At 52.5% G+C, this 67567-nt stretch overlaps 4 protein-coding genes, 1 long non-coding RNA gene and 1 pseudogene across 14 annotated transcripts; 2 read left to right on the forward strand and 4 right to left on the reverse strand.

Annotated features, from left to right (window-relative positions):
• Positions 1-374: 374 nt before the first annotated feature.
• LOC100355748 (T-cell surface glycoprotein CD3 delta chain-like) lies at positions 375-3425 on the reverse strand (annotated as a pseudogene).
• A 1814-nt stretch (positions 3426-5239) lies between these two features.
• LOC100355340 (T-cell surface glycoprotein CD3 gamma chain) lies at positions 5240-16576 on the forward strand. Of its 4 annotated transcripts, none has more exons than XM_002722697.5 (7): positions 5240-5491; positions 11296-11319; positions 11721-11948; positions 12896-13027; positions 13664-13707; positions 14105-14186; positions 15143-16576. In XM_002722697.5, the coding sequence occupies exons 1-6, from the start codon at positions 5437-5439 to the stop codon at positions 14168-14170; spliced, it is 549 nt and encodes a 182-aa protein (XP_002722743.1). In that variant the 5' UTR covers positions 5240-5436; the 3' UTR covers positions 14171-14186; positions 15143-16576. The 4 variants fall into 4 exon arrangements, with proteins under 4 accessions (XP_002722743.1, XP_008248667.1, XP_017194159.1 ...); XM_008250445.4 differs by lacking the exon at positions 15143-16576 and adding an exon at positions 14767-14982 and having other exon boundaries at positions 5253-5491; XM_017338670.3 differs by lacking the exon at positions 11296-11319 and having other exon boundaries at positions 5298-5491.
• Positions 16577-19695: 3119 nt separating this feature from the next.
• On the reverse strand, positions 19696-21108 carry LOC127488157 (uncharacterized). Its single transcript, XR_007915609.2, has 2 exons — positions 20924-21108; positions 19696-20028 (listed from the first exon to the last, which is right to left on the reverse strand). It is a non-coding gene; the product is annotated as an uncharacterized lncRNA (long non-coding RNA).
• On the forward strand, positions 21076-45119 carry LOC138847219 (ubiquitin conjugation factor E4 A-like). 4 transcript variants are annotated; one of them, XR_011384921.1, is made up of 8 exons: positions 21096-21219; positions 28679-28840; positions 31588-31761; positions 32354-32466; positions 39854-39910; positions 40465-40706; positions 44550-44691; positions 44811-45119. XR_011384921.1 is itself a non-coding variant. In XM_070065253.1 (6 exons), the coding sequence occupies exons 2-5, from the start codon at positions 28720-28722 to the stop codon at positions 39863-39865; spliced, it is 420 nt and encodes a 139-aa protein (XP_069921354.1). In that variant the 5' UTR covers positions 21096-21219; positions 28679-28719; the 3' UTR covers positions 39866-39910; positions 40465-40909. The 4 variants fall into 4 exon arrangements, 2 of the variants coding, with proteins under 2 accessions (XP_069921354.1, XP_069921356.1); XR_011384920.1 differs by having other exon boundaries at positions 21076-21219; positions 44550-45119; XM_070065253.1 differs by lacking the exons at positions 44550-44691; positions 44811-45119 and having other exon boundaries at positions 40465-40909.
• LOC103349229 (sodium/potassium-transporting ATPase subunit gamma) lies at positions 39926-46441 on the reverse strand. Its single transcript, XM_008260708.4, has 6 exons — positions 46301-46441; positions 41724-41762; positions 41472-41546; positions 40441-40477; positions 40269-40299; positions 39926-40063 (listed from the first exon to the last, which is right to left on the reverse strand). Exons 1-5 carry the CDS (start codon positions 46317-46319, stop codon positions 40275-40277), a joined length of 195 nt encoding a protein of 64 aa, XP_008258930.1. The 5' UTR covers positions 46320-46441; the 3' UTR covers positions 39926-40063; positions 40269-40274.
• Positions 46442-53078: 6637 nt separating this feature from the next.
• Positions 53079-58323, reverse strand: LOC127482598 (FXYD domain-containing ion transport regulator 6). Of its 4 annotated transcripts, none has more exons than XM_051837718.2 (7): positions 58159-58323; positions 57581-57619; positions 57404-57478; positions 56880-56916; positions 56153-56202; positions 55689-55739; positions 53079-54258 (listed from the first exon to the last, which is right to left on the reverse strand). In XM_051837718.2, exons 1-6 carry the CDS (start codon positions 58280-58282, stop codon positions 55711-55713), a joined length of 354 nt encoding a protein of 117 aa, XP_051693678.1. In that variant the 5' UTR covers positions 58283-58323; the 3' UTR covers positions 53079-54258; positions 55689-55710. The 4 variants fall into 4 exon arrangements, with proteins under 4 accessions (XP_051693678.1, XP_069921358.1, XP_051693680.1 ...); XM_070065257.1 differs by having other exon boundaries at positions 55689-55742; XM_051837720.2 differs by having other exon boundaries at positions 57581-57616; positions 58159-58307.
• Between the last annotated feature and the right edge of the window lie 9244 nt (positions 58324-67567).

The following is a 67567-nucleotide window of genomic DNA, read 5'->3' on the forward strand; positions in this document are numbered from 1 at the left end:
AAAGGAAGGACACAGGGACTCAGAGGGGCAAGGCCCCAGCCAAGTCAGGACAGGGGCCAGTGCTGTGGTGTAGTGGGCTAAGCCTCCGCCTGCAGTGCCAGCATCCCATATGGGTGCTGTTCATGTCCTGGCTGCCCCACTTCCAATCCAGCTCTCTGCTGTGGCCTGGGAAAGCAGTGGAAGATGGCCCAAGTGTTTGGGCCCCTGCATTCGCTTGGGAGACCTGAAAGAAGCTCCTGGCTCCTGGCTTTGGATCAGCACAGCTCCTGCCATTGCAGCCATTTGGGGAGTGAACCAGCGGATGGAAGACCTCTCACTGTTTCTCAAATAAATAAAGCTTAAAAAAAAAAAAAAAAAAGGCCAGGCACTTGCTGTGTGAAAGAGGACATTTTATTGGCTGAGCGATGAGGAAAATGTTGATAAATGATGTCTTCAGAAGCCCCAATCTCGTGTTCACGTGTTCCGAGCCCAGTTGCCTCCAATGTGGCTGTACTGAGCATCATCCCGATCTTGGAGGGTCTAAGAGATAAGAGGGGGAGACACAGAGGCAGGGTCAAAACCCTCCTGGGGAGAGCCAAGGCTGACCTCTCCAGACACCCCTGGAAATGAAGCCCCTACAGGACCCTTCCCACGTGCACCCAACACACCTGGTGTCAGCCTGCCCTTCCCCACTCACCCTCCTCCCAGGTCTGCCTCCGACCCCCCCTCCAGGCCCAGGGCTCACCTGATAGAGCTGGTCGTTCCTCAACAGAACTTGAATGTCTGCAGCTGGAAGAAGCAGGGGACATAGTCACCAAGGGCCTGGGAGGTGGGGACAGCAGGCCCCCTGTACAGTGCAGGGGGCCTGCAGCTGATCACAGCCCCCAGCTCAGGGAAACCCACAGGAGCAATTCTGGCTTGTGTTTTTTCAACAACCAGTTGTAGGAGTCTTCAGGGGATTGCAAAAGTGACTCCCAGATGAGATTGAGCTTCCCACCAGCCCCATTCCTTGGCTGATGAGTAAACTCATTGGTATGCATTCATGTGCACACACACACATACACACACACACTGCCCCTCCACTAACCCCCAGAGAGCCTTCCAGTCTCATGTCCAGAAAAGCAGTAGACTCCCAAAGCGAGGAGCAGAGTGGCAATGATATCAGTGATGACGATGCCAGCCAGGGTGGCCGAGTCCAGCTCCACACAGTTCTGGCACACTGTGGGGGAAGCAGGGAGGGAGGCGATGGAGAGGGTCTTCAAGGCCAGGCAATCATCTCTGCTTCCCAGGGCAGCCCTAGGATCTCTCATGCCCAGATCCAAGCTTCGGTAAGAACTCGGGACAAAGGCCTGCTGATGGCCTCGCTGCCGCTGTCTCTGCACTTCAACCCCAGGGTTCCCAGAGCAGAGCCAAGAAATCACCTTAGCTTTGTGGGACCTTAAACAAGGTGGTGGGTCCATCCTGTGTCCCAAACAAGATCCCTGCTGCTCTCTCTCCCACTCTGAGGCCCCCCAAATCCAGATAGTACTGTTACAAGAGGGACCCCAGTTCACAAATAGGATTGATTCACCACAGCCCACTCCAGCCAGAAAGCATCACACCCAGAGGCCCCTTCCTTTCCAACCCAAGGGTCCCGAAGGCACGTACTTCGATAATAGACTTGCAGCTCGGGGACTTTTTTGGCCGAATCACCTGCTGTTTCACACGAATACTTTCCTCATGGATCCAAGATGCGTTTTCCCAAGTTCAGTGTCATATTGTCTGCTAACAGTATTCCCTCTGTTCCCTCTATCCACTTGATGCTGGTATTGCAACTCAAAAACACACTGTCTTCCAGCTCCTCAATGGGTATGCAGTCGGGGCTCACTAAGGGAAGAAATACAACAGCTGAAGAAGCTCTGTGGCCGCACTGAACCCCTTGTCCTGTTCAGGCTCATACTTAAGGACCGCTTTCCCAGTCCAGGACAGCTTTTGGCTCCAGTGAGAGGGACAGAAGTCACAAGAGAAAGGCTTTGGGAAGCTCGCCATGAACTGCTGGGACCAGGGAGGACCCAAGGCTGCAGAGCAAGGAAATGACAGGTCTTGAGGGATTTGGGGCAAAAGAAAGAGCCATGGAGCTGGCTTGACCCAAGAACCTTCTTGGAACTGAGTTCAGACCACTGATTAGAAGTGGGAGGAGGAGCGGTGCTGTGGCATAACAGGTAATGCTGCCTCCTGTGATGCCGGCAGCCCATCTGGGTGTTGGTTTGTGTCCCTGCTGCTCCACTTCCAATCCAGCTCTCTGCCAATGGCTGAGGGAAATCAACAGAGGATTGGCCCAAGTGTTTGGACCCTAGTCATCCATGTGAGAGACCCGGATAAAGATCCTGACTCCTAGCATCAGCCTGGCCCAGCACTGGCCATTGTGGCCATCTGGGGAGTGAGCCACAGATGAAAGATCTCTCTCCCTGTGACTCTGACTTTTTTTTTTAAGATTTATTTATTTATTTGAAAGGCAGAGATACCGAGAGGCAGAGGCAGAGAGAGAGAGAGATCTTCCATTTGTTGGTCTACTCCCCAGATGGCTACAACGGCCAGAGCTGCGCTGATCTGAAGCCAGGAGACAGGAGCTTCTTTCGGGTCTCCCATGTGGGTGCAGGCACCCAAAGATTTGGGCCGTCTTCTACTGCTCTGCCAGGCCAGAGCCGTGGATCAGAAGTGGAGCAGTTGGGACTCCAACCGCACCCATATGGGATGCTGGCACTACAGGTGGTGGCTTTACCCACTATGCCATAGTGCTGGCCCCAGGACTTCCAGTTTTAAAAGCAGGCAAACTGGGATGACTTGGCATCCTACTGAGTATGCAATAACATACCCTTCCCCTCCTGATCGACCTAAAGTTCATTTTTCTTTTAAAACATTTGTGAGTGCTGGTTCCTGGCTCCATGTGGTAACACAATGATAGCCTCAATGGCCAGGAGTCCCAACCCAGAGTCCGTGTGCCCTAGACAGAGCAGTGCACACAACTCTGCTCCTCTAAGCAGCCCTTGGCTCAGGCATACACATACACTGAATCATTTCCTAGAGCTCCCTGGCTTATGGTCTTAGAGAGACACCAAAGTCAATACATGTTCCTAGCCAGAGTCGGTCAAAGACAAATGGCTGTTTCCCCACCCGTGTGCTCCACCCAGCCTTGCCCTCCTGACACCCTGGGGTGCCGGGTGAATTGCAGCCAGAGATGAGAACCACCTTCCCATGGTACTGTCCCTCTCAGTCCCTGCCCTGCAGAAGCCTCTTGTACCTTGAGGAAGAAGGATAACCAGTATGAAGCCAGCCAGAAGCCCGCCGTGTTCCATCTTCTGGGGGAATTCATCCAGTAGAGAGAGCCAGGTCACGGAACCATCAGCCAGAGTGAGAGCTGCCCTCCCCAGCTGACTGACGGAGACTGAGAGTGGGGGAGGAACTAGAAGACGCCTGCCTCTCTGCTGTCTGCCACAGGGATCGGGGCTGTCATCAGGGCTAGGAAGGAAGCAGGTGCAAACTGCTCTCTCCGATCAGGGGGCCTGGTGGGGAGGGGAAAGAAGGGAGAACAGAGAATGTGGACAAGCTTGCCTGGACTTCCAGGAAGTGACAGGGATTTGGGATCTTCAGCGAGGACTTCCAGGTGTCTACTGACAACGTGGCATTTACTCACCACTGAAAAACTGCCACCTCCCCACCTTGCTGAAGGAAGCAGTGGGCCTGTTGCATAAAGCTGGGTGCCTCCTGCTCCTGGTCTTTCTCAGGACCCTTGACCGGGCCACCTGAGATGCCAAATCAAGCAGCTTCTGGTCAGAGCAAGCCAGGCATTAGTGCCCTCCCGTCTCCACCCGCAGACTTCAATACTTGCCCCAATACTGCCTTCCCAAGAGTCCTGGGCCAGTCAGGGAATTCTTCAAAACTTCACTCACCCAGTATTAATAGGATTTGAACAAATTATTTGCATGGCTTCTGACACAGCGTATGTGCCCAATAAGAGGTAGTTATTATTAACAACATATCATTGGGGCAGGCATTGTGGCAGGTTAAGCCACCACTTGGGATACCCACATCCCATATTGGAATGCCTGGTTTGAGCTCCAGCCTCTCCACTTCTGATGTAACTTCCTGCTAATACATCCTGGGAAGTCATAGATAATGGCCCAAGTTCCTGGGCCCCGGCCAACCACATGGGAAACCTGGATGGAGCTGCTGGATCCTGGCTTTGATCCTGGGCCAGTGCTGCCATTGTGGGCGTTTCGGGGAGTTAACCAACAGATGGAAGATCTCTCACTTGCTCACTTGCTTGCTTTTGCTCTGCCTTTCAAACAAATAAATAAATAAACAAAGAAAAATATGTTATTTACAAGCAGAATTGAGCCTCCCTGAAAAGCGTGGACTTCTTCCCCAAGGACCTGTGCAGATCCCAAACTCTCCATGCTGCTGTCGTTGGACTGCGATATCCCTGAGCACAGAACCATGTCTGTCCTGCTCGTCACCATCTCTGTGCCTGCAGCATAGCAAGAAGTCGCTGCAGGTTCTTGTGGCCTTGCTAACTGGTGTGCTGAGAGCATGGGAGCGTAAGATCCTGAAGACTCAGTCCTGCCCTGGCCCCTGGACATGCACTACTGGTCTGTCTTGTGGGAACTGTCCCACCTACTCCTTCCCAGATGGATACCTCTTTGATGACCTCAAAAGAACTTTGAAAAAGTTCCTGGATGAGAGGCTGGTATTGTGGTGCAATAGGATCTCATACTGGAGCGCTGCTTGGAGTCTCAGTTGCTCAGCTTCTTATCCAGCTTCCTGCTGGTGCTCCTGGGAAAGGCAGCAGAAGATGGTCCAAGTACTTGGGTCCCTGCCACCCATGTGGGAGATCCAAATGGAGTTCCTGGCTCCTCGCTTTGGCTTGGCCCAGCCCCAGCTGTTGCAGCCACTTGGGTAGTAAATCAATGGATGCCTTTAAAATAAATAAATCTGTTTTTTTAAAAACTCTTGGATGAAAACCTGGACTCAGGCAGGTTTCATTCAGAGCTCCAGCCCCAAGCACCTGGATCTTGCCTAAGTTCATTAATTCAGGCAGCAACAATCAGCAATAAGCAGCAACAGGTGGCAGGGACGTTGATCTTCCTCATGAACAAAGCAGCCCAGGACCACCACCCTCCCAGCATCAAAGCAGCGGGCTGTGCAAGCAGAATCTCTGTGTGGGAATCCAGCACTCTCCCACTTCCTCCCCACCACCTCCACCTGCCCTCCTAAACGGAAAAGCAAGAGACATCTGCACCTGCAGCCCAGCTGAAGCCCTGGCTGCCCACGCTGGGGCCAGAGGGTGGAGGCCCCGGGCCCTTGCCTTCTCGCAGAGGCCGCAGCCCGCAGTGGGCTGGGTGGAGCCTTCCTAGCTGCTGCACAGGCTGGCTGGCGGCTAGGGCTGCGCCACGCTTCAACAGCAGGAGGGAGACGGACATGGAGCAGCAGAAGGGTCTGGCTGGCCTCATCCTGACTGTCTTTCTCCTTCAAGGTAAGGGCCTTCTAGGGGCTTGGCAGCCGGGGAAGGGCAATAGGGTAGAGGCCATCACAGAGACAGCAACATGGAGATCCAGCCTTGAGCCCGCCTCAATTGTCATCTCAGGGTTCAAGGAAGCAAGGGCAAAAATGAAGCCTCTGACTGTTCTGTGCCAGAGAAAGCAGAAGCAGTGTCTCAGAGGGGAGATACGATCCTTTTGTCTAAGAGATCAAAACAGGGGACTTGAATCAGAGAGAGGACCCTGCTGCCGCCATCTTAGGTTTTGATGTAGCCCAAAAGGGCACGGAGTCGGGAAACTGAGAGGAGCAGGTGTGTGTTCCCTCTCCCAGGGCTGGGGTCGGCAGTAGGCCTCAGAAGCACTCATCTGCTCACTTGCTCAGTTGGTCAACTGGTCAGCAAATATGGGTGAGATCCCAACGTGTGGCCAGGGGCACGTAAAGATGTATAAAAAGCTGCTGCTCGGACAAGCTCACTGTCTAATTGAAGAGCCAAGTTTCAACGTCGCCGGACTGAGTGTAGGGCACACTATAAGGTGCCAGTGTGAATACTCAATTGGACATATCCAACGGGAAGTAGATGGAGTGGGTTGGGGTCTGGAGTCTGGACCTGCTGGGGGAAACTGAACTCATGAAGTTGATGAAATACCACAAACACTGCGTGAGATGTGAGGAAGATGGGGCTGGGAGTGGAACTGTGAGGACTCCAACTTGTTTTCTTCCTGTTTGTTTGTTTGTTTTTTGAGAAGTGACAGACAAGAAGGGAGTGCTCCCACCAGCTGATTCACTTTGCAAATGCCAACACTGGGGACAGCCGGTCAAGCCACCCTATGTATCCAATATGGGAACGCTGGTTCAAGTCCTGGCTGTTCCACTTCGGATCCAGCTTCCTGCTAATGTGCCTGGGAAGGCAGCAGATAATGACTCAAATACTTGAGTCCCTGCCACCTGGGTGGGAAACCAGCCTGGAATTCCTGGTTTCTGGCTCTTGGTTTCAGCATGATCCAGATCTGGCTATTGCAGCCATTTAGGGAGTGAATCAGCAGATGGAAGATTGATCTCTCTCTCCCCCTCTCTCCCCCTCTCTCCCCCTCTCTCCCCCCTGTCCTCCTCTGTACCTCTCTCTCCCCTTTTCCCTCCCTCCCTCCCTTTAAAACCAGCAAACAAACAAATCTTTTCTAAAATGTCTATAATGGCTGGGGCTGGGCCAGGCAGAAACCAGGAGCTGAGAACTCAACCCACATCTCCCACAAGGGTGGTAGGACCCAATTATGTGAGGCATCATTGCTGCCTCCCAGGTCCCACGTTATCAGAAAGCTGGAGGTAGGAGTGAGAGACTGATGTCAAACACCAGCACTCGAATGTGGGACATTAACCCTTGGGCCAAATACCTGCCCTAGGTTTCCAACTTTTAACGAGCAGTTGGGAGGAGGATAGAATCTCTGGAGAGTGATAAAAGAATGACAAAAGGGCTGGCATTGTGGCACAGCAGTTTAAGCTACTACCTGCAATGCCAGCATCCCAGCTGAGTGCTGGTTCTTGTCCCAGCTGCTCCACTTCTGATCCCACTCCCTGCTAATGCACCTGAGAAAGCAGTGGAAGATGGTCTACATGCTTGGGTTCCTGCATTGATGTGGATACCTGGATGAAGCACTTGGCTCCTGGCTTCAGCCTGGCCCAGCCCTGGCTGTTATGACCATTTGAGGAGAGAGCCAAAGAATGGAAGATCTGTCTCTCTCTCTCCCTTCTACTCTCTCTGTAACTCTGACTTTAAAATAAATAAAGTAAATTTTAAAAATAACTTGAAATGTCAAAGAGAGTCTACTAATACAAGAATATATAGAAAAGTTAAATCTGTAGGATTTGGCAAAATAAAGGGCATGGGTAATTTAGAACAATTTTGGCAGGAGTGTGAATGGGAGTCAAACGGAAAATGAGCAGCAGGTGCAGGTCAGGTGTTGAAGAGCAGCAAGTGCAGACTGTTCTTTAGAAAAACTGGATGGGAAGGGAGAAGAGATGCGGTGGTAGGTGAAGGGGGAAGTAGAGTCTGCGGAGAGTGTTTTTGAGAGGGAGGAAAACTTGAGCACATTTCTAGACTAAGAGAAGAGAGTGAGGAGCAAGCTCCTGGAGCTGATGTTGGAGTTGAGAGCAGAGCCAAGGGTAGAGAAGGGAGGGTGATAATTATACCCTCTGAGTCTAAGCGGGGGAAAGTCAGCTAAGGGAGAAAGAGCTGTAGAAGAAAGCATCCACGTTCTTATAAAGATGGACCGGAGGCAATGCTACTTCCTGAAACACAGCTGGCTGATGGCCGAGTAGGAGACCTGAAGGAGGCAATGAGCATTTAGAATTCTTTCTTTCTTTTTTTTTTTTTTTTTAGAAAAAAATATTTATTTGAAAGAGTTATAGGGAGGGAGAGAGAGAAAAGTCTTCCATCCATTGGTTCACTCCCCTATTGCCAGCACAGCCAGGGCTTGGCCAGACCAAAGCCAGGATCCAGGAGTTTCATCCAGGTCTCCCACATGGGTGCAGGGGCCCAAGCATTTGGGTCATCTTCCACTGCGTCCCCAGCTCATCAGAAGGGAACTGGATCAAATGTGGAGCAGCCAGGACTCAAACTGGTGCTCATATGGGATGCCGGCCCTGCAGGCAGTAGCTTAACGGGCTACACCACAGCGCTGGCCCTAGAATTATTTCTGAGAAAAGAGGGAAGGAGAGCCAGTGGGGGGCAATGCCGGATGCTGGGTGGGGCAGCTGGAGTAGTGGAAAGAGCATTGGGCCGAGGAACAGAGACTCAGGGCTCCAGCCTCAGCTCAGCCACCACTGCATTGTGTGACCCTCTGGGCTCAGTTCTCACACCAGTTAACCCAGAAACTCCACTAGAAGAGATCTCAGTCCTACGAGGGAGTTGCACTCAGGTAAGCAAAATTAGATGTCACTGAGCAATTTGATTTCCTCTTTTTTTTTTTTTTAAATAAAGTATGGGTCCTTTTTTGCCATATCATTTTGTTTTCTTTTTTAAAAGACTTATTTATTTATTTGAAAGGCAGAGTTACAGAGAGACAGAGGTAAAGAGGGAGGGAGAGAGAGAGAGAGAGAGAGAGATGTCTTCCATCCACTGGTTCACTCCCCAGATGGCTGCAATGGCCATAGCTGGGTGGATCTGAAGCCAGGATCTGGGAGCTTCTTCTAGGTGCCCCATGCAGATGCAGGGGCCCAAGCATTTGGGCCATCTTCTACTGCTTTCCCAGGCCATAGCAGAGAGCTGGATTGGAAGTGGAGCAGCCGGGACTCAAACCAGCACCCATATGGGATGGCAGCACTGCAAGCGGTGGCTTTACCTGCTATGCCACAGTGCTGGCCCCTAGATTTCCTTTCTTATGGAAAGTTCGGAGGAAGAGTCTCTGTACCCTCCCCTGGCAGCCAGGTGGTCAGAGAAAAGGGCTAGCAAGAAATCTGTTTTAACTGTTAGCTTGACTTTTCTCCCCCACTCACTCATTTCTTTGCTCATGCATTCATTCAACAAACATAAAGCTCCTACCATGTTCCGGGTGCTGTGCTGGGTACCATTCATGAAAGCTTAGCCTTGCACAAGTTCTGAGTCAGTTAACTCCTTCCAACTATTTGCAGCACCCTTTGACTCATGCCTACCTCTCCTACCACACACTCGGCCTCTAGCCACACCACCTCTTTGTCCTTTTCCAAGTGCGTCTCTTTGCTTGGCTATTCTTTCTGCTTAGAATGACTGCGTGTCTGGTGAGTCTCTACTCTTCCTCAAGGTCCACTTTGTCACAAACCCTTTGGAAGCAGCACCTCGCTCTTCACATCACCACCCTTTTATCCCACAATGCTTGATCATAGCAGGTCACAACAGGGCCCCGTGAATGTGTGGACTGAATCCAACTGTACTGAATTGCAGTGCTAGGTCCTGTAGTATTTCTACCATGCAACTCTACTACTACAAGTTTGGAGACAGATTTGAGAGCTAATTGAATAGCTAGCTTTCCCTGGGACATCCTGGGTTTCTACCAGAAATGGATCACCAGGGATGGAGATTTTGGAAATAACTCATCTCTAATAGGCTTTTAGACATTGTAACAGAGAGGGCTAAGCTGCCACTTGGGACTCCAACATCCCATATCAGAGTGCCAATTGGAACTCTGCCTCCTCTGCTTCTGATTCAGCTTCCTTCTGGTGCATCCTGGAAGACAGTAAATAATGACTCATGAGAGGAATATTCCACAAAATATTATTTAATAGAGAAATATTCCATCTGTTGGTTCACCTCACAAATGACCATGACAGTCAGTTCTTGCCTGCACTGAAGCCAAGAGCCAGGAACTCCATCCTGGTTTCCCATATGGGTGACAGGAGCCAAAACACTTGGTCCATCTTCCACTGCTTTCACAAGCGCATTAGCAGGAAGTTGGATCAGAAGCAGAGCAGCAGAGAATCAAATTGTCACTCCAATATGGGATGCTAGCATTATAAGCAGCAGCTTAACCCACTGTGCTAAAATGCTAGCCCCTCAAAAGAGTGATTTCAAAAAGTTTAGAAGACTTTAGCTAGAGTACACTCACTCCTAGCCAGGGCCTCGACTGCTAAAGGAGCAGACCTTTCTGGACCATATGGGCAATACCAGTATGTATACTGCAATACAGTTCTGAAAATTGAACCCCTCAGAGTTGTGTCAGACCCCACCAGGCCAGGGATGGCCCCCAAAAGATTGCCCTCACTTTAAATGCCAGGCACAAGAGCAGGCATTTCTAGACTGTTCATACTTCTGACAAACTGGCCACAAATCCAGAGGGTTCCCATAACCCTCTCATGTTTGATAATTCACTAGAATGACTCAAAGAACTCAGGAAAGCACTTTATCTACTATCACAGTTTTACTATAAAAAATAAAATCTGGGGGTTGGCATTGTGGCATAGTGGATAAAGCCGCTGCCTGCAATGCTGGCATCCCACATGGGCACTGGTTCATGTCCTGGCTGTTCCACTTTTGATCCAGCCCCCTGCTAATGGCCTGGGAAAAGCAGCGGAAGATGGCCCAAATGTTTTTGGCCCTGCCACCCACACTGGAGACCCAGAAGAAGCCCCACCTCCTGGCTTTGGCCTGGCCCAGTACTGGGCCTTTGTAGCTATCTGCGAAGTGAATCAGCAGATGGAAGATCTCTCACATGTGATCTCTCTCTGTGTCTGTCTCTAACTCTGACTTTCAAAATAAATAAATTTTTTAATAAATGAAATCGGGTCCAGCCAAATGAAGAGACCCATGAAGCAAGGTCTGGGAGCCATCCCGGCACCTTAATGTGTCCACCAACCAAGGTTTTTATGAAGTATCCTTACATTGGCATGATTGATTGGATGGTTGGCCACTTGATTGCACCCGATCTCGAGCTTCTTCCTCCCCACCCCACTCTCAGGACTGATATCACTGGCTTCAAATCCCTGATCCTCTAACTACATGGTTGGTCTTGACCAGCCTCATCTTGAGTCACCTCCTTAGCACAAACTCAGGTGGGGTCCCAGGGTCCACCATCCTTAACAAAGGTGCTGCTATCACTCATGAAATTCCAAGGGCTTAGAAACTTCCTCCCAGGATGTTAGGAGAGAGGCCAAACAGCGCCTTTGTTATCACACAAAATTCCTCTTAGGCTATGATCCAAGGAAGTAGATACAGAGACTATCTGCCCAAGGACTAAGAGCTCTCCTGACCTTGGTCTCAAATGACCATGAGGGCCCTTCCAGGCATCTGAACAACTCCATGCCCAGCTGACCCTCTTTCTTCTGTCTCTACAGGTACTATGGCCCAGATTAAAAAAGGTAAGGGAAATGGCTGATTTGAATCCTCAAGCTCTGAGGATATTCATAGAAATACAACTTCCTATAACAGTAGTGCTACCAGAACAGTTTAGAAAAGTAGGGATGATAGGTGGTGTTCCCATTGTCAATCAAAGCAGTGGCCTTAACTGCCTCGTCCTTGCAGGAGAAACAAAACCCTAGCAGCAAGGCACTTCTGCAAGTTGGGACCCCTGGACCAGCAGCATTGGCATCACCTGAGAGCACGTTAGAAGTGCAGAATCACCCCCTCCCAAGCACTGCTGAATAGAGCCTGGAGCGCCAGCAAGATCCCCATGTACTCTAGTGTCTTCTCTTGGCTCCTGGGGGCAGGGAGAATTTCAGAGGTAGCATCTATAACTGAACTCTGGCTTTTCCTTTTTCAGAAAATCTTATGATAGAAGTGGATGACAATCGAGATGATGGCTCAGTGCTTCTGACTTGTAAATTGCCAGACAAAAATATCAAGTGGTTAAAAGATGGGCAGGAAGTGAAGTTCCGAAATGTAAGTGGAAATAAGTGGAACCTGGGAAGTAGTACCAAAGACCCTCAAGGAATATATTCGTGTAAAGGAGCAACGAAAAGTTCGGAATCACTCCACGTGTATTTCAGAAGTATGTAATCTCCTTTGGTCTGCTGTTGTGAAATGAAGCAGTATCTGCTGTGCTGGGTGGGCTTTCTGCCCCAGGTGAAGGGGGGGATAGGTGCTGAACAGTGGTATGTTAGCCAGCTCTCTCTCTCTTTTTAAAGATTTATTTATTTATTTGAAAGTCAAGAGTTACACAGAAAGAGTAGGAGAGGCAGAGAGAGAGAGAGAGAGGTCTTCCATCCATTGGTTCACTCCTCAATTGGCCTCAACAGCCAGAGCTGCACCAATCCAAAGTCAGGAGCCAGGAGCTTCCTCTGGGTCTCCCATGTGGATGCAGGGGTCCAAGGACTTGGGCCATCTTCCACTGCTTTCCCAGGCTATAGCAGAGAGCTGGATCGAAAGTGGAGCAGCCGGGTCTCGAACCGGCAGCCATTTGGGATGCCAATACTGCAGACAGCAGCTTTACCCGCTATGCCACAGTGCCAGCCCCTAGCCAACTTTCTTAATCTCAGCTTGCCCCCTCCCCTTTTAATATGACAAGACAGCTTCTTGAAAAAGCATAGCCAGTCCTATAAAGCCTTGGTTACCTTTGGGTGGGCCCCATGGATTGGAGCAGTTCTGCAACTCCTGTGAATTGAATTGGGGGAAAGTGAGACAGAGGAAATTACAAGCTGGGCAGCATTAAGAATGGAGTGGAGGGCAGTTGAGCCTGGAGGAGGGAAGCTGGTCTTCCTTTAATTACATATGTTCCCTAATAATAAGACCACATGGGCTTCCCAGGGACACCTGGGGGTGGAGGAACATCCAGAAGTATTGAGTTCTTGCTCCCACAATCTGCTCTTGCCACACCACCCACAGAAGGAGGAAGCTGCTGCCTTAGACAGTGGTATTATTGCTGGTAGGCAGGAGAAAAGGGTCTAGGAAAAACAACCTTCGCACCCTGAAGGAGGCATATTTCTCCTTTTCCCACAGTGTGTCAGAACTGCATTGAGTTAAATGCAGCCACTGTTTCCGGCTTTGTCTTCACTGAAATCATCAGCATTTTCTTCCTTGCTGTTGGAGTCTACTTCATTGCAGGACAAGATGGAGTTCGCCAGTCAAGGGGTAAAAATAAAAATATTTCTAGATAACAGATGGGACCATCTGAGCCCCTCAGCTTCCTTTCTACCAAAATAGTCCCAGTAGAAGAGACTGAGTTGGCAGGTGCATGGCTAGGTAAGGCTCTGCTTCTACGGGGCGGGAAAAAAAGCACAACTTGGTCACGGCTTATTTACTGATCTCAATGTCCAAGTGTCCCCACACTTTTAAAAAACTCTACATAAATTCCATATACAGAAAGGTGAATCACAAGCACACAGTTCAAAAAAAACAATTTAGCAAAGCAAATGCATTCATGTATTCAGTACTAGGTTCAGAAACAGACTATTGTCAGCACCCTGTGGACCCCTCTCCTGCTCACTTCCAGCCACCACCCATCCCCAGGACTAAACACTCTCCTGGCTTCTAACAACAGGAATTCATTTCGCCTGTTTCTTTTTTTGATGTGTGTGGATTCCTGTAGTGAGCATTCTTGCAATACAGCTTATTTTGCTCATCAACATGCGTGTTAGATTTATCCATATTCTTGTGTGGAGATGATTCTTATCGCTATTAGTATTGTTTAGTGTAAATATAACCCAACATATTATCCATTCTCTCTTGTGTATGTGTTATTTTGTCTATTTTTTTGTTGTTGTTCAGCTTCAGATAAGCAGACTCTGTTGCCCAATGACCAGCTCTACCAGGTAAGAGAATGAGACAAGAAAGAGGCCTGGCTACAATTAGCGGATATAAAACTCTGGGATTGGGGGACACACTACTTGGAAGCCACTATAGAGAGAAGATACTATAGAGAGCATACCGGAAGCTGGGATGGTTAGTCCTTTAGGTAGAACAAATGAAATGAAAAGGACTGTGAGAGGCAGAGGTCAGGACCTAGTGAGGAAAAGGGGGAGCGCACACTGGGAGGAACCCAAAAGCAATGCTATGCAAAGCCTCCATGTTCTTGTCCTGCTCCCACCTCTAGGGCTGCAAAACACACACTCCAGTGCCTCGCATATAAAAAGCTTTCCATGACTATGCATCAAATTAATGAATAGGCGATGGAAAAACAGGAGCTATTGACTGTACTGTCCCTTTCAGCCCCTCAAGGATCGGGAAGATGACCAGTACAGCCATCTTCAAGGAAACAACTTGAGGAAGCACTGAGCTCAGGACATGGCAGGTGGGCTCTTCAACACTACTCCTGAGGAAGTACCATGGCATCACCTGCACTCCCAACTGCCAAGTCTGTCTTCCTGCCCCAAACAGCCAGTAGGATCACACTGTGTGTGTGCATGTGTATGTGTGCATGTGTGTGCGCATGTGTGCATGTGGCAGCGGAGGGGTGGATTATGGATGCTTTTTTCTGAAATCACAGGGGCTAGTACTGACTGGCCTAAGAGAATATGGATGCTGCAAATCTCTCAGAACACGACCTCAAGCCATAGAGGTGCTGAGTGTTAATCTTAACCTATGTTAGGGTTTCTAGTTAATTCTTCATGATGAAGGATGGTCCTGTGCATTGTAGGACTTGAAGCAGCATCTCTGGCCTCTGTCCACCAGACGACAGTAGTACCCCAGGTGTGACAACCAAAACCAGTCCAGAACATTGTCAAACTCCCCCTGGGGGCAAAGTCACCTTTATTTAAGAACCATTGGCCTGGGGCCAGCGCTGTGGTGCAGCAGGTTAACGCCCTGGGCTGAAGCATCGGCATCCCATATGGGTGCTGGTTCTAGTCCCGGCTGCTCCACTTCCAATCCAGCTCCCTGCTATGACCTGAGAAAGCAGTATAAGATGGCCCAAATCCTTGGGCCCCTGCACCCACATGGGAAACCTGGCTCCTGACTTTGGATCAGTTCAGCTCTAGCCATTTGGAGAGTGAACCAGCGAATGGAAGACTTCTCTCTCTGACTCTACCTCTCTCTGTAACTCTGTCTTTCAAATAAATAAAGATAAATCTTAAAAAAAAAAAAAAAAAGAACCACTGGTCTATATTACTAACTTTTCAATTAACTGATAAATCAACCAATCAGAAGTTCTGGATCAAAACATTTATTGGAAGTTTCAATCAGAAAGACAGGACTGAAAGTATTAATTGATTTTCTGAACTAATTTTGATTTTCTTTTTCCCAATCCAGGTGTTCTCCCTTCCATCCTGTTCTCAGAATCAAGGCAATACATTCTAGAGAGCTCCTAGCAGGGATAGCTTCAGCCTTGAATCCAAACTCAAGGTTCCCCACGGTGACAAATGGAGAAGCAAGGCCATCAAGGTTAATTTCGGCTTTCTTCAAAGTAAAAATAAATATGGTGTTTTGAGAGCGCCACCTATCGGGAAAGTTTTTAAAAGGAAAAGATCAAATAACCCCCTCTGTTTGAATAGTTGTTTTGCTTTCATTCTTATTTCATTTTGGTATAGGTCATAGTTCACATGGTTTAAATATTAACCCTCCACCTCCATCCCCAGCCATCCAGTTGCCCTCTAAAGAGGCAAACTGGTTTCTTAGATATCTTTCTGGAGGTCTTTTCAGCATATATGAGCGAATTCCCAAGTATGTATTCTATCATCCTCTATTTTTCACACAAACGGTATTATACTGTACATCTGGCACTCTTCCCTTGAAGAGTGTTTCGCGTAAGTATATAAGGAACTCCTTTGCCAAACATACAGTGACATTATGTAAATCAACTTGAGTATTTTTTTTTTAACAATTAAAAAAAAAAAAGCAGATGGGGGTGGGGAGATACAAGAGAGAGAGATCTTCCAATCACCAATTCATTCCCCAAATGCCACAATGGTTGAGGCTGGATCAAGCTGAAGCCTGGAGCCTGGACTTAACCCAGATCTCCCATGTGGGTGCAGGGCCCAAGCACTTGGGCCATCCTCACTGCTTTCCCAGATGCATTAGCAGGGAGCTGAATAGGAAGTGGAACAGCCAGAACTTGAACTAAACCCGTGCAGCTTAACCTGCTGTGCCACACCAGTCTCCCACTTGAATGTATTTTATCAGTCATCTACTTAAGTTGATTTCAATCATTTGCTTTAACAACAATGTTGTATAAATGTATAGATACTATTTTTTTAAAACAACTGCATTGAAATATAATTTACATGCCATAAAAGTCCATCATTTTTAAGAATTCTACCTGTTCTCAATAGTTTTTAGTAAACTTATCCAGTGGTAGAACCATCTTCAGAATCCAGTTTTAGGGGCTGGCGCAGTGGGTTAACATCCTGGCCTGAAGCACCGGCGTCCCATATGGGCGCCGGTTCCAGTCTCAGCTGCTCCACTTCCAGTCCAGCTCTCTGCTGTGCCCTGGGAAAGCAGAAGATGGCCCAAGTCCTTGGGCCCCTGCACCACGTAGGAGATTTGGAAGAAGCTCCTGGCTCTTGGCTCCTGGCTTCAGATCAGCACAGCACCGGTAGTTACAGCCAACTGGGGAGTGAATCATTGGATGGAAGACTTCTCTCTCTCTCTCTCTCTCTCTCTCTCTCTCTCTCTCTCTCTCTCTCTGACTCTCCTCTCTCTCTGTGTAACTCTGACTTTCAAATAAATAAATAAGTCTTTAAAAAATCCAGTTTTAGACCATTCTTGGGGCCAGCGCTGTGGCACAGCAGGGTAAGCCACCATCTGTGATACCACCATCTCATATGGGCAACAGAACAGTTCAAGTCCCTGCTGCTCCTGCTATTTCCAATCCATACTAATGCATTAGTATTGCTAATGCATCTGGGAAAACAGCAGGATGTCTCAAGTCCCTGGGCCCCTGAACCCATGTGGGAGACCTGGATGGAGTTCCAGGCTCCTAGCTTTGGCCTGGCCCAGCCCCCTGCTATTGCAGTCATTTGGGGAGTAAACCAGTAGATGGAAGATCTCTCCCTCTCTCTAACTCTGCCTTTCAAATAAAATTAAACAAATCTAAAAAAAAAACAAACATTTCAATGACTCTCAAGATTCTTTGTGTGGCTGGTGCTGTGGCACAGTGGATTAATCCTCTGCCTGCAGCACCTGCATCCCATACGGGCACCAGTTCTAGTTCTGGCTGCTCCTCTTCCAATCCAGCTCTCTGCTATGGCCTGGAAAAGCAGTGGAGGATGGCCCAAGTGCTTGGGCCCCTACACCCATGTGGGAGACCAGGAAGGAAGAAGATCCTGGCTCCCGGCTTCAGACCAGCATAGTTCCGGCCATTGCGGAAATTTGGGGAGTAAACCAGCGGATGGAAGACCTTTCTCTCTGTCTCTTCCTCACACTGCCTGTAACTCTACCTCTCAAATAAATAAATAAAATCTTTAAAAAAAAAAAGATTCCTTGTGCTGGCTGCACTTGCTCCATGTTCCCATCCTCAACCCCAGGTAACCACTAATCTCTCTCTGTCTCTAGATTTACCTTTTCTGGACATTTTATGAAACAGAATCATACTACATGGGGTATTTTGTATGCAGCTTCTATCACTGAGCATGTTTTCAGGGGCATCTAAGTTGTAGCAAATACCAATGTTTTGTTTTGTTGCTGAGTGGTGTCCCATTGTATGGCTACCCCACATTTTACTTGTCTATGGGATTGTTCCCATTTGGGGGGCAACAAATAGGATTGCTAAAAGGATATGCCAAAAAGCTGATGGCAGGGCCAGCATTGTGGTGCAGTTGGTTAAGCTGCTGCTTACAAGGTCAGCATCCCATGTCAGAGCACAGCTCCTGATCCAGCTCCCTGCTGATGAACTTGAGAAAGCAGTGGAAGATGACCCAAGCACTTAGGTCCCTGCCACCCATATGGGAAAGTTACTGGTACCTGGCATTAGCCTGGCCCAGCCCTGGCTGTTACAGCCATTTGAGGAGTGACCCAGCAGATAGATTTCTCTCTCTCTGATGTTCTGCCTTTCAAATAATTTTTTTAAATTTTTTAAATTATGGAAAAGCAAAATCAAAAGATGTTTCATGTGGAAAAATTTGAAATCCATGCATAGTTTTTACATATGTCCACACATAGTTTTTACATGTGTCCACAAACTTTTTTTTAAAGATTTATTTATTTGAAAGGCAGAGAGAGAATCTCCCATCCACTGATTCACTCCCCAAATGGCCACAATGGTCAGGGCTGGGTCAGGATGAAGCCAGGAGCTTCTTCCAGGTCTCCCACCTAGATGCAGGGGCCCAGGCCCTTGGACCATCCTCCACTGCTTTCCCAGGAACATTAGCAGGGAACTGCATCAAAAGTGGAGCAGCCTGAACTCAAACCAGCATCAACATGGGATGCTGGCATCACAGGCAGTTAGCTCAACATGCTGTGCCATAGCACCAGGCCCTGTCATTGAACGTTTTGAAGATTGCCTTATATAAGATTTCCAAAATTTTTTGCACCAAAACAAACTTATATTTTAATTCCATTTTCCCACAAATTTTTTTTTCTAGTATCTTTGCATGAACATTCTCATACAAGTCTTTGTATGAGCATACAAATATGCTTTCATTCTTCCAGGAGTGAAGAATTATTGTGTCATATTGTGAATGTATGTGTAACTTTTTAAGAAACTGCCAAACTGCTTTCCAAACTAGCTGCACTATTTTACATTCCTATTTGTGTGTGTGTGTGTGTGTACATGGAATCACACATCATATGTCCCTTTGTACTACGTTTATTTAACTTAGTGTTACATTTGGAAGGTTCACCCATGCTGTCACATGTATCAGAACTTCATTGTTTTTCTTTTCAATCATCTTTGGTGTCTGTTTTCCCTAGAACTTCATTCTTTTTTAAGGCTGTATAGTCAAATATACCTACATACCATATTTTGTTTATCCATTCATCTGTTGATGGACATTCTAGGTTGTTTCTGCCTTTTGGCTATTATGAATAGCTGCTATGAATATTGATGTACAAGTATCTGAATTGCTGCTTTCAGTTCTTTTGTGTATCAGTCACAAAGTAGAATTGCTGGATCATACAGTAATATTATGCTTCTATTTCTGAGAAACTATCAAAATGTTTTTTTCAAGTGGGTATTCTACATTCTCACCAGTAATGCCTTAAAGTTCAGATTTCTCCACATTCTCAGCAACAATTACTTTCATTTTGCTTGAAACAGCCACTGCAGTGTGAAGTAGAATCTCATCATGGTTGTGGATTTTTTTAAAAAATTGTTTTTAATTTGGGAAGCAGAAAGACAGGACTCCCACTCACCAGGCCTCTACCCAACTTGGACTCCATCCAAGTCTCCCACTTGTTTGGCAGCAACCCACACACTTGAGTCGTGACCTGCAGCTACTAGGATGATCATCAGCAGGAAACTGGATTCCATGTAGAGTTGCAGGACTCCAACTAGCCATTCAGATATGGGATGCAGGAGTCCCGAGCAACAGCTTAACCCACTGGGCCACAATGCCTGGCCCACTTGGCCCATTCTTGGATTATTTGGGTTTTTTGGTTACACTCCAAGAGTTCTTTATATATTCTGGATAATAATCCTTTATCAGAGAGATGACTTGCAAGTCCTTTCTGTAATTCTGTGAACTGTCTTACCACTTGTACACTGCTTTTAATTCTGTAGAACTATGCTGTTTCCAGTCACCTTTGTGTACTCTAAAAAAACAACCTTGTAAGATCTAAATTGTCATGGCTGACGCTGCTGGCAAAGTGGGTTAAGCTGCCGCCTACTGTTGCTCCCTTGCCCGCAAAGGAACGACACTGTTTGCAGCTTATCGGTCTTCAGCAGACTTTTAATAAGAAAATAACAGTGACAGAGAAAGAATGAAGGGAGGAGAGTGGACAGAAAAGCCCCCTCCTTCCTCAGCACACAGCTTATATACAAAATCCGGCCAATTGCAAGCAGGCTCAAGTCCATCCATGGAACACTCCAATCCGCTGTCTGTTCACGCAGTGTGCACGCGTCCTCAGATGAGGTGTCACGCAGCAGGCAGGCTCACCGCGCGGTCCTCGGTGCCATCTTGTTGTTTACAACATTCTCAACTCCTCTGGAAAGTCCCGACCATGGGAAAGCATTGCCCTAACCGAAACTAGCAACATTCGCCCTGTGATAAAGACACAGCAACAGCTATCAGACAGACCTTGACGTGGGGGCTCCATGGCTGCGCATCCCATTGAGCCCCACACCTACAGCGCTGGTACCCCATATGGCGACTCCACTTCCCAACCAGCTCCCTGCTAATGCACTTGGGAAAGCAGAGGAAGATACCCCAAGTACTTGGGCCCCACACCCATGTGGGAGACTCAGAAAAAGCTCCTGGCTTCACACTGGCCCACCCCATCTCTGGCCTTAGCAGCCATTTGGGCAGTGAACCAGCAGATGGAAGCTCACTTACTCTCTCTACCTCTGCCTCTCCTTCTCTGTAACTCCACCTTTCAAATAAATATATCTTTAAAAAATGGAAATTGTCTCCACAGATAAGAGAACTGAAACTCAATCATAGCTGATTTCATTGATAAAATCATCTATCAAGAGTAACAGAAGCTGCTTCAAAAAGGCATAGAGGGGTCCGCGCTGTGGCAGGGGGTAAAGCACCCTGCACTGCCAGCATCCCATATGGACGCTGGTTCCAGTCCTGGCTGCTCCACTTCCGATCCAGCCCTCTGCTGTGGCCTGGGATAGCAGTGCAAGATGGCCCAAGTCCTTGGGCCCCTGAACCCGCACAGGAGACCAGGAAGAAGCTCCTGGCTCCTGGCTTCGGATCAGCTCGCTCTGGCCGCGGCGGCCATCTAGGGAGTGAAACGGCGGATGGAAGCCAGCTCTCTGTCTTTCTCTGCCTCTCTGTAACTCTGCCTTTCAAATAAATAAAAAATAATTTTTAAAAAAGGTATAGGACCGGTGGGAATATAGAAAGCAGAGATCCACAGATATTGCGACCATAGCTTGGGTTCACAATGTTAGAGCTGCCCTCCATACAAGTTTCCAAAACCCACACTCACACTGCACCAAGTTCCAAACTCCAAACCCCTCCCTGGCCCCAACGGAATCCCAAAACTACTTCAGGACACTTCCGCCCCTGCCCGCCGGCTGCGAGGGAGCTAGCGCGTGCGCTGTGGCGGTGTCCGCGCGCCCTGACCGGCGCGGGCTGAGACGCCTGGCTTCCGGCGTGAAGGTGAGACTTCCCAGGCTCCGGCGCTGAGTGATGATGTAATCTCCGGTCGCATTGCTGAGTCGGGAGTGGGAACCCTTCGGCCGCTGAGACTCTGTCGTGTCGCTGCTGGCCCTTCAGGCTCTGGTAAGAGAGAAGGCAGCCTGACGGGAGGGGATCGTTGAGTCTGGAACGGATTTTTCTCCTAGTGAAATGCCAGTCCAGGCCTCTGCACTCGTGCTAACTCGCACATTGCTTCTCTTGTGCTTTCCTGCCTTGGGACCTTCCTCGCGAACTTCCACCCTGATTTAGGAACCCTTACAGGACCCCAGCCTTTGCTGTCTCTGTACGTTTCTCTGCCCTGTTCGTGGCTGTGCCCTTCCTGGGAGGGCTGGAATACTGCTTTGCTTTATCTTTTGACTTTCTTTTCTGGAACATGCGTCGAGCTGGTGGTGGGTCTGCCTCTTTCCCTTATGGAACCTGGGGGGATACAGTGTGGCAAGTAGACGACAAATAGGAAGACGCCGGAAAGATACAAATAAGCACGAGCCATAGTAATCAAACCGATTGGATGCCTGTGTCAGAGTGTTCACATTTCTCACGGCGAGTGATGGGTTCACCACCCGTAGCTCGTGGAACTCTGCGTCGTGCTTCCTAAAAATGGAGTGGCCACAGCTCGGGAGCTCATGTTGGATGGGTCTTGCTGTGGGGATCAGTTTTTCGCTCGGGGAGCAAGGATGTGTTGTCTCTGTGTCATTGCCTGCCATGGGCCCACGTGGCAGTCCACCTGAGATAAAAAGGGACCCAAGAAGGGAAAAAAATAAAAGCTGTCTGCCTTTTTTACTTGATAAGAGCCTTTTAGCTTGTGGATAGATGGGGTGAAGAGGTTTGTTGCCATGTTAGGCTGGCCTGAAAATATTATTGGGCGAAATATACAACGAGAGCATTTTAAAATTTCCTGTTTTAATTTGATGCAGGTATTTCCATGAGAGAGAACTCACGAGTATAATTTAATAGAACTCGATTTTAAACAATCTCAGTTTTACAAAGTGGTTCAAATATTTCTGTTTAAAACAGTTACAGATGTGATGTTAAAACATTTATGTGCTCCTGAGTTGAGAATGGCCCTTACAGGCTTAACAGTACTGTTCATAAACAAAAGCTTCAGTTACAGAAGGGTGAGAGAATTTTGTAGGACTTGAGGTGCACAGCTATTAGGAAATGTAGACCAATGCAGCAATTGTATTAGAGTGAAACTTGCGGGTCGGCGCCATGGCTCAATAGGCTAATCCTCCGCCTTGTGGCGCCGGCACACCGGGTTCTAGTCCCGGTCGGGGCGCCGGATTCTGTCCCTGTTGCCCCTCTTCCAGGCCAGCTCTCTGCTGTGGCCCGGGAGTGCAGTGGAGGATAGCCCAGGTCCTTGGGCCCTGCACCCGCATGGGAGACCAGGAGAAGCACCTGGCTCCTGCCTTCGGATCAGTGCGGTGCGCCGGCTGCAGCGCACCGGCCGCGGCAGCCATTGGAGGGTGAACCAACTGGAAGACCTTTCAATCTGTCTCTCTCTCTCTCACTGTCTACTCTGCCTGTCAAAAAATAAAAAAATATAAAGAAAGAAACTTGTTTTCAAAGACAGGTATTCTAAGAGAATCAAATCAAGTCCAGTAGCTTCTAAGGATTGTTGGTTACACTGTCCCAAAGGCTGACAACGGTGTCATGTGTATCTCCATATGGCCTTTGAAAATAGGAAATAATATGTTGCTAGTGACATTATTGAACATTAAAACAGAATATCAAGGTTCTGTTTTATCAGGTCTTTGTTTTGGAGTGGGCAGTACCTAGATACCCACATCCACATTTGTAAGTTCATTGAAAAAAAATCTAAACTGGCATTTCCACAAAGATTCTCATCAAGCAACCAGCTCTCCTTTTTCCTGTAACTTTTTTATGAGTGACTGTCAAGTTTCAACTTTTTATTTGAAAACAGTTGTGTGCAGATTTGAAGTACATGTGAAAGATTCACTTAATGAGGTAGAAAAAAAGTTTCTTGTTTTTCACAGACATTTGCAATGACAACACAGATCTATTTCTACTCTTCGGTTTGTACATGCTGAGATACCAAAGAGCCACAGTTTCTGGCCTGGAAATTTGACCTTCCCCTGCAACTCAACACAAATAGGAAAGCCCTTACTTTGAAGTAGGATCAGGACTGATGCTCTTGATGACAAGGAGTTCAGGAACAGCTTAAGTAAGATTGAGTCATTCCATAGATATTTATCTAGGATTTCATGATTGTGATATATAATGCTGAACAAGAAAGATCAGATTTGAACCTGTGCTCAAAGAGCTTATCATCTAGCAAAGTAGATCTGCTTAGGAAAGCAATGGGGGAAGATAAAAATCCTAGCACAATTACAAACTAGCTGTATGAGAAAACCAGCTTCTTTATGTATTGTTGAGAAGGGAGGACGCGGTGCCATTTATTGTTGATGAGTTCTCTGTGTCTTTCTCAGTAATCTTAAGAGCTTGTCTGCCATATGCTGTGCTTGCTAGCCCACAGCCTCCTTTCAGTACATGGGGTACAGGAGATGTATCTCCTTTATAATAACCTAGACTCTTTTCAGATATATTTCTAAAAAAAAAGCTGGCTTCTACACTTAAGAGAATTTATTGACTTTTTTTTTTTTTTTTTTTTTTTTTTTTGCCAGGCAGAGTTAGACAGTGAGAGAGAGACAGAGAGAAAGGTCTTCCTTCTGTTGGTTCACTCCCGGAATGGCCACTACGGCCGGCGCACTGTGCCAATCCGAAGCCAGGAGCCAGGTGCCTCCCCCTGGTCTCCCATGCGGGTGCAGGGTCCGAGCACTTGGGCCATCCTCCACTGCCCTCCCAGGCCACAGCAGAGAGCTGGACTGGAAGAGGAGCAACCAGGACAAGTACCCAGCGCCCCCAACCGGGACTAGAACCTGGGGTGCCAGCTCCATAGGCGGAGGATTAGCCTAGTGAGCCGCGGCACCGGTCGAATTTATTGACTTTTTTTTTTTTTTTTTTTTTTGACAGGCAGAGTGGACAGGGAGAGAGAGAGAGAGAGAGAAAGGTTTTCCTTTGCCGTTGGTTCACCCTCCAATGGCCGCCGCGGCGGGCGTCCTGCGGCCGGTGCACTGCGCTGATCCGGTGGCAGGATCCAGGTACTTATCCTGGTCTCCCATGCGGGTGCAGGGCCCAAGCACTTGGGCCATCCTCCACTGCACTCCCGGGCCACAGCAGAGAGCTGGCCTGGAAGAGGGGCAACTGGGACAGAATCCGGCACCCCAACCGGGACTAGAACCCGGTGTGCCGGTGCCGCAAGGCGGAGGATTAGCCTAGTGAGCTGTGGTGCCGGCGAATTTATTGACTTTTATAACTGAAAAATCCAGAAGTCTTTCCATCTCTCAATTTTTATTTTTCTAAATGTTGGCTTAGTTTTTGGTTAGGTGTTTTCTAGATGCTGTAAAGATGGCAAGTCTAGGTCTTTATCTTGCCAGCCAGGCAACCCAAGCAGGAGAACAGAGTTCTGTTTCGATTCAGCCCAAGCCCTGAAGCTTGTATTCGTTAACTCTCATAGGCCTCAGTAGGGTCTTGTGCCCCATCCTCGGTTAGCAGCTTTGGCCAGAAAATACGACGTTCTTTCTGTTCTGGGCATAGTCATTTGCCCCTTCCTGGATCTAGTGGGTGATATCAGCCCCATCTGAACACCTGGACTGAGAGGTGTGGATACCTAAAGGAAAAATGTAGGATGTCATGTTGGAATAACATGATGGTGTTTTAGAAACAGAAAATAACAAGAACTCACTATACTTTTTTGCATTCCTTGAATTCAACACCTTATGATGGATGAAGGGTAGTGGTCACCAGACAGGGAAGCACTTCTTGGGGCCTGTATGTGAATTAGAGGTAATTAGTAAGCTGATGTGGTAGTTATGTAGGGGAAAGCCCTCTCAAGAATTCTTGTTAATTCTAACACTACATAAAATAGCTTCCATTTTTGCATTATTAAACTCAACTCAAATTTATGATAGTTTAAAAAGTTCATGAAAATTGAATTAACAGATGTTATTTTGTACAAAATATTTTTTAAATCCTTGCATAGTTTTTTCATAATACATGTTAACCATTAACTTTTGGAGACATGTCATACAGGGCAAAAAATAAAATGGATAGAGCACCATCTAAGAGTCTAATTCCTGGGGCTGGTGCTGTGGTGCAATGGGATAAAACCCTAGCCTGCAGCGCCAGCATCCCATATTGGCACTAGTTCAAGTCCCTGCTGCTCCACTTCTGATCCAGCTCCCTGCTAATGCACCTACGAAAGCAGTGGAAAATGGTCCAAGTGCTTGGGCCCCTGCACCCATGTGGGAAACTCAGAAGAAGCTCCTGGCTCCTGGCTTGGTATCTGCTCAGCTCTGACCATCGCAGCCATCTGGGGAATGAACCAGCAGATGGAAGACCTCTCTTTCTCCCTCTCTCTCTCCCCCCCATCTTCTGTAACTCTGTCTTTCAAATAAATAAAATACATCTTTAATAAAAAGAAAAAATGAAACCTATGGTGGGCCTTTGGTACAGCAGTTAAGCCATCCATAGATGCCCCATCCCATATTGGAGTGTCTGGTTCAAGTTCAAGTCCCAGCTACTCCACAAGGGATCCAGCTTTCTGACAATGGCACCCTGGGAAGCTACAGATGTTGGCTCAAGTACTTGGGTCCCTGCCATCCACATGGGAGAGCTGCATGGCCTTCTAGGCTCCTTGCTCAGCCCTGTATATTATATGTATTTGAAGAGTGAACCAATACGGATGGAAGATCAATCTCTCTCTCCCTCTCTACCTCTCCCTCTCTCTCACTCTTTGTGTGTGTGCATGCATACCTTTCAGATAAAACAAAAAAAAAAATGAAAAATTTCTAAAAGGAATTCTATTTCTTGAAGCAGTAAAGACTTACACTGAGAGACTATACTGTCTGTATAAGCCATTAGAACTAATTAGCCATTAACTTTTTCAGAATTTACTTTTATTTATTTGATGTGCAGAGTTACACAGAAGCGGATGAGAGACAGAGAGAGAGGTCTTCCATCCACTGGTTCACTCCCCAACTCAACACCCCGAGCCGGGTCAGTCCAAAGCCAGGAGCCAGGAGCTTCTTCCAGCTCCTCCACGTGGATGGCAAAGGTCCAGACACTTGAGCCATCTTCCACTGCTTTCTCAGGCACATTAGCAGAGAGCTGGATCAGAAGTTGAGCAGGGGCCGGCACTGTGGTATAGCAGGTAAATCCACCGCCTGCAGTGCTGGCATACCATATGGGTGCTGGTTCGTGTCCCGGCTGCTCTACTTCCAATCTAGCTCTCTGCTATGGCCTGGGAAAGCAATAAGATGACCCAAGTGCTAGTGCCCCTGTACCCATGTGAGAGACCCGGAAGAAGCTCCTGGCTCCTGGCTTCTGGCTCCTGGCTTCTGCTTTGGATCAGCTCAGCTCCGGCCATTGCGGCCAACTGGGGAGTGAACCAACGAATGGAAGACTTTCTTTCTCTCTCCCTCTCTCTCTCTCTCTTTCTCTCTGCCTCTCCTTCTCTCTCTGTGTAACTGACCTTCAAATAAAAATAAATAAATCTTTAAAAAAGAAGTGCCGCAGCCAGGACTCGAACTGGCACCTGAATAAGATGCTAGTGTCACAGGCGACAGCTTTACCCACTATGCCACAAAGCAGGCCCCTTATCATTAACTATTTTTTTTAAAGATTTATTTTATTTATTTGAAAAGCACAGTTACCAGGCAGGGGGAGAGACAGAGAGTGATCTTCCATCCGCTGGTTCATTCTCCATTGACCACAATGGCCAGGGCTGGGCCACGCCGAAGACAGGAACCTGGAACTCCATCTGGGTCTCCCACATGGGTATAGAGGCCCAATGAATTGGACCATCCGCCACTGCCCTCAGAAGTGCATCAGCAGGGAGCTGGAGCAGAAGTGGAGCAGCCGGGACTGGAACCAGCGACCGTACGGGATGCTGGCATCACAAGCGGCAGCTTTACCCACTAGGCCACAACGCTGGCCCTTAGCCATTAATACTTAACCAGAAGACATAGCAGAGGAATGTGAAATAACTGGTGGAGGAAGCTCAGATTATTGAGAAGTGTTACCGTCTCTTCCTGTAACTTTCCCAGCTTGGCGCTAGCTTGTGTTAATGTCATTCTGTAAGGAAGCTTACCTCAATATACTAAGGTAGATTTTTTTTTTCACCTTCTCTTGTGTCTCTACCCCTGCTCTTTCTAAGGCCTTTGTTCTTGTAGCAGTTCAACATCCTGTAAGTGGATTATTTATACCCTGTGTCTCTTCCCACATTTTTCTGGGGTCTGTTTTTATGCAGTGGCCTTAAAAATCTCAGAAATGGGAGACAGCCTTTCAGGGGACTCTGCTCATCCTATTGTAACTCTTACGTCTGCTTGGCTTTGAAAAACGAAGTGTAGCCACAGGAGTGCATACGCAGGCTCAGTCAGCTCCACCAAATACCTTTGAGGTATTTATTTTATGTTACACTGTAAACCTGACAATTTTTATGTTTATTCAGTTTTTGTAATGAAAAAAAAAATCAGATAAGCAGTGAAACTTAGATATAGAATTAAACAAAAGCCACTTAGTTCTCAGTTCGAGAAATGTCAGTAGTTTTAAGCCTACAAATAGAGAAAGATTGCTGAACATATATTAAAGATATACAACATACAGCTAGTCTAGTTCTGGTCATGATTTGCTGTTCTAACCCTAAACTATGGGGTTATGTTTATTTTGTATGTAACTGAGGGAAGTCTCAGTTCCAACCCTAGATCATAGGGGTCTGAGCAGGTGCCACTTTTTCTTTCCCATAGTGAATGAAAACTAGCCTGCCAGCCTCGAGACTTAGCAGATGAGATCTCTGACTTCTTCTTTTTTTTTTTTTTGACAGGCAGAGTGGACAGTGAGAGAGAGAGAGAGAGAGAGAGAAAGGTTTTCTTTTTTGCCGTTGGTTCACCCTCCAATGGCCACCAAGGCCGGCGCACCGCACTGATCCGAAGCCAGGAACCAGGTGCTTCTCCTGGTCTCCCATGCGGGTGCAGGGCCCAAGTACTTCCTTCACTGCGCTCCCTGGCCACGGCAGAGAGCTGGCCTGGAAGAGGAGCAACCGGGACAGAATCCGGTGCCCCGACCGGGACTAGAACCCGATGTGCCGGCGCTGCAAGGCGGAGGATTAGCCTATTGAGCCACAGCACCGGCCCGATCTCTGACTTCTTTATGCTTAGCCTTTCCTGAAGTAATAGCAATAGAAAATGTTGAAGTAAGAACTTGACTACAGATAAATACAATTGAATGCTCTTTTTAGGCTTTTTGGTGTTTCACTGTCCCCAAATTAGGCCATTATGTCCACTTGATGGGTTTATATTGATTTTGCCAAAATAGTATTGTGTTTTGGAACAGAAATTTGCAAATTCTTAACCCAAAGCCTTTTGAAATGTATTATATCTGAGAAGTGGGAAAAAGAATTGCTGTGAGGGTCTTACAACTGTTCTGTTATCTGCCCTTCTCTGTCTGATACCTGTCCCTTGTACAGCCCCTCCCCCTAGGTCTGGATGGAGGATAACTTAAAGTGAAATGACAGACCAGGAGAATAACAACAACATCTCAAGTAACCCCTTTGCTGCTCTTTTTGGCTCCCTGGCTGATGCCAAGCAGTTTGCAGCAATCCAAAAAGAGCAGCTGAAGCAGCAATCTGGTAAGTGAAGGAGCCAGTCGCGTGAATGAGCTGACCTAGAATGGGGTCTTCCCAATTAAGTATTCCCTGGGTCCTTTAATTGCAATTGGAATTTAAGTTTGAGGCAGAAATTGTTTGTGTTCATTTAGGGCAGAAGTTTTTGTTGGTTTTTGTTTTGGGATTCTCCCTTAGCCTCCACACCTCCTGCGTATAAAGAAACTGGAAAATAGGTGGTTCCATAGGAATGGGTGTCTATTGTGATCTCAAAGCTGCCGTGCTGTTTTATTTTTAAAAAGAAAAAAATCACTGTGTTAAAGCTATTTACGTACATATTTTTAACATAGTAAACTGACGAAGTAAGTGAAAGTTTGGAAAGCAAGTCATATGCAGCTATAGAAAGCAAGTGTAAAAGGAAGATTGTGGATAAATGAGATTTGTTCCTAAGCTCAGAGTTTAAAAGGCCCTCTCCAGTAAAGTGCTTCTCAGTGGCCTCTTTTATAGCCTACTGCTGTTAGAACCGACCCCTGGGAAAATCTGACCTTTAGCCTTAATGTGAAAAAAAATCTGAATATCTCACTAATCAGAAAAAGGTTTGTCTTTATGTGGAAACAAAGTTAAGATCAAGTCCAGCTTCCTCCAATCAGGAAACATATGGCCTAGAAGAACTTGGTGGGGTTCCTCAGACATGCTAGACTCCTGAGAACATTAACAGTCTTTCCTTTTCTTTTCTTTCTTTCTTTCTTTCTTTTTTTTTTTTTTAAGATGTATTTATTTATTTGAAAGGCAGAGTTAGAGAGAGATCTTCTGTCTGCTGATTTACTACCCAAATGATGATAAAGGCAGGGGCTAGGCCAGGCCGAAGCCAGGTGCCAGGAGCTCCATCTAGGTCTCCCACAAGGGTGCAGGCACCCAAGCACTTGGATCATCTTCCATTGCTTTCCCAGGTGCATTAGCAGGGCGCTGGATCAGAAGTGGAGCAGCCGGGACTTGAACTGGTGCACATGTGGAAAGCCAGCACTGCAAGCAGTGGCTTTACCTGCTATACCACAATGCTGGCCCCAACGTTCACAGTCTTTCAAACTAAAAATTGCATGCCTTCTCCTATTTCCAAAAGGAAGAATAGTTTTTCCTTGAGAAATAGAAAAGTGTTTACATTTTCTCTTTTTTTTTTTTTTTTTTTAAGTTCAGATGCATAGCTGAGATGTGGCCTTTCTTTTGATTAAGATTAAACAAAAAGGAGATAAAGGCAAGATGGATGTGTGTTAGGGTGACGGATAAAGCAAAGAAAAAATCAACACAATGCTGACTTTTTAGCTGGCTGTAAACAGACATAAGGCTGGCTGGACTCGGGAGTACTGCAGGCAGTGGGAACAAGGCCAGCACTGCTCTGCTGTTATTATTTTGGCACCTCGTCATCGTAGCTTGTTTACATGGAGTTTATCACGCCACCAGGACCAACCTGTTTGCCATTAGCAGTTAGCACTCTGTTGAAACCTTTGGCCTCCTGTATTGAGCTTTACTTGGTACTAAGCTCACCGCACTGAGGCAGCTCTTCCTTCTGGGTGGCGTTTAGGCTTGCAGAGTAGCCACCTTGTCAACAGAGAAAAGCAGATGGAGACTCCTGTGTGACTTTTTGTGAACAGCAGTGTTTGTAGTCATTCATTACGAGTGTCATTCTGAAAGGCTTTGAAAGAAACAAAAGGGATTCAGTCAGTAAGAAAAAGGTAACTAGAGAGAAGGACAGAACAGAAAAGGAGATAAGCAATTTATATATGATAATCTAGAGATTAAAAAGTCCAATCTTGCTAGTCACTAGAGAAATGCCAGTTACAGCAACAGTTAGCTTGTTTTTAATCTGTGAAATTTGTGAAGATTGCAACAGACATATTCTCACATATACCGGTGGGTAGGCATGTAAATTAGTCTTTCTGAGGGTATTGGTAGTATATGCGAATTTTTTAAATGTTCAAGTCCTTGGAGCAAGCAGTTCTACTTCTATGAATTTATCCTATAGAAATACAAGTGAACAAAAAATTATATTCAGTGCAGTCTTACTTAAAGTCATGAAAAATTGGAACAACTGTATTGTTCATCATTTGTTGAACCAGCTTGGAGTTTAAGTACCTACATAAAACAGTGTGTGCCAAAAATACAGTGCACAGTACAGTCATCAAAAAAAATGAAGTATGTTTCTAAATGACCTAGTGGGAAAGGTGTTGGTGCTGGTTAATTGTAAAAGCCAGCTGAAAAGGGCTGTATAAAATATAATCTCATTTTTTAAATCAATAAAATCAAGGACTGAGCATGAGCACTGGAATAAAGGGGAAAAAATCTGAAACACTGCGGAATTAAGTGCTTGTCTGCAGGGAACTGGTTCAGCGGAGACTTTCTGCACTGCATTTTCCTGAACAGTTTGGAATTATTAAAACAAATGTCTCCTCCAGGAGAAAGCCAGGCATTTTGACTGTTAGGTAATTCTTTGTTTACAAGCATTCTGTTGGGAAGATAACATTTCTATTTTTGGCAGTATGGAACACAGTTATGAGTAGAAGTAATAAAACTTGCCCCGTGTAAAATGTGATGAGATTATAGCTGTGGATTTTAGAATCAAACATTTAACCTGCCAGACTTAAGATATTTACTGGTTAGATGATTGACTTGTTCCACAGTAAAATTACCCTCCTCTTGGTTACGTTTATCACTTTGGGTAGTAAATTGGTTTCTTAAAGAGAAGGATGTGACATTGAACAGTGTACGTGTTCTGGCAGATGAACTCCCAGCTAGCCCAGATGACTCGGATAATAGTGTGTCAGAGAGCCTGGATGAATTTGATTACTCTGTGGCCGAGATTAGCCGCTCATTCCGATCACAACAGGAAATATGTGAGCAACTCAACATCAATCACATGATCCAAAGAATCTTCCTCATTACTCTGGACAACAGTGAGTTAAAGACTTGTGGCCAACCTGGTCATTATTCTACCTTTCCTACTTGGGCGTGCACCAGAGACTTGTTCTTAGAAATATGTTGTATCTGATGGTGAGACAAACCCACTGTGCCCCCTGGAATACAGGGTTTATATTTCAGTGAAACTTTGGCTGTGACCCACAAATGATGTTTAAACACAGGTCTAACTTTTGTCCCCATTTTGATACTAACGGGGCCATATAGCCACTCAGCTTTACTACCTGAAAGGGAAATGGGAATGGTATCAAATCCAGTTTTTCTCAGATGGAAGCCTTGAGAGATATCAGTGTTTTCCCTGTGTGCCCTATCTGTAGTTAAATCCCAAAGTTAGAACTAATGTCTGGGATTTGCTCTTTAAATGTTATGATGTCAGGTTTACAACAAAGCCCATGCTCTGTGACTGGAAGAAAAAGATTTAAATCTTGACATACTACTTTGTATATCAGGATCACTCCTGAGTCAAACTTGGAGTTCAGGAAAAGTGCTGGTGTCTATGTAAGGTCAGTTGTCTATATAATATAAACAGGAACATTATCCTTAACCTATCAGATTATAATCATTTCCCAGGTGATCCAAGCTTGAAAAGTGGGAATGGTATCCCCAGCCGTTGTGTGTATTTGGAAGAAATGGCAGTAGAACTGGAAGATCAAGATTGGCTTGACATGAGCAATGTTGAACAGGTACTGTTCTTCTGTTCCTAGTGTGTGCCCTCAGCAAAAACGAGCCCTGCTGCTGAGCTCTGCTCACCCTTCTCCAGCTGAGATCCTGCTTACGTCTTTCCCTTACAACGTGTATGGTATTCCTCTTTTGGGGTCTTCTCATCTACCACATTTCCAGAGTTACCCATCTTTTAAGAATCAGTTATAATGCCATCTTATTTACAAAGCCTTGTACGTAGGAGTTGTTACTCCCTCCTCCAAGATCCTAGAGTAATCTCTAATGGGAATTGTCACTTTCTGTCTCATGTAACAGCTTTTTATGTACCTGTCTCATCTCCCCTTTTACATTCTTGAAGTTCTTTAGGGCAAGGCCTATCTCATTTTTTGTCTTTATATCCTTTCAAAAATCACAGCAGTGCATCGTACCTTGCAGGTGCGTCATTACTACCAGAGGAGTAAAAGTTGGGTAGGGAAAACACTTAACAACTTGCAGTCTAACTTTGCACATTTGAAGTATCTGTAAGGAACCAGCAGTTTGAAGAGTGATCTGTGTCTGTCTGTCTCTGTCACTCTTCTTTGTAAATAAATAAAAATTTAAAAATAAAGCTTAAAAGTATCTTAAAGTCTGAGTGAGGTCAGCAATCCCACAGAATAGATTTTTACATACAGGTTTAATTATTGATTCTCAATACCTTTCAACAAATAGCCTTTTTTTTTTTTTTTTTTAAGATTTATTTATTTATTTGAAAGTCAGAGTTACCCAGAGAAAGAGAGAGGTCTTCCATCTGCTGATTCACTCCCCCATTGGCCGCAACGGCTGGAGCTGCACCAATCTAAATCCAGGAGCCAGGAGCTTCTTCCAGGTCTCCCATGCAGGTGCAGGGGCCCAAGGACTTGAGCCATCTTCTACTGCTTTCCCAGGCCAAGGCATAGCTCTAGGAGTGACACACACACAATGTCACCACTGTGCAGTTCCTTAGTTTAGTAACGACTTAATGCCACACCACTTGACTACCAGATGGTTACAGCGATCCTTTTTACCTCTGACCTGACTGAGTTAGGTGAAAGGACTTGGTAAACGGCTGCCTCCCAACTGTGTGTAAGTCACCACTGGCATCGCCATTACCTGAACGTGCAGCGCAAAGTCCAGCGTGTCCTCATCCGCAGCCCGGAGGCGGTCCCCTCTGTCCAGCCCTGGTGATGACGGCTGGGGAGAACCTCGCTCAGGGCAGAGCCCAGGGTCCAGTTCAGTTCATTTGAGTGCTTACCAGGTAGAAGCCCAGTGCTAAACTCTGAGGATACAAAGGCACTAAGAAGAAAGAAGGACTAGAAACGGGACTGCCGACAGGAGACGTGAGCAGAGCTGTGAAAAAACCCGAGCCAGGGGGCCAGCACTGTGGCATAGTAGGTACAGCCACTGCCTGCAGTGCCAGCATCCATATGGGTGCTGTTTTGAGTCCCAGCTGCTCCACTTCCAACCCAGCTCTCTGCTATGGCCTGGGAAAGCAGTAGAAGATGGCCCAAAGTGCTTGGGCCCCTGCACCTGCACAGAAGACCTGAAAGAAGCTCCTGGCTCCTGGCTCCGGATCAGCACAGCTCCGACTGTTGTAGCCATCTGCGGAGTGAACCAGCAGATGGAAGACCTCTCTTCCTCTATGCCAGACCCTGCGGACACACAGAAGATGCAAGGGCAGCGGGAAGGGAGCACTCTGGGGGGCACTGGCTCTTTCCACTTACTCCCTGGAGCCCTTAGGAGCAGGTGCGAGTTCCCTGTTGTCCAGAGGGTGCACCTGAAAGCTCAGAGAGGTTGAGGATCTCGCCCAAAGGCACACAGTTAGCAGGACACAGAGCCCGCATCCCAGCCCAGCAGGCTCCAGCACCTGGCCGTCTGCTCCACCAGAGCCTGCAGTGGGACCTACTGTGAGTGCCCCAGCAGACCGACTGGGGCCAGGGAAGAGAGGAAGGGGCATGTCTTCCTCCAACCGACTGCTGGGTCCACCATGCTTAGTCATGCAGCAGGCAGCACCCAGGGGCCCCCCTTCCCCAACCTGGGGTACCCGCCCAGTGGTTAGCAGAGGCCTTCTCACTCTGGGTGAGACCAGAAAACTTCCCACTGAGCAAAGTACAGGGTCATGCAGCCCCTCCAGCCCCCGCCCAGGTCGTCCTGTCCTCAGCACAGCCGGGTAGGCAAGTCCCTGGCTGCAGCCCTGCACGGTGAGCTGAGTGCAGGCACGCCAGAGCCTGGGCCTGCCCAGGAAAGGGACAGGGGAGCAGAGTTTCCTGGGAGGCACAGAGAGTGAGGGAAGGGTTCAGAAGCTGTGGACGTGGGTAGCTTCCTCCTTTAACCTTTGTCTGGCTGTGTGAGCCTGCGTGTGTGCAGCTCCTGCAGGCAATCTGTGTGTCTGTGTGTGTCAGGCAGGGGTGTGAGAAGTCCAAGAAGTGCCGTTGTGTGCATTTGCGCTCATGTGTCATGGCGGCCCAGCACCGCTCTCCCAGATACATCGTCTTGTTCGGGTAGCTTCTTGGTGGTGCTTTTGCTTGTCTGTTTTATTGGTATAACGTTCATTGAGTAAAGCAGTTATATCTGAAGCAGACTGCTCAGTGAGTGCCTGCACATACAAACACCCACCGTTCATGTAGAGTGGACGCTGTCCAGTATCCCAGAGGGCTCCATGCCATATTGGTCCCACCTCCCCGAGCAGTAACCACTGTTCCAACTTAACCTTAACTTTGCCTCTTAAAGTTCACAAACAGAATCATACAGAGCGTACCTTTCTGTGTCTAGTTTCTTTTCTTCATCGTATCTATAGATTCTTCCACGCTATTACATTTAGCTTGGTTTGTTCTTGTCTATAGATGAATTCTATTCAATTGTAAAGTACACCGCATTTGTTTCTGTACTGTGCCAATGACTGGCAGCTTTTCCAATGCTTAGCTATTTGAATAAGCATATCATGCGGATCCGTGTACAGATCTCATATTAGACACATGTCGCTCCCCCTCTTCATGGAGGAACGACACAAAACCCTGCCTAGGCTTCATATCTGAGTCACGGCACCATTATGTCGCTCCCCCTCTTCGTGGAGGAACGACACAGGACCCTGCGCTGTTCTTTTGTCTGCTCGGCCCTCCCCGGGTTTGCTGCTGGTTCTTCCCGGGTTGGCTACCGTCCCTTCCACCTCCGTGGAGGGGCGGGCCCCCTGCCACTTTCCCCACTTCTGCGGGGGAGCGGTACACCGCCGGCCGGCTCTCTCGGGGGCTGCACAGGTGTTCCCTCAGATGTTCCTGGTGCATGTTGTCTCTCTCCTCCTTTATAATCCTCTTCCACCAATCCCAACTCTGCTGCCCACACGCCGAGTATGCTGCTCTCCTCCAATCAGGAGCAGGTCCTGCTGTTTATTGGTTGAACTGGAGGCAGCTGTGTAGAAGCTGTTTCCTCCTCTCCCAGCGCCATATTGTGGGAGAGCAGATGCATAGAATAAGTCTTAATTCGAGTAACAGTCTAGTCCGAGTTGCTCCCCACAGATCCCCCTTTCTTTTTATTTTTTGGTGTTGATACGCGCCTGTCTTCGGTGCCCCGTGGCACACACTCTGCTCTGCTTGCTAGAGTTGCCCACAGGTGCTTACAAGCCCTACCAATCAGGCAAACCGAATCCGGGTCCTCTCTTTGCCATGTTGTGAGGAGGTTTTTAGGCGCTGATGCGTGCCTGTGTTCGGTGCCCTGCAGCGCATGCTCTGCTCTGCTAGAACTGCCTGCAGGTGCTTACAAGCCCTATCAATCAGGCAAACCGAATCCAAGCCTTCTCATTGCCGTATTGTGGGGAGACTTATTGGTGTTGATAACATGCCTGTCTTCGGTGACCTGCAGCCGCCCACAGGTGCTTATCGTCTTACTAATCAGGCAGACCGAATCCGAGCCCTCTCATTGCCATGTTGTGGGGAGGCCTTATTTTTCCCTATTTCTCTATCTCCGGGCATTCCTATTTCTCCTATTTTACTTCTATCTACCAGCATTCCTATTTCTCTCATTTTATTTCTAAACTTCTGTTTCTCTTATCCCCGCGGCTTCCCGGCGCCCGCCCCGAGGCAGCTTCTCAGCGCCTCACCCCGCAGCGGCTTCTCGGCTCTGCGCCGCTTCAGCCCGCGCTTCTCTCATCTGCGCGGCTTCCCGGCTTCACGTGCGCTCCGCGGTCTCTGTGCCCTTCGCACCCGCACCATGGCCTTCGCGCCAGCCCTGCGTTCTATTAGTGCCCCGTGCGCTCTCCCCGTTCGTGCCCTGCGCGCTCTCTGCGCGCAGCGGCTTCCGAGAGTCACACAGCCTAGCTTATGTTTCCACCACCGGTATTCAGTCTAAGTTCCCCGGGCTAACCTGGCGAATTCAACCTAGCTCACGTCTGCACCTTTCGGTTTGGCTTCCCGTCTTTTGCTCCCTGGGCTAATCTGATGGATTCCAACCTGGCGGCCCACGTCTCCGCCTCTGGTTTTGCTTTTCGCCTTTTGTTTCCCGGGCTGACTTGAAGAATTCCAACCTGGCTTTCGTCTCCGCCTTGGCCTGCCCCCGCGGCTTCATCCTCCCTAACATATTTTTCTCTACCTGGTATGTTTCCTAACTTTTCTTCCAACAATATTCCCCTCTCATTTCTCCTGGCTTCTCCCCACAGTCCGTATCCGAGTCTAAGTTTCTTCTAGGTTTCATTTTCGCTTTCAACCTTAGAGATTTCTCCCAGCTTCCCCCCGTAGTCCGTATCCGAGTCTATGCCTAGGCTTTCGATAGCTTCTTCCGGCACCTTTTCCGTCCGGCTTTTCCCTAGGCTCTTTGCTAGTCTCTCTCTCCGGTATTTTCCCACTTCTTCCCGTTTCTTCCCTCCTAGGTTTCCTATCCGAGTCACGGCACCATTATGTCGCTCCCCCTCTTCGTGGAGGAACGACACAGGACCCTGCGCTGTTCTTTTGTCTGCTCGGCCCTCCCCGGGTTTGCTGCTGGTTCTTCCCGGGTTGGCTACCGTCCCTTCCACCTCCGTGGAAGGGCGGTTCCCCCTGCCACTTTCCCCACTTCCATGGGGGAGCGGTACACCGCCGGCCAGCTCTCTCGGGGGCTGCACAGGTGTTCCTTCAGATAGATGTTCCCGGTGCATGTTGTCTCTCTCCTCCTTTATAGTCCTCTTCCACCAATCCCAACTCTGCTACCCACACGCTGAGTACGCTGCTCTCCTCCAATCAGGAGCAGGTCCTGCTGTTTATTGGTTGAACTGGAGGCAGCTGTGTAGAAGCTGTTTCCTCCTCTCCCAGCGCCATATTGTGGGAGAGCAGATGCAAAGAATAAGTCTTAATTCCAGTAACTTAGTCTAGTCCGAGTTGCTCCCAGTTGCTCCCCTCCCCCAGCTGCCCTCTGATGCAGCCATATTTTTGCCTTTAGTCTCCTGAGAGCACTCTCTTGGGCAGTGGGCAGGGACACGGTGGAGCTGTCCTCCTGCTCTGCCGGGCCATGCCCACCTGCTAGGCTGTGACTTTCAATTCTGGCTCCACACCAGTCTCCCCCAGGGCCGGAGTGATACTCACCAATGCCCCTCAGCTCAGGCCAAATCTGCACACAGACCCCAGCCAGGCCCCGCCTCCCCTTCCCACCCTGCACCTCTCTGCACCTAAGGGGTGGACGGTTCTGCGACTTGGCGGGGAGGGGCTGTGCGTGTGGAAGGAGAAGAACTCAGGGCTGTCCCAGGAAATGTGGGCGCTGGGAAGACCAAGCAGGAACCCCTCTGCCCCGACCGTGGCCAAGGCCAGGCTGAAAACCGGCCATGGAAGGGACTCGGACTAAGCCTCATGCTCCCTCTGGTGGCAATAGGTGGAACTGCACTCTCAGGCCCAGGCTGCTTTTGTCAACTCTTGGATGATTAAGACCAATTCACGTAATCACTTCGCAGTGTGACTCAGTACAGATCTGAACTGTGGAAAATCCCGAAGGGAAGTGAAAGTTCAGCAGCTGCAGGCGACCTGACCTTCCTGGAGGGAGAAGGGGAACTGTTCCCTAGCGTCCTGGGGGGAGGGGGTCAGCCACACCTCCCCCCACCTGTCCCCAGGGGTCCCCTAGGGGCGTGTCAGGCTTCCTCCTGTGCGAACCCCACCTCAAGGGGCCTCTCCAGCAGGTCTGGAGGTTTGAAAAGGACCCGATGCAGTCTCACGTTTCTCCAGCAGGGGGTTTGCATCAGGGTCACCCACGGGAAGTGACTCACCCAGGACCCATTCCCCTCCAGAGCCCCTGGAATTCCCTCTGAGTGCGGGCGGCTCCGTGGGCTGGTGAATAGAACATTCCAGAACGGCCATCTCACGTTTGCCCACGTGGACTGCAGGCCTGCGACGCAGCTCCTCCCGTTTCTGGGAGAGGAACCACCTCCCTCCTGATCTCCCCTGGCGGCTGCTCCTGTGTGCATCTGTCCCCCATACAGAAATACTGAACACTGCCTGGGGGTGACCGGTGGCATTGGTGTTATCTGGGAGCCCATCTTCAGAGCAAGCGTCACAGACCTTGCCAGGCTCTGCCCTGCTGGCCCCTGCTGGCCCAGGCTTCCTGGGGCACAGGTGGTCTGCCAGGAAGTCCACCTCCCCCCGCCGGCCCCTCGGTGCCAAGGTGCTGGGAAGAGCACATGAGGGGAGCCACAGACTCGGTCCAGCTCTGGCTCTGATGGCTTTGGGGCCTCCCTGGGTTCCCCGGTGTCCCTTCTGTGGGTTGCTGGGCTTCAGGGCTCAGGGGCAGTGGGCTTGGATCACGAGTGTAATTCGTAAGAGGAAAGGTGGCCCACCTGCCCTTCCCCACTCACCCTGCAAAGTTTGAACCCCAGAAACTTCCCTGGGCTCTTCCTTCGGATGCCTGCAGACGCAGGTGAGCAAACCAGACGCTAGGTGGCGCCCGGATCCGCCACGCCGCGGGTCCCCGGACGACCACTGCGGGCAGGGAGGGAGGCTGGAGGGCGGGGTGGCCCGGGCGGGGAGGCTGGTTGAGGATGCCTGAATGGACAAGGCCCTGGAAGACGTGGGAACAACGGGCTCGCCCTCGGTGCCCATTGCTGGGCCTCTGGTGCTAAGCTTAACGGGGGGGGGGGGCACAGGTGGGTGTGAGTGGGTTCAGCTGGGGTTGCCTGGCCCCGAGGGGTGGGGGTGGCGGGGAGAATCCGGTTCAGGGCCCCCCGGCCCCCCGCCCTGGGGCGCCCCACCCTGGGGCACCCTGGGCGAACTGGCAGCACCCAACATAGGTGGTGGCCTCAGGCAGCTACAAGGTTGGTGGGCTGGGTCACTCCTCTCAGGGAAGCCCCAGGCCCTGGAAGCCGCCCAGGGCCTCTGTCCCCGCAGGGCCCCCCCCCCCCCCCCCCCGGCTGCTGTCGGTCCAGGTGACACCAAGCTACTGCTTTTACAGGCACAGGGATGATGGAGGCTGTGTTTGTATCCAGCTTGGAGACAGTTACGGAACAAGGTAGGCGGGGGAAGGGCCATTTCTGAAGCCAGCTTTATTACGGGCAGGAGGTGGTGCGGGCAGGAGGCAAAGCCCACCACGATTGATCAGGCTGAGCCTGGCAGACAGGAGGTGGGTCGGCGGTCCGGCCTAGATGGGGGTCCTCAGCTGAGTCTGAAAAGAGGGAGGCAGGAGAGGGACTGGGAGCTGGGGTTTGTTTCCCCCCCCCCCGCCCCGGTCAGCTTCCCTAGGTCATGCGCTGCACCCCAGGCACTTGTCAATCATTCAGAAACCCATGGTGGGTGGCAGACCCCACGACCCACCATGAGCCCTAGACTTCCTCCCAGCCCAGTCCCAGCCCCCCGCCTCCCCGACGCACCTGCTGTCACAGCTCGTCTTCACCGAGTTGCCTGGGTTGGGGGCAGAGACAGGTCAGAGGCCGGCGGGAGGGCTGGGGCTGGGACTCTCAGGTTGAGGACCCTTTCCCAGCCCCAGAGACAAAATCCTCATCCCACCCCCGCCCGCCCCCATGGTTCCCCGGGAACACTCACCTGCGTTTCTTATGCCCCCCACAGCGGAATCTTTTGCCTTGAAAGGAGAAAAAGGGATTCAAGTTCGCAGACTTCTGAAAGATGGGGTCATCAGCCTCTGTTCTCCCCATCCTCCTGACCACCCACCGGCGTCACTGGCTTAGGGCTTGGGGTCACCTCACATAGGGCCGGACCCAGAACATTTAAGGAACCCTCGAACGCTCACTGCAGTGGACCCACGGGGAACAGTGCGGGCGCTCACAGCACCGGGCACAGAGCACTGGGAGGTACGTGGCAGGAAGCCCCTCCGAGCCCTGCTCGGACCCCTGCTTGGGTTCGTGTGCCCTCCACCCCCATGCCGTGGCCGAAGTGCGTTAGGATTCTGGGACACAAGGCTGTGTGTGCTGTGTGCAGCATCTCCTTGCCTTTGGCTACGTGTCTGTGTATTTGTCTTTTGGGTGTGCCAGAACAAGTCAGCAGCATTTAGTAAGCTCCTGCCCTGTGCCTGCTGAGGTTGGGGGACCCTCTGTCACAGCCCCCATGTACGCATGGCCCTTGCTGAGGTGCTGTTGGGCCCCCCAAGTCTCTGGATGGCAGCAGGGGTCAGCCTGACTTAGCAGAGTGGGGCCCTGGGGGTTTGCAATGCAGGGTCTGGCCCCCGGCTGCAAGAAGGCAGACACACCTGGGCCAGTTAGTGTACCTCTCAGGTGGGCCTGCCTTGTCATCGTAAAAGGCTGGCGGTCGGGCCTCCCTCAGTGGTGCCCAGAGGACTGAATGGGCTAAGATGTGGCCCAGGTGCAGGCTGGTGCCCCCCCCCCGCCCCCATTATGCCTCAGGTTCAAGCCCTCCCATCTCGGCGGCGCCTCCTGGGTCCACTAGAGGGCGCACAGGAGTCAGAGTGGACCTTGCTCTGTGGTCCAAGGTCCAAGCAGCCTGGCATCCCACTGGACACCCCCTGCCGTGCTGGGGCGGGAGTGGACCTGGGAAGCCAGTGCTGTGCTCAGTGGCTCTGGGGGGAGACCCGCCCCCATCCAGCACCCCCCTCCACTCACTGAGGAGGATGATGAGCCCTATGACGAAGGCCAGGCCAGCGAAGATCAGGCCTCCCTGGCGGACAGTCTCGTAGTCTGGGCAAAGAGAGGGCAAGAGAGGCGGGATGGAGTCTGTCCCTGCAGCCCGCCTGGCCACCCACCCACAGCAGCCGCAGGGCAACGGGGCGGGGATGGGGGGCAAAGGGGCATTGACACAGGCAGGGGGAGGGGCTGTGAGCCAGCTGGCAGGGGAGGTGGGGTCCCCAGGCTTACCATAGTGGAATGGGTCCTCTTCCCCTTTGGGGCTTCCACCTGAGAAGAGAGCCACAGGTGTGCTGGGGCGGGGGCAGGGAGTCTACGCAGTGACCAGCATGGGAACTTGGAATTTCCGGTCCTCCCCTTCCCAGCCGCGGAAGCCTGCAGAGGGCAAAGGCAGGCTCCCAGCAGAGGAGGCCAGCGGGTCTGCGCGTGCCCTTCCCCCGGCACACAGCTGGCCACCCCCATCCACGGGGGCTGCAGGGCCGGCAGCACGTCAGGGAGGGGCCGGGTCTCCTGCTCCTTGTGCGTGGCGATTCGAGGCTGAGAAAGACGCCCGCCCGCCCATCTGCCTGCAGCCTGTCTCTCAGGAAGCTGCAGCTATCTGAGGATCACTGAATGAAGCAGAACCTCCAAGTTCATGGAGCAGAAACAGGAAACTGAGGCCCAGAGGAGGAAAGCGAGCCAACGTCCCCGGGGCAGGTGGAGCCAGGAGTCTTGAGCTGTTTCCAGTTAGTGTCAGAGCTGCTGTCCTTTGTCACCGCGCTTGCTTGCTCGCTCCGCTTGCTCGGAGCCAGCACACCGCTGTCAGAAATGTTGACAGCCGTGGGTGGTCCTTGCCACTTGTTTAACCCCTGACAACCCCTCGAGGCCTCACCGCTACTCCACTGTAACCCACAGGAGCACAGAGGCACAGAGAGGGCATGTGACTCACCCGCAGTCACACAGCGAGCAAGGGGTGGGGCTGGGATTTGAACCAGGAGGTGGCAAAGCACCCAGGAGCAGAAGCCCTCCTGGCAGGCTGGAAGGAGGCCTCTCAAGGTAAAGGCGCCTGGCCCTGGCCCTGTGGCCTCCCCACCCCGCCTCAGAGCCACTCACAGCCAGTAGGGGTCGCAGGCCTGCCCCCAACCCTGCGAGGTGCACGCTCGCCCTTGGCCAGCTCTTCCGCTCCAGTGGGCACCTCCTGGGCTGTGCTGTGTCCCCAGCAGCCCATCTTAGGACTAAGAGAGAGCCGCCCGGCAGGGGTCAGTGCCCAGTCCTGAAGGGCCTGACAGGTCAGGAGGACCAGAGGCCAGGGCCAGGCCGTGGGGGCTGCGGAGCCCTCTTCCCCCTCAAGGGCATCGTCCCAGACTAGGTCAAGTCTTTTTCAAGGTCACATCGAGAGTTCACATCAAAGCCACAGCCAGACCCAAGCCAGGACACCCCTCCCTGCCACAAGAAACCACTCCCTGCCTTGAGCCATTTGAAGAGCCCCTCCCCCACCCCACACCCTAGGCTTTTCTAGAACAGCTGACCTTCCCGCCCGGTCCCCCCTGCCCCGCCACCCAGTCAGCAGGTGTCCGCTTGGTCTGCACAGGCCTGAGTCATTTCTCATCACGGGATGCCTTTGGGGAGTGTGTCCTGAACCTGAAGGGCTGGGACTGGGCTAACCAGAGGGCCTGCCCCTCCCCCAGCCAGCCCTCCCTGTTCCCGTTGCCTGCGTGCACACCGGCTTCTACCTGCTGCCCCCAGTTCTGCCACTCGCGCTCTATGGCTTTGGGGTGAAGGCAGGCTAGGAGATGTTCTTGGGGAGGGGGCTGGCACGTGGAGGGAAGAGGGGGTCCTCAGGGTGGCTGCCGCCACCGAGGCAGGCACGCACTCACCATCGTCCCCTGCCATCTCCCCAGCCCACCGGGCTCCTCCGCTGCTTCCTGCCGCCTCTGCGTGTGCCGCAGGTGGCCGGGACGAGGTGCTGGCATTAAACATTAACAGTGCCAGGTAATATTTACCCTGGTCACAAGAAAAGCTGTGGTGGAGACGCAGGGGATGCAGGGGCTCCCGCAGAGCCGGGAGGAGGTGCGCGGGGAGGGAGGGGCCGGCTGGGTTTCCAAACCCTCCCAAAGGAAATTTCCAGAGAGAAGGGCCAGGGATGGGTCAGCGGGGGTCACCTCGCCAGCTGTGGGAAAGGGGAAGCGCAAGGCTCAGCCTGTGCTGCACTTGGAGCTCTGGGGGCAGAGGCGGGGATCCCAGGGAGGCCCCTCAGCCCCCCCACCCCGTGGACGGGACTGCACCACTGGGGCACCTTACCCGGCACTCAAGGCTTCCCTGAGGGGCTCCCAGAGATGCCCCACCAGAGCCCCCCAGGGTCTCCCTGCCTGTCCCAGTGCCTCCCTGCACACCTCAGAGCCTGGCTCTGCTCCCCTCCCCTTGGGGCACTGTTGGCGCCTGTGCAGCAGAGGCACAGAGATGTTGGGGACCCTGCCCAAGGTCACACAGCCCGTGAGGAGCAATGGGGAGACTGATGAAGAGACCTTGGGCTTCAGAAATCAGGGGCTGTCCCCGACCCTCCCAGCTGTCTCCCATGACCTCCCTCTCCTCGGGGACTCCAGTGCCCAGGACTTGGTGAGCACCGCAGAGACCTTGTTCCGTTTGAACCATCTGAATTGGTCTCCAGAAGAGACTGACGCCCAGTGGCACCCAAAGGGCTGAGGCCAGTGGGCAGCGTCCACCTGGGGCAGCTTGCTCCTTCCAAAGGGAGCCGCTCCATCTGTGACTTCAAGACTCCTGCACTTGCCAAAGCTCTCTGTGCCTCAGTCTCCTCACCTGTACAATGGGCACAGTCCTGGCTCCTTGGGTTGTGAAGAGTGAGATAAGGCATGTGAAGGGTGTAGCATGGGGCTGGAACGGGAAGTGTTGTTCTTGCGTTGATCAGAAAAACCACAGGCACCAAAAGCATTGGACAGCGAACACCCAGCCCCTCCCCGCTGAAAACGAGCATAAGTGAGCGAGACAGAGGGAGGGAGGTCACCACCCTATGACCTCGCCGGCGGCTGTCACACCCCTGCGCCTCTCTTCTGCTTTCAGAGCCGGTGGTCAGCAGCACAAGGGGGCTTCAAAAGGCAACAGAAAACCCGCACCATCTTAGGATACCGTTTCCTCTATGGTCTATCTGGAGCCCCCTCGTACATCCACAGAGAGCTCCCTAGCCCTGGGGGGCCATTGGCAGGTAAAGAAAGCTGAGGCTGGGGGCCAGCGCTGTGGCGTAGCGGGTAAAGCCGTCACCTGCACTGCTGGCATCCCATGTGGGTGCCGGTTCAATTCCCGGCCGCTCCACTTCCGATCCAGCCCTCTGCTATGGCCTGGGAAAGCAGTGGAAGATGGCCCAAGTCCTTGGGGAACCCCTGCTCCTGCGTAGAGAATGCAGAAGCTCCTGGCTCCTGGCTTCAGATGGGCCCAGCTCTGGCTGTTGCAGCCATCTGGGGAGTGGACCAGCAGATGGAAGACCTCTCTCTCTCTCTCTCTCTCTCTCTCTCTCTCTCTCTGCCTGCCTCTGCCTCTGCCTCTGCCTCTGCCTCTGCCTCTGCCTCTGCCTCTGCCTCTCTCTAACTCTTTCAAGTAAAATAAATAAATATTTAAAAATAAAATTTTAAAAAAGAAGCTGAGGCTAATCCTTGGCTGCCTGCAGCCGCCCCTGGAGGTGGCCCGCGCTCCCCTGGGAAACCTGAGGAACCGAAGGCAGGAGGCTGAGGGACCCGCTTGGAACCCATGATTAGCACCAAACCCCGAGCTAGAAAGCCCGGCTCCTCCAGGCCACGCAGCTCAAGCTACTGCCACTTTTCACGTGGGTAGAGCACCCCAGTCACCCGCCATCCCATGAGCTCTGACTGTGGTGCCCCTGTCACCCGCCATCCCATGAGCTCTGACAGTGGCGCCCCTGTCACCCACCATCCCATGAGCTCTGACAGTGGCGCCCCTGTCACCTGCCATCCCGTTAGCTCAGTGGGCATCATCTGTCCTGGGAGCCACCACAGAGGCTTCCTGGAATAACAAGGAGGGAAGCACAGGTGGAAAGTTAGATGAAAGATGTAGACAGACAGACAGACATGCCAGATCATAGGTAGATATGGACTGAGAGATGATAGGCACGATGGATAGATGATGATGGTGACCGATGATAGATAGTAGATACGGAGAGATAACCACTAGATGGAGACACATTGATGATGGTGATAGATTCATGATCAATACAGGTGACAGGCAGACAGATTGAGATAGATGCTAACAGGTGCAGATGGATTGGTGATGACACAGATGATGGGTGATGATGACAGATGATGAAGATAGCTGGGTAGATGCTAGCCAGAGACAGATGACCGAGAGGTGACAACAGGAGAGCAAGCCGACGGCTGCATGCGGAGCCTTTATGTGCAAGGCACAGCTGTGCTTTACAAAAACAGTCTTTCGTTGCCACCACGGCTCTGCGAAGGAAGGGAAGTGTTTTTAGTGTCTCTGTTTGATAAAACAGGGAAACAACACAGAACAGCCCAGTCACAGGAAGTCAAATAATCTGCAGAGACCAGCAGCTGGGAAGTGGGGAGCCAGGATTTGCAGCACGGCCCGCCTTCAGAGTTCCGGTAGATCGTGTCTGCACAGCCAGCAGGCCCAGGAGGCTGTGCTGGGCACTTGGCACGCGTACCCAGCAGGCCAGGACTGCACGCTGAGACGCCCTTGTTGCTCCTGGTTTCTGCTCTCCTGCCCCTCTGGGGAGCCTGGGGGTGCACTTGAAAGTGATGGAGGACACCTGGGGCGGGCGGGACTGGCCTCGGGGGACTCACCCGGGTACCACCTGTCCATGGCAGGAGCTGCTGGCCGTGTCCAGGGGCGCGACACAGGCGGGACGTGTCTGTCGCCTGGGGCCCAGATGCACGGAGTGGCACTGCCTGCCCACACACCTCAGCTGAGCCCAGAGCCAGGAAGAGACAGGGGCGGATAGGAGGGGCTGGAAGAGAGCCCTCAGCTCCTGCCCGGCTGCCAGGACGGGTTGGGGCAAGGGAGCCACGTGAGAGCCAGCTGGGGCCGGGGCGGGGGGGGGGCGGCGGGGAGGGTCTGACCTCCCCTGCACCAGAGGAAGGGGACGCTACCCACAGCCCTCACAAGGGCTCAAGGAGGGCAGCCAGGGTGCACAAAAAGGTTGCCTGGAGCCGGCGGAATCAGAGCCCCCTTTTTCCTCCAGGCCCCTGAAGGAGACGTAACGGGCATTTGTGGGCGGAGCCCCTTGAGCTTTTACTGGGGGTGGGGGTGGGAGGTCGCACTGCCATCCTGCAGGTCCCTCTGTCCTGTGCCTGATGTATCTGCCCCAGCGCCCCATCCTGTAGCCCTGTGTCCCCTGAGACTGTGCCTCTGTGGGGTGGGAATGGTCTTCAGGGCCTGGGCCTAGGGCCTGAGACTCCAGAGAGTAAGAGTGGCCGTGGGACTGGAGTCAAGCCTGGTACGGGGGCCGCTCCCATGGCCACCCCCAGGGACTTGCGCAGGCTGTGACGGCAGAACCGAGGATCGAGCCAGAGTTGCCTGCAGCCTAATGAGGCCTCTGCCGGCTGCTGGTTGGGGCCAGCAGGGGATGGCCGGAAGGCAGCCCATCCTCTGGTCCCGGGGCCGGGATGCAACCTGGAGAGCCTTGTGGCAGCCCCTGCTCCCAGGTCACCAAGGCCTCCCGTGGGCCCAGGGCAGGCCGAGACTCACGGCCTCTGTGGGGCTGACCTGGGTCTGGGGTCTCCCTCAGGGTCGCCCTGGCACCAGCCACCGAGCCACAGCGCTGGGGAGATGCTGGGTCTGGCCTCAGCCTCTGTCTCTCCTGAGCCGGCAGCCCTGACCCCAGGCTCCTTGTGCCTCTCCCTGCCCCCAGTGAGGCTGGCACGGGCAAGGCTGCCCAGGGGCCCTGTCACATGTCCCAAGTGGGAACCTGCCTGCTGCGACAGCCCAGACCGCGGGGCGCTGTGACAGGTGCATGAGCCTCCGGGCGGGGGACCTGCTGCAAACACACACGTGACCTGCGGTCCAGGGAGGTGGCGGTCTCAGCCGGACCGCCCCTGCCCCTACACACTCTCTGTTACTCTTGCACACTCGCATTCACACAATCTCTCTCTCGCTCACACACACACACACACACACCCCGCCTGCATTCCCCACCCAGCCCTCGTGCTGTGAGGGAAGACACCTCCCTCCTGGAGTTGTAGACCAAGAGGCTGGAAAGGGCGTCCTTGGCTGCCCCCTCCAACGCCTGCGCCATTCACGTGGTTCACCCCCCTGCTAACCCTGAGAGCTCCGAGGATAAGCCAAGGGCCTTGTGTGTCCTAAAAGGCCCCTTTCAGTCTGCACCAGCGACCTCTCGTGGGAACTGACCTGTGACTCCCCTGCCCCTCTCCTCACTGCAGCCACGCTGGTCTCTGACCAGCTTCTAACCCTCCAGCGCACAGCCCTGCCTCAGGGCCTTTGCACAGACTGTTGGCCTCCCATCCTGAACGCAGGCTCCAGGCTCAGCTCCCACTGTCCTCAGGTCTTCCTCGTCAGATCCACTCAGATGCAGCACCTCAAGCCCCTTCTCAGTTACCTCTGCTGTGCACACGCACCACTGTCCCACGGGGCATGGGCTTTCCTATCTTGTTTGTCTTTCTCCCAGGTAGAATTTAAGCTCCGAGAGAGTGAGAAGTTCTCTTTGTTGGTTCGGTCCTGGACCCCAGAGTCTGGGGCAGCACGGTGTGGACCCTGGCGTTGTTCCATGGCTCTATCAGCCCCAGGGAGGTACAGCGGTCCAGCTGGGGCACAGGCAGGCCCAGCTGGTCCAGGGCCGCCCTCTTGTGTCGCCACCGGCCTGGGCACACAAGTCACCGTGTCTCAGGGGCATCAGGGGGTCAGCACCCCCGCTGCCCCCAGACCCTTCTTGGGGGGGTTCTCTCACTACTCCTGTTCCCACCCCTGCCTCCGTCCAGGGCCCCTCCCAAGCCTGCTGCCCATTTGTCCTTTCCAGGGCTTCAAAGTTGTGGTCCCGTCCCTTTACCTAGCTTATGTCCCTGGCTTTCCTCAGTCATCTTCCTTGTCCCCCGCCCCACCCCAGCGGACTGAGGTCAGTGACAGGGCCTGGCTGGCACTGGGGCAAGGAGCTGTCCCACCCTCCCTCAGAGGCCTGACCTGTGGCTGCCATGTCCCCCAGGACAGCTCCAGGGTGGCCCCTCCCTCCTCCAGCAGGGGTGCCAGGGGCCAGGCCACCTGGAGTAAGCCACTTTGCACCCTGGCTCTGGGACTGCATGGCCCCGGAGGTCGCCGCCTGCTTCCATCTTTAACACCTACCTTGGGGGGTCGCTGTAGGAGTAGGGATGATGTTTGTGAAGTGCAAGGCCAAAGGGGTCTTGATGAGTGGCAGCTTCGTTCTTCTCGGCCTGAACCAGCCCGGGAGACACAACCCCTTCCCCTGGCTCAGGCCCCAGCGGGGCACCATCCACAGCAGACTCCTGGGAGCGCCTCCCGTCCAGGAGCCTCGGGTCTCTGCCACCACCTCCCTCTCCTCCCCAAACAGACCCAAGCAGCGCAGCTACCCCGGCGTGTCTGGCCCCAGTTCCTGCTCTGCATCTTCCCTGCCACGTGGAGCCGACAGGCATGGGAACATCACTCTGCTGTCCCAGAAGGGATGTAGGCAGGAGAGCCCCCCGTCTGCCACGTCCAGCCCCCTTGCCTGTCTGTTCCAGGCTGGAGCCAAAGGGGGCATCAACGTGCTCCTGCTCTGGGTTTGGGGTCTTCCACCTTTCAGCACTGTCCCAGCAGGCAGTGCCCTCAGCTACTGTGCTTCAGCGTCCCCACACAGGCCTCTGTCTGCCCCATTAGACTCAGAGCAGAAACCTGAGGTGGTCTCTGGCAGGCTGGTGGGGTAAGGAGGGCCCTCGCAGAGACTTCCAGCTACCTTTGCGCCCCCGGTGCTGGCAGCCACAGCGCAGAGGCCTGCCTGTACTCTCAGCCGCCCAGACAGCGCTCTCCACACCAGCCCTGGTCTCTGCACATCAGCCATGGCCTTGAACTCCAGGCTCCAAGTCAGCTCTTCCTGGTGTTGGTTTGCGGCTGGAAGGGGGCTTCGATGAGGCAGAAGCCAGAAGCCCCGAGACAGCCTGACTCCAGCCCTCAGAAGCCTGGAACCGTGGCCACCGGGCAGGGCAGGTAGTCCTTCGGGATGCCATCTGCGCCACCCACAGGTCCTGGACCCCGAACAGCACTGGCTCCGGCTGCGGCTCCAGATGCCAGGGCCCTGGGGTCTTATACAGCACGGCTGGGAGGAGGTGGGCCCCGGAGGTCCATTCCTCAAGTGCTGGCTTTAAGACAGCCCGAGTGTGGGGCACGGAGGTCCTGGGAACTGCCAAGGGCCAATGTACTCGGAGTCAAGGTCACCAGCTGGTGACAAGGACAAACCCATTGGACCCACTTCTCCCATAGTCCCCTGGGAGAAATACATTTTTGGCTTCTCCCAGAATTTCCGGCTGAGCCTGAACTGGAGCAGGGACTGTTCGTCTCCTGGTACCCACACTCCTCCTGCCTCCAGAGAGCATCTGGAGGCTCCCTGCCTCCAGGAAGGCCTCCAGGGGCAAGCCACCTCTCCCTGCTCCCCGCCCCCCAGGCTTCTGGACTCCTCTGAGGTGGCTCACATGGCTCACGGGTGGCTTTGCAACCACTCGTGTTCTTCACAGCTTGCCGAGCCCACCCTGGCCTCCGTGAGGCCTCGGCCCAGGTCACGTCTGCTCCCAGCCTGGCATGGTCTCCTCTCCTGACCACAGTGGTGTGCACATCACAGCTCTGGGTACCCCTGAGTGTCTGCTCCACCCCCGCCCCACTCAGCCAGGCGGGTGTCGGGACACCGGCTTCACAGAGGATGAAACGGCGAGTGGTGGACAAGTGAGAACGCGCACCCAGACCTACAGATGAAAGGGGGCCCTGCTCCCCAACATGAGGCAGGGCACACGTGGCAGCCCCGACACCAGTGACAGTCCCAGCACACACGCCTTCCAGTGCTTTCCGGCCCTTCTACTCCTTTGACCCCACGAGGTAATGGGGAAGAGATGGACGAATGGCCCTTCTCCACTTGGGGAGACTGAGGCTTAGGTGGCAGGAAGCCCAGCCCACCCTAGGGAAACTGACAGAGAAGCTTGGGTCTGCCCATGCTCTCACAGCTAGAGACACCATGGGACTCAGGAGGTGCCCTGCACCTCCTGCCTGGCTCAGGGCAGGAACCCACTCTTCTGGCTGTGCAGGGGGCCTCGCCGCCTGCCCCTCCCACCCCAAGTCCTCCGGACATCCGATCACAGCATCACCTGCCCTGGCAGGTGCCCTACTATTGTGCAACCTGCCACGGGGCTGAGGCTGGCCCCACAGAATCAACAAGCAGTTGGCCTGAGCTGGCTAATTCTGCCCCCCGCAGCTTAGCTGTGACAGCCATGAATCACACTAATGGCGAGAGGGGGCCAGTCCTCCTCTCTGTGGCCTGGAGACAGGTATTTCCAAAGCTCCTCCCCCAGCTCAGGCCGACACACCTGTCCTTGGTGAGGCAAAGCAGCCAGGGACAAGGTGGGGTGAACCAGACGGAGCTGGCGAGCTCTCTTACCCCGGCTCTGCCCAGCCACCCCGCCGGCCTGCGGTCCTGGGGCAGGCAGAGGAGGGGACCAGTGACCTTGGCGTGGCTCCAGCCTGGCATCCCCCTAGCTGCTTGTGCTCTGCCTCTCTCTTCCAAGAACAACCGGCCGAGCTCTAACCTATAACCTGCGAAACCCCAGGGGGAGCCGGGCCACGGTGCCCAGGACCCAGAAGGCAGACTGCCTTCTTGCAGCAGCCTTTGCAGACCCAGGACCTGCAGGAACAGGGGGTGTCGCTGGGAGGCGAAAGGGGCAGGACACGGGAGGTTGCAGAGACCAGGGCATTCCCTCGGGGACACGGCAGCTTTCCCTCTCAGCCAGATCACCAGTAGGAACATGGGACCATGCCTGGAGGCTGGGGAAGCAGACACGGCCACGCCCTCCCGGGGTTAGCACAGTGTCTCATGCTCACACAGTGAGTGCTTCATAGACATCGCTGCTCTAATTCCTTTTGTTGCTGCTGCTATTCCCTATTTTGACCTCCATGTGTCCTGTTCCCAGGCCACTCACCTCCCACCGGAGCCTGCCTGGAGAATGTGGCGCGGGTCAGTGCCCTGCAGGGACAGCTGTGCTCTGGGTAGGACCGCCCGGGTCATGGGACCACTCCTCCCTGCATGTGAACACCAGTGCTCCGGAAGGAGGAAGCTGGGCCCCCTCCAGCTTTATCTACCCGTCTATTTGAAACTCAGAGGAACAGAGACAGTGAGAGAGATCTTCCATCTGCCAGTTCACTCCCCCAACGGCCCCAGTGACTGGGGCTGGGCCAGGCAGAAGTCAGAAGCCAGGAGCTCCATCCAGGTCTCCCATGTGGGTGGCAGGCACCCAAGTACATGGGCTATAACCTTCTGCAGTGCCAGGCACATTAACAGGGAGATGGATTTGGAAGCAGAACAGCCGGGACTTGAACTGAATCCACTGCACCACAATGCGGCCTAACAGTACTTTTTCAGAAACTCAACTGAAATGTCTTGTGTGTGTGTGTGTCTGTGTGTGGGGTGGGGTGCCGTGTCAGGCATAGGCCACCTGTGTCCCACATCAGAGTACCCGGGTTCCATCCCTGGCCCTGGCCCCAGCTTCCTGCTAATGCAGACCCTGGGAGGCAGCAGTGAATGGTTCCAGGGACTGGAACCTGCCAATTGTGTGGGAAGCCTGGGTTGAGGGTCTCTGGAGAGTAAACTGGTCAACAGGAGCTCTCCCCCACTGCCTTTCCTCTCTCTGACCTTCTGCCTCTCAAGCAAGTAAAGTTGACACTTAAATTTTAAAATTTTAGCACTGTCCTTGGGAAGATGTCCTAGGTAACCCCAGAGCCCCCCTTTCCAGTGCCACAAAGGCCGATTTGCACAGGGACATGATCCGGCCGCTCCCTACAGTGTGGATCCAGGCACAGAGCACCGACTGTGCAGACAGCCAGGGACCAAGTGCTACCAGAATACAGGGGACTCACTGCACCTAAGGCCAGGAAGGCTTCCCAGAGGAGGGGGCACCTGACTGGTAAGGGCTTTGAGCATAACCCAAGCGACCACCCACATCCATCTTTCACAAGGCCTTTGGTTGCAGCCCCAGACCTGAGCAGAAATAAAAGTCAGAAGCTTTAACCAGGCCACTGACCCTCGCAGAAGCCACAGTGACTTCCTTTCTCTGAGGTGCAGAGCGCACCAGCGCTGTGATGGGATGGAGCCCCGCCACTGTGGGGACCCAGGCTGGGGTGTGGGGGGTGAGGGCCAGTAGGGCAGCGGGAGGAGGGCAGAGAAGGGACAGGGAGAGAAGTGGGCGGGGTGGGGGTGGGAGAGTCTGCCAAAGCAGCGGAGATGAACACGCACCTGCCCGGCTACCTCCTTGGACCTCACTTCCTCCCCTGGCCAAGGACGGCCACGGTTTGGCCCTTTAAGCTCACAGGCCTTCCTGATGGTTAAGTTCTTGTACAGAAAGCAAAGCGCCCCAGAGCCGCTAGGAAACAAGTGATATTTTATTCCTGTTTCTGATGTTATCGCGAGGAGAGAGCACAAGACAGAGGGGCAGCCCTGGGCGCGGCGGCATGGTGTGGGGGCTCCACGAGGGCACCGGGATCCACTCTGCATTTCCATTCCTGGGACCTGCACCGTGCAGCTGAGCCCTCTGCAGCAGGGCTGCACGGAGCCCAGGGTCTCCCTCAGCCCTCACCGCTCCGGCTATGGCCGGGCAGAGAAGAGATGCAGTCAGAGTAGCCAAACCCACCGCCCACCCCGGCACCTCCCCACCCGCTGCTGCCCACCCCAGCAGCGTCCTCAACAGGGCAGGAGACCCTCAGCATCTCCTGCTGGAGACCCAACATCAGGGACGAGCCGGGCTGCAGGTGGAGGTCTGGGAAGCAGGACGCAGGGGGCCCCAGAGCCCATGGGGTTATTGCTAAGACATGCAGGGGGACAGGCTGGAAGCCCTGGGCCTGGCATCCTTGGGTGCTCCTGGTGGAAGCCCCCCAGAGGAAGATGGCCGTGTGAGGCTGCCTGAAGGCTGCACCAGGCTCTCGGGCTGCTCGCTCTGAATCTGCGACGGCTGAGTGACCTTCAGACCAGACCTGGCATGTGTGAGCCTGTGCGTGTGCGTGGGGGGGGGGGCGGGGGCGGGACAGGAGCCAGGTACTTGTGAAAGGAGCAGAGAACCATGAAGGGTGACGGTGAGGGTGAGGCCAAGCCTTCCCGGCTCCCGCAACAGCTGGGGTCTCTGGCCCAGGCTCCGACTCTGACCTTGCCCCCCACCCCCCAATCAAGACAAGGGCTGGTCTCTGGTGGGGGAAGACCGGGAAGAGTGGGAGGTGCTGGGGGGGCAGTAGGAGCAGGGAGGAGCCGGCAGTGCCAGAGCACAGCTCCTGCCCAGGGGAGCGAGTCCACAGTTCACTAACACGGTGTCACCCACAAACAAGTAGCCACGAGACCACAGGCAGCAAACACACATGGACACATGGACACGTCACGGGAGGGGGCCGGGACCGCGGGCGGAGGCTGCATCATTAGGGAGACGTTAGAGGGGACTGGGGAGCAGGGCACACACAAGTTCTCGGCTTCTCCAGGGGAAAAGGTCTGCTACCGGAGTGGCTGCTTCTCTCGAGTGTCAACGTCGCAGTCCGGGCAGCTGCCTGCAGGTTCCGGAGGCTGGGGAGGGAGCGAGGGAACTTCAGTCACAGCCCAGCTGCGGCTCCCGCGGGAGCTCCTGATCTGTTCCCCTCCCCGCCCTGAGCGAGGCCTTTCAAAGCCCCAGGTCCCCGGCTAAGCACGAAGGACACGCCTGGGCTGCAGAGAAGCGAGGCAGGGGCCCGAGACAGCAGGGGCCTCAGGGGAAGGGGGCTCCCAGGCCGGCCAGGGCCCGGCAGCCGTGAACCCAAGACACACTCAGCAAGTGCCCCCAGTGCTGACACATGGGAGAAATAAAACTCAAGGAGAAGCCCGCTCATTTGGAGGCTGCCTGCCTGGAGCCTTTCCATGCCATTGCCATGGAGGCACAGCCTGGCTGGCCAGGGGAGCGGCAGTGCACAGGACACCACACTACCCAGCAGGACGCCCACCTCCTAGACGGGGACCAGTGGCCCTCTCCAGCCGGGGCCACCACTACCTTGCAGAGCCCCACCCAGAAGATGGACGTCCTGAGCCCACCTGCGGGCTGTTCAGGGGGACACAGAGGCACTAGGGAATGGGTCCAGGTGCCACTCAAGCACACTGGGCCCTTAGGATCCCAGGAGAACCTGTGTGTCAGGCACCAGATCCCCAGGCAGCAGGGTGGTGGAGGCTGGGGGCTCTCATACCTCACTTGTAGAGGAAGGAGAGGCCAAAGTGAGCTGATGGAAGCCCGATGCTCTGGCATGGCCCAGGGGGTCCCCATGTGGGACAGGCAGGACAGGGGCCATTGTGGAAATGGCACCCACCGACAGCCAGCCAGGGACCTGAGCTCCAAGCCGGGCCTGTCACATCCGGTCTGTGTAGCTATGCCCACTGGCCTCAGTTTCTGCAGCCACAGAATGGGCCCAACCCCAGCTGTCCTACTCTGCTGCTTCTGGCAGGCTGGCGAGGGCCTGGGAGGGGCTGCACTCTGGACACCGGGATGCAGGGACCTGTGGTGACTTCTGTGTCCCCTGAGCACACACTGGAAACTGATCCTAAAGACAGGACCCTGCAATCTTAGCGACTGGTAGCACCAGGATAGGAGGGGGCGCTACTTCTCTTGGAGCTAGTTCTGCACAGGGTTGGAAATTTTACACATTTTTTTTAAGTGGCTCTCCAGAAATGGTCTTTGTGACTCATGATGATGTCATCGAGGCTACTTTGACACCAGTGGCACTGTGCAAACCCCAACTCCTCGCCAGGCCGTGCCCACGTGGAGGCTGGGACGAGGCCTGCGGGGCTGACCCTCGGGCACGGTTGGAGGCCCCATTTCTGATGCCCACGGTGTGCAGGCAGGATGCTCGCTGTCCCTTTCGACTCCTGAAGGCACCGCAGACCAGGTGGACTAGAAGAGCTGTGTCCGCTGCAGCAGCCAGCCCCGTTCCCTGCGCCGGCCTCCCCCGCCCAGACCCCCATGAGCGGCTCACCTCCCCGCCGGAGGGCTGCACCTCAGTTCTCTGCCTTCTGGGGCTCTGTCGCTGCCGAGAAAACCAGAAGGGGCTGCAGTGAGTGGGGACCCCACCCCTGTGGCTGTCCTGCCCGTGCCTGCCTCCGGACAGTCTGAAGGGGACACGCAAGGTCCTTGCCCTGTGGCTGCTGCTCCCAGGAGCTCGGGCATGCTCCCTGAACCCCTGGGTTGGAAAACGAGGGCCCCATGGCCTCCCTCCCAGGGCTATAAGCAGCATGGTGGTGGTGGTGGTGGTGGTGGTGGTGGTGGCAGTGGCAGCGAGAGGCACTGTACAAGCCCCAGGCAGCCCCCACCTGGCACGGCAAGGCCTGGCTGGCTATAGTTCAAGGGCGGCCCCAGCTGGTGCCGGGTAGTTCCCTGGCCTCCCGCGGGGCCCCTGCAGCCCCCTCTCTTCCACCTGGGAGGGGGGTCGGGGACAGTTACCATTGGCGGTGATGAGGTTCTCCACCTGGGCTTCCTCGTCCCCGGGGGCCCTGTGGGAGGAAGACACACAGCCCCGTCACAGGTCTCCAGGGAGAACTCACAGCTGCCCCCTGCTGGCCAGGGCCGCGTGGGATGGGTCTCCTGCAGCGGCTCTGAGCAGTCCACGTGCTCTGTACCACAGGTGCCCGGGACACACAGAGCAGTTGGGACAGGAAATTTGCAGGCGCCCTGTGTGTCAGCCCCAGAGGCACTGGGGACGGCCACGTGGGGCCTTGGGGGTGTCCTGATGCAGGCCCTGGGCTTCAGGGGTCCAGGGGCACCCCTGGTTTCTGTTCCGGATTAGTGGAGTGCGACCCCTGTGTGGGGGTGGAGAGGGAGGCCGAGAGTCCCCTCAGTTAAAAGGGCTTCAGAAGAGGGGACAAGTAGGGACAGCATCTCAGGTCCTGCATGGAGGGGCCCCGGAGAGGCCACGGGGTCTCCTTCTCTTCCCAGCAGGTCCAACTGTCTGGAGGGCTCCGGCCAAGGCTCTGCACGTTCTTGCCATCAGGAGAGGGAGGGATGTGCTAACTTCACGTTTCAACCTCTCCTCTTCCCCCAAGGTCCCCTGACGTGCCTCCAACTTCCACTATGCACACAGGGCCTTTGTGAGACAAGGGTCCCTGGCACACCCCTCTGGGGCCACGCACGAGCCCCTCCCCGCCCACGTCCACCGTCACAGCATCCTCACCGGGGCTTCTGAGCGAAACTGCACTTGCACCTGCGACCTGAAAGGCAAGCAAAGCGTCCCAGGTTAGGCTCGTGGCGTGAGTCCCAGCTCATGCTGCTGGCTCAGCCCTGGCCAGGCTACCCTGAGCCCGTACAGGTGGAAGCGCCCCCTGGATCTGGGGGGTGGGGTGCATTGCACGCACACCTGTGTGCAGCAGCCCTGCCAGGAGGGGTGGGGCCTTCTGAGCCCAAGGCAGCACACTCAACAGATGGGACGGCGGCACCGCTGGCAGGAGCTCCGTGCAGACCAGGCTCACATCAAGGAACACAGCATCTGTCTCCCGCCTCCTGTGACGGCCAGCCCCGGCACCGGGAGAGCCTCTCTGCCCCTCCCCCTCTGCGGGGTCTCCCCTCCCGCATCCCTGCCTCGCTGCTTTGCTGAGCACTGACTACGCGCCCAGCACTGCACTGGGCGCAGGGAAGACGGCCAGGCTCGTGTGCAGCATCCACGCATGGCAGCCCCGGGGGACAGAGGGACACACTTACTTAGGATAAGCAGGATCCCCACGGAGAAAAGGACGACGGCAAACACCAATCCCCCGATCCTCAGGGTCTGGTAGTCTGCGGAGGGAATGGAGGTGAGAGACGGAGTGGGGCCAGGACCGGGCAGGCCCTGTGACACAGCCGCCCTCTCCCAGCACCCAGGGTGGCGTCACTGCTCACCATAATGGAAAGGGTCCTTCTCCTTCTCCTGCTCAGCTGCTGCGAACACAGAGAGACGCTGTCAGGAGGCAGCCGGCGCCTGTCCTGGTTCCCAAGGGTCTGACCAGGGCTCGCACATCTCGGGCCCCACAGGGGTTCCCCTGCAGGGCAGGGAGGGGCAGACCTGCCGGTAAGTGAGGCTCAGCCAGGGGGCCAGGGCCTGGAGGGCTCAGAGGCCAGTGAAGTCCTTGCTCCTTCTCATTCTAACATCACCCCCTGGAGGCAGGCACTGCTCTCCTCTGGTGACAGATGGGGAAACTGACCAAGGAAGGCGTCATGGCAACAAACAGCACACTGGATAGGAAGGGCGTAGAAACCAACATGCAGCTCTGACCCCCAGAGCTCAAAGCCAGAAGTACAGGGCATGGAAAGCGCGATGGCAGACCCTGCGGGCCCCGCTGTGGGGAGACGGGCAATGGGATTCGGCCATGACCTGCTGTCTCCTTCCAGGACTTTCTCTGCCGACTAATGGGAGGGGACCTGACCAGACAGGAAGAACCTACGCCTCCAAGTCTGGGGGCGCAGTGGGGGGCACTTACCACTGGCCAGGACCAAGCGGGGGGCCAGCAGGCTACACAGGAAGATCAGCACCACCTCCATGGCGTCTGCAGACAGAGGGAGGATCACAGGAGTCCCTGGGGAGGAGAGCCCCACCGCGGCCATCAGTCTGCCCTGCCCAGCGGTTCCTGCCTCAGCACTCACTACAGGCGCAAGGCCAAGCAACCTGAGTGGAGAGCTGACCTTTATCAGCTGCTGCAGAGAGCTCTGTATTAATCCGTTAGCGCACTCAGCAGGCTCGGTGATTACCGTGTGTCACAGGCCAAGAGGCCCGTGGACTCCCGCCACAGCAGGTGCAGGGCCCGGATCCTCAGCCCACTCCCAACCAGGCCACGTGGTCTCTGGGCTGGAGTGGTAAAAGGACTTTGGGGAAATCTCATCCGAGTTCCTCCCCCAGTCCACCCTTCTTGGGCATCTCTAGTATTCTGATGGGGGCTTCCTGGCCTAATTCCCACAGCCAGCACCACCCCACCCCACACATCAGAAATTCTCGTGGGAATCAGATTAAAAGGGGCAGGTAAGCCAGCGGCCCGAGGGCCAGCCTGCTGGGTGGGTGGGCAGGCTGCTGACTGGATGCCCCACGGGAACCCTGAGATGCTGCACCTGCCCTGGGTGGCTCCTCACCCACACTCCCCCCAGAAGGAGGTCTTCCCTGGACACAGGCAGTGTGCATGTCCGTGTCACGCCCTCCTGCCCAAGAACATGCTGAGGCCCTGCTCAGGAGCTCACGGAGTCCTGGTCTCTGGGGTGTGGCCCCAGGATGGACAGAGGCAGAGAGCAGGGCCAGCTAGTTCCACCCAGGGATAAATTTCAGTACAGCCCCATACCCACTGCTGGGCTTAAAGAGGTAAAGAGCCAGAGAAGGCAAAGGAACCTGAATCAAGAAAGCCCAGGGCGTGTGCTCCTTTCCATGGGAGTGAGACCGGGGGTGGCCGGGACCTCCCACCCCTTGTCTCACACAGGCACCTCCTGTGCCTGTCCCGGAGCAAGCAAACCCAGCTGCACTGCAGCTCTCGGCCACCAGGGGTCAGAGCAACCGCATCCAGGGCCTCGGCAAAGCCCAACTTTGAACCCAAAAGAGATTCAAAGTCTTCATTAAAAGACAGAAATGCCCCTTCTAAACTGTCTCATTTCATATTCATACTTCTTCCAAAGATTGCATTACATGTTGTGTGTAAAACGGTACACGTGGAGGCTGGTGCTGTGACGTAGCAGGTAAAGCCGCCACCCGCAGTGTCAGCATCTCCTGTGGGCACCGGTTCTGTCCTGGCTGCTCCACTTCCCATCCATCCAGGTCCCTGCTAATGCACCTGGGAAAGCAGCAGAGGATGGCCTGAGTGCTTGGGCCCCTGCACTCACGTGGGAGACCCAGCAGAAGCTCCTGGCTCCTGGCTATGGATTGGCCCAGCTCTAGCTGTTACGGTCATTTGGGGAGTGAACCAGCAGACAGAAGACCTCTCTCTCTCTGCCTCTCCTCTCTCTCTGTAACTCTGCCTTTCAAATAAGTAAATAAGTAATCCAAAAAGAAGATGAAGAAGAGCATCAGGTCTGTCTACAGAACAACTTGGGGATAACTGGCATATTTCTGATCTTGAGTCTCCTACAAATAATAAATCTTTTCATTGGTTTACGTCGTTTTCATTGTTTTCTAATAATGCTTTATATGTGCTTTGACAGAAGTCTCACATCTTCAGTTAGATTCATTCCTGGAATCCTTCCAGATTTTATTGCTAATTAAAATGTTACCTTGTTTTGCAGGTATAGAGAAAAATGGTTGATTTTTGTATATTGATCTTGAATCCAATAACTGTGTTAAACTCTCACTGTTTTGACTACTGCTCCCACAGCTGTCTGGGTTTTCTCCTGAGACACGCCATCTGTACAGGAGGCAGTACTGTTTCTTCTTTATCCTGTTGTTACCTGAGTGCACTGGCTGGAATCCCAGGGAAGGGCAGAAATGATGATGATGGGGACACACACTCACACAAGCAGACTCACGCACGCACACACCATCTTATCGCTGGTTTTAAATGGAGTTCTTTTAATGTTTTGAAAGTTCCACTCTACCAGGCTTTCCAAGGTGTTTCTGTTTTATGTTACTTATGAATGAGTTAACTCTCCTCCTTTGATCTATCAATGAAGTAAATTCCTCGTATAGAATGTTACCCCCTCCTAGCATTTCCCAGGTCAACAACAAGGTAGTATCTTTTCAGTGACAGATGGATTTGGTTTGCTGGTATTCTGTTTCGGGTTTTTGCATCTATGTGCACCTGTGCGACTGGGCTGCAATTTCAGTCTCACTGCAGTGGCCCTGCCTGGTCTGGTGTGGCAGTGCTGGCCTCGCAGAACGAGCCTCTGTGCTCTTGGCATTCCCTCGGAATCACCTGTGCTTGAATGTTTGCTAAAACTGACCTGCAGAGCCACCTGGGCTTGTAGGGAGACTTCAAATCTCCTGTTCAATTCATTACTGGCTGTGGCACTCTTTAGGTATCTATGTGAAGCTTTTCATGAATTCTAATTTGTTTAGGTGTATCTGTTGATTTGAAAGGCAGAGTGACAGAGAGAAACAGAGAGAGAGAGAGAGAGAGAGAGAGCGAGAGAGCAAGCTTCCATCTTCCGGCTCACTCCCCAAATGCCTGCAGCAGGAAGGAGTCCGCAGCCAGGAGCTCTGTCTGGGTGGCAGGAACCTAAGGACTCCCAGCCATTACCCGCTGCCTCCCGGGTGCGCAGTAGCAGGAGACTGGACTGGGAACAGACACAGGGCTTGAGCTCCGGCACTCCATGGGCTAGGGCATTCCGAGGGGCACCTTCATGGCTGCTCCACAAGGCGCACCTGCACTACCATTCTTATTAAAAGATTTTTGTTTTCAGATGCAATGCCACAGCGTGGTTTCTAGCATTTTCTTGCTGTCCTTTGGTTTCTGCTGGGTCTGTCGCTATCTCCATTTTCTTCCCTCATGTGATTGACGGCTCCCTTCCTCCCGGCTCAGTCTCACCGGAGCCTTCGCAGTCTTTTCAAAGCATCTCTTGGTTCTGTTGATGCTGACTGGAAGTTCTCTGAATTCTGCCCTTGCCCCCTGCCCGGGTTCCTGCTGTGGTCTGCAGTGTGTGTCTGCCTGCCCGTGCAGGGAACCCAGTCCGCCGGCACTCAGCTGTGTGTCTTCTCTCACATAAGCACCTGAGACCATTATAAAACTCCCGTTTTTTTTTTTTTAATATTTATTTATTTATTTATTTATTTTTGAAAGAGTTAGAGCGGTAGAGCCAGAGAGAGAGGTCTTCCATCCACTGGTTCACTCCCCAGATGGCCACAACAGCCAGAGCTGAGCTGATCTAAAGCCCGGAACCAGGAGCTTCCTCTGGCTCTCCCATGCAGGTGCAGGGGTCCCAGGACTTGGGCCATCTTCTGCTGCTTTCCCAGGCCATAGCAGAGAGCTGGATCGGAAGTGAAGCAGCCGGGACTCGAACCGGTGCCCATGTGGGATGCCGGCACTGCAGGTGTTAACCTTACCTGCTACTCCACATGAAACTCCCTACTGAGGGCCACTTTCCCTCCGCCATAGCCTCTGTAAAACGCGGCTTCCTGGCCCTTCAGTTCTCAGCACATTAAACTTCCGTTCCATTTCTCACCTGATTTTTAGTCTGCTTTTCTTACCAACTTCTAACTCAAGTGCACTATACTCAGAGAACACGATGTGTGGCCTACAGATGCCTGGAAATGTTCTGCTCCAGGACTTACTACCTGGTCAGGTATTTCAAAAACCGATTTCATGCATGTTCAGGACTCCTTCATTTTGGGGAAGAAGCTCTTATATGCCCATTACATTGCCTGTATTTTAGCATTCTTTTTTTTTTTCATTTTTTGATTAACCAATTACAAATTGTTATGTGGTTTAAAATTTATCACAATGAGAAGTTTTTAGCTTTATTCCTGTGGTTCTTACTGTAATATAAGAGTTAACAAAACTGCTCTACTTGGGGCCAGTGTTGTGGTGTATAGGTAAAGCCGTCGCATGTAGTGCCGGCATCCCATATCGGTACTGTTTGGCATCCCATATGGGTGCTGTTTGGAGTCCCAGATACCCCACTTCTGATCCGGCTCTCCATTATGGCCTGGGAAAGCAGTGAAAAATGGCCCAAGTCCTTGGGTCCCTGCATCCATGTGGGAGACCCAGAAGAAGCTCCTGGCTCCTGGCTTTGGATCAGCACAGCTTTGGCCATTGTGGCCAACTGGGGAGTGAACCAGCAGATGGAAGACCTCCCTCTCTCTCTCTCTCTCTGCCTCTGCCTCTCTGTAACTCCGCCTTTCAAATAAATAAATAAATCTTTAAAAAAAAAAATCCTGTTCTATTGTTCTGTGGGTGGGTCGGGTCCCTTAGGAGGACACAGGGACTCTTGGTCTTAAATTCCATTTCACTTCCTACTTTCCTGTGCTCTTTGGTGTGTGATCATTTTATAACTAGCAAAGGGCTGATTTTTCAAACTCAACCAGATAATCCCTGTTAATTAATTGGCAAATTTACTCCAAATCACTCAGTTAACTATCGCTGGTGATAGATTTGGTTTGGTTTCTGCCCCCCCTCCACCACCCAGCTTTTCTTCTGCTCATTTTACTCTTGCTCTTGTTGATTTTTCCCCTTATTCTTTCTCCCTCTTCTGATCTTACAACGGGATGCTTTCCCCCAGAGAGCATTTATTTTGAGCTTTTATGGAGAACGAGAGTGGCAGATACCAACTTGAGAGCACTTCAGCCCATCTCAAGGGCGCTGGGCTTAGCTCGGGGTCTCGGGTTTGGCTTCCCCTCCGACACGGACTGTCTCCAGAACCCACTGCAAGGCCTACTCTGGCTTCACCCTGGTTACTCGTCCCACAGTCCAGTTTGGCCCGGGGGGTATCCAGGTTCGGCTTTTTGGCTTTTTCCAGTGTGTAGGCCATGTGTGCTGTGAGGCGAGGAGCTGTGAGCCATCACTGGGTCGCTCTCCCTTCTTCTCAAAAACCAAGTCTGGGATCAGAGATTTTCTGCTGGAAAATCCCTCCAAGGCTTCAGGCAGTCAGAATGTCTTAAATGCATTATTCAAAGTATTAAATCAGGGGCCGGCACTGTGGCACAGCAGGTTAAAGCCCTGGCCTGAAGCACCGGCATCCCATATGGGTGCTGGTTCTAGTCCCAGCTGCTCTTCTTCCGATCCAGTTCTCTGCTACGACCTGGGAAAGCAGTAGAGATGGCCCAAGTCCTTGGGCCCCTGCACCCACATGGGAGACCTAGAGGAAGCTTCTGGCTTCGGATCAGTACAACTCCGGTGTGGACCAGTGGATGGAAGACCTCTCTCTCTCTCTCTCTCTCTCTCTACCTCTGTCTTTCAAATAAATACAAATAAATCTTTAAAAAAAAAAAACAAAGTATTAAATCACATACATCTTGAGCCCTTGCTGCTTGTAAAATCTTTGTTTCACCCAATATGTGTGTCTGTGTGTGTGAGTCTGGGGTGGGGGTGGGGGTCACACTTTCTGCTACTTTCCAGACCAAGCCCCACCTCCAAATTACACCTACTCCAAGCTCAGCCAGTGGGGAGGCTGGGCTCAGGACCTGGAAGGGGGCGAACTGCACATTATAGGCCTTCAAACCTGAGGGGCCTTCCTGTGAGTACTGGGCCCAAGGTGACAGTGGGCAGGGTGAACAGGGCCAGGCTTCCCACAGTGGCCTCCTGTCCAGCTCTAGCCAGGGGAAGGGTTATCATGCAGAGGAAGCAGGAAAGACACAAGTCGAGGATTCCATGTGGCACAGTGGCCAGCAGCTGACATCACTGCTGTACCCACCCCTCAGGCTCCCCACCCCCAGTCACCTCCAGAGCCGCCCAGGTTCAAGTCAATTCCACAAACACCAAATTCCCAGAACAGGCCATGCTACTCTGGGTCTGCAGGGGCTAACCAGGAACGAAGACACAGCCTTGGCTGCCAAGGAGAGGCGGGCAGGGTTTGCCAGCAAATGGGGAGAGAAGCTCCATGTAGCAAGAGCCAGGCAGGGCAGGAGGCACAGCACGGGCCCTGGTATGTTTCTAGGGAGGAGCTGGCATTGTGTGAGGGGTTAGAGAGAAAGAAAAGACAGGGCACTCTGGCAGCGGAGACAGGAACAAAGGCAGTGAGGGGGGAAAACAGAAAGCAGGGATGACAAAGAGTGTTCCGTTCAAGTTCAAGTTGAACCTCAAGGCCCTTCACTCAACAGTGGCTATCTGAATTGGTTTCCCTAGCAGGACTCTGAATGAGGCTGAGCTGGAGAGACAGCATTCATCCACACAGCAAAGGAGGGGCAGTGAGAGCTACAGCCTGAGTGTTTGCCATTTCTAGCTTAAGACGTCTTCCCAAACAGTGCGTGGGGCAGGCGTCTGGCTGAGGGGCTGCTGTACATCCCACATCCGAGTACCTGGGTTCAACATCCAACTCCAGCTTCCTGCTAACGCGCACCCTGGGAGGCAGCAGGGATGGCTCAAGCGAGGCTGGCCCTGCCACTCGCAAGAGCGACCTGGTCTGAGTTCTTGGCTCCCGGCTTTGGCCCAGCCCAGACCTGGCCGTTGAGGACATTTGAGGAGTGAACCAGTAGATGGGAGATCACTATCTGACTCTTAATAAACTAATAAATAAAACAGTGAATAAACCATATATGACTAAAGCATGAAGGGGTGGGAATTCCGGTAAGGCGGCTGGAACCCACGCTGAGTGCCAAGCTCCAGAGTCAGGATGTGCCTTTGTATTCCAAAAAGAACACTCAGGATCAGCTTACAGTGCACGGAAAGAAGTCTGGTTTCAGGTCTGGAAGTGGCAAACTCTCCACTCCTCCGGGCTACCTTGGGGTGTCCCTGGGCCCCCAAACCCACTGTGAAAAATTCCATCGGTGGTACTGCTGGCCCTGCCCTGCCCCAGGGCCAGTGGCCAAGGACATAACACAGACAGGCCTTTGAAGGGACCTTGGGCCCCTGCACCCACGTGGGAGACCTAGAGGAAACTCCTGGCTTCGGATTAGCACAACTCCGGTGTGGACCAGCGGATGGAAGACCTCTCTCTCTCTATCTCTGTCTGTCTGTCTCTCTCTGCCTCTCTATAACTCTGCCTTTCAAATAAAATAAATCTTAAAAAAAAAAAAGCAATTGCCTGTCTATATACAAGAATGGACAAACGGACTAGTGCTGTGGTGTAGTGGGTTAAGCCTCCGCCTGCAGTGCCGACATACCATATGGGTGCCGGTTCAAGACCTGGCTGCTCCACTTCCGATCCAGCTCTCTGCTGTGGCCTGGGAAAGCAGTAGAAGGTGGTCCAAGTCCTTGGGCCCCTGAACCCACGTGGGAGACCCAGAAGAGTATCTTGGCTCCTGGCTTCTGATTGGCGCAGCTCCGGTGTTGCGGCCAATTGGGGAGTGAACCAGAGGTGGAAGACCTCTCTCTATTTGCCTCTCTTTCTCTCTCTGTGTAACTCTGAATTGCAAATAAATAAATAAATCTTTTTTTTAAAAAAATGAATGGACAAACTGTACAGGAAAATAAGACAACAATTCCATTTTAAAAGCATCAAAAAGAATAAAATGCTTAAGAATTAACTTAGCCAAAAAGGTAAGTAAGTTGCACAATGAAAACGACAAAATATTTTTCAAAGAAATGAAAGAAGACATAAGTAACTGGAAGACTTACTTCATAGATTGGAGGACTTAATATTGTTAACATGCTAACAGCAAACAAAATGACCTACAGAGTCAATGCAATCCCTATTGAAATCCCAATGAGGTTTTTTTTGCAGACACAAAAAACCCACCCTAAAATTCCTAGGAATCTCCAAGGACCCACAATAAATAGCCAGAGTAATCACAGAAAAGTACAAAGTTGGAGGACTCGTGCTGCCTGATGTGCAAACATACTACAAAGCTCTGGTAATCAAAACGTGTGGTGCTGCCATGAAGACAGCCACGTGAGACCGCAGAATACCTGAGAGGATCGGAAAGAAGCTCCCATGCCACGTGCCACGTGCTGACAAGGGTGTCAGGACCACTCGTGCAGAATCACGGCCCTTTCCACAACGATGCTGGGGACACCAGCTACCCACGTGCAAAAGAAGGAACAGCACACACAGACATCAACTCAAATGGACCCGTGGCCGAAATGTAAGACCTGAAACTATGAAATGTAGACGAAAATACTGCATGGAAAAACAGACAAATCGAACTTCATGGAAACTGTTAAATATTCATCAAAAATACTACCAACAGAATAAAAGGGAACCCACAGAATGGGAGAAAACAATTGCAAATCATGTATCTTACAAGGGATTAATACCCAGAACATATAGAGACTCCCCTAAAACTCAACAATAACAAAAAGCAAACAATTCCATTAAAAAATGAGCAAAGCACTTGAACAGATATTTATCCAAAGAACAAATACAAGTGGCCAACAAGCATATGAACAGACGCCAACATCACTAACCGCTAGGAAAATGCGAACCAGAACTACACTGAGATACCATCTCACACACTAGAATGGCTACAGAAAAACAGAAAAAGAAGTACTAGGATGCAGAGAAATCATAGGAATACAAAACACAACAGCTGCTGTGGAAAGCAGGGTAGTGGTTCCTTAAAATATGAGAAATGAATTACAGCAGTCCTCCATCCCCACGGATTTGCTTTGCACAACTTCAGTTATCTGCAGTCAGCTGTAGTACAAAAATAATACATGGAAAATCCCAGAAATAAACAACTCTCCCTAAGTTTTCCATTGCATACTGTTCTGAGTAGCATGATGAAACTGCCTGTCATTTAGCCTTATCCTACCTGCAAGGTGCCTTTGTCCAGCGTATCTACCACTATGCACTACCCACCTTGGTAGTCACTTCACAGCCCCCCTGGTTCTCAGATGGACTGTTACAGTATGTATGCAAGGGAAGAAAACACAGTACAGAGAGAACTTAGGAGTGTCTGGAGTTTCAAGCAGCTATTGCAGGTCTGGGGGTGGGGGACACCCTGAACTACATGATCCAGCCATTCCTCCTCTGGGTATCTGCCCCAAAGGGTGAAACACAGGGTCCTGAAGAGATTATCTGTACCCCTCACTCACAGCACCTGCGTGCACAGTAGCCAAAACACGGCGCAACCCAAGTCTCAACAAGCGGGTGAACAGATAAGCGAACCACGGACAGCCACGGATGGAGTATTATTCAGCCTTTTGAAAGGAGATTCTGCCACACGCTGCAGCACGGATGAAGCTCGAGGCCAGGAAGTGAAATCAGCCAGTCACAAAATGGCAAACGCCGCGTGATTCCCCTTACGACAGCCAGATTCACAGACAGTGGATCGGCGGTTAGCAGGGCTCGAGTCGGGGGCCGGGGCGCAGAGTCAGTGCTCCACGG

The sequence above is a fragment of the Oryctolagus cuniculus genome, chromosome 1 (assembly GCF_964237555.1).
Source record: "Oryctolagus cuniculus chromosome 1, mOryCun1.1, whole genome shotgun sequence".
NCBI lineage: Eukaryota > Metazoa > Chordata > Mammalia > Lagomorpha > Leporidae > Oryctolagus > Oryctolagus cuniculus.

What these genes read in the sequence shown, in the direction of transcription:
- LOC103349229 (XM_008260708.4), bottom strand. An exon ending in AGGGCTCATCATCCTCCTCA is followed by an intron (nt 40,478 to 41,471) that starts GTGAGTGGAGGG and finishes TCTCCTTTCAAG; the next exon opens with GCAAAAGATTCCGCTGTGGG. An exon ending in GGGGGGCATAAGAAACGCAG is followed by an intron (nt 40,300 to 40,440) that starts GTGAGTGTTCCC and finishes CCCCCAACCCAG; the next exon opens with GCAACTCGGTGAAGACGAGC.
- LOC100355340 (XM_002722697.5), top strand. Translation starts at nt 5,437, where the DNA reads ATGGAGCAGCAGAAGGGTCTGGCTGGCCTCATCCTGACTGTCTTTCTC. An exon ending in TATGGCCCAGATTAAAAAAG is followed by an intron (nt 11,320 to 11,720) that starts GTAAGGGAAATG and finishes TTCCTTTTTCAG; the next exon opens with AAAATCTTATGATAGAAGTG. An exon ending in ACTCCACGTGTATTTCAGAA is followed by an intron (nt 11,949 to 12,895) that starts GTATGTAATCTC and finishes CTTTTCCCACAG; the next exon opens with TGTGTCAGAACTGCATTGAG.
- LOC127482598 (XM_070065257.1), bottom strand. Translation starts at nt 58,282, where the DNA reads ATGGCCGCGGTGGGGCTCTCCTCCCCAGGGACTCCTGTGATCCTCCCT. An exon ending in CCGCTTGGTCCTGGCCAGTG is followed by an intron (nt 57,620 to 58,158) that starts GTAAGTGCCCCC and finishes CTGTGTTCGCAG; the next exon opens with CAGCTGAGCAGGAGAAGGAG. An exon ending in GAACCTCATCACCGCCAATG is followed by an intron (nt 55,743 to 56,152) that starts GTAACTGTCCCC and finishes TGGTTTTCTCGG; the next exon opens with CAGCGACAGAGCCCCAGAAG.
- LOC138847219 (XM_070065253.1), top strand. Translation starts at nt 28,720, where the DNA reads ATGACAGACCAGGAGAATAACAACAACATCTCAAGTAACCCCTTTGCT. An exon ending in GCAGCTGAAGCAGCAATCTG is followed by an intron (nt 28,841 to 31,587) that starts GTAAGTGAAGGA and finishes GTGTTCTGGCAG; the next exon opens with ATGAACTCCCAGCTAGCCCA. An exon ending in CCTCATTACTCTGGACAACA is followed by an intron (nt 31,762 to 32,353) that starts GTGAGTTAAAGA and finishes ATCATTTCCCAG; the next exon opens with GTGATCCAAGCTTGAAAAGT.